The sequence below is a fragment of the Trachypithecus francoisi genome, unplaced genomic scaffold (assembly GCF_009764315.1).
Source record: "Trachypithecus francoisi isolate TF-2019V2 unplaced genomic scaffold, Tfra_2.0 Lachesis_group7, whole genome shotgun sequence".
Classification (NCBI taxonomy): Eukaryota; Metazoa; Chordata; class Mammalia; order Primates; family Cercopithecidae; genus Trachypithecus; species Trachypithecus francoisi.
Genome location: NW_022681472.1, coordinates 7,619,159 through 7,691,247, shown reverse-complemented (window position 1 = coordinate 7,691,247; position 72,089 = coordinate 7,619,159). Strand labels below are relative to the sequence as shown.

At 40.1% G+C, this 72,089-nt stretch overlaps 1 protein-coding gene across 4 annotated transcripts; it reads left to right on the top strand.

Annotated features, from left to right (window-relative positions):
• The first annotated feature begins 38,611 nt into the window (after positions 1-38,611).
• On the top strand, positions 38,612-66,854 carry ALKAL1 (ALK and LTK ligand 1). 4 transcript variants are annotated; one of them, XR_004435509.1, is made up of 6 exons: positions 38,612-39,418; positions 58,184-58,237; positions 60,728-60,808; positions 61,939-62,015; positions 62,131-62,207; positions 66,292-66,854. XR_004435509.1 is itself a non-coding variant. In XM_033203642.1 (5 exons), the coding sequence occupies exons 1-4, from the start codon at positions 39,229-39,231 to the stop codon at positions 62,193-62,195; spliced, it is 390 nt and encodes a 129-aa protein (XP_033059533.1). In that variant the 5' UTR covers positions 38,626-39,228; the 3' UTR covers positions 62,196-62,207; positions 66,292-66,816. The 4 variants fall into 4 exon arrangements, 3 of the variants coding, with proteins under 3 accessions (XP_033059536.1, XP_033059535.1, XP_033059533.1); XM_033203642.1 differs by lacking the exon at positions 61,939-62,015 and having other exon boundaries at positions 38,626-39,418; positions 66,292-66,816; XM_033203645.1 differs by lacking the exons at positions 61,939-62,015; positions 62,131-62,207 and having other exon boundaries at positions 38,615-39,418.
• Positions 66,855-72,089: the final 5,235 nt, after the last annotated feature.

Genomic DNA, 72,089 nt, shown 5'->3' with positions numbered 1-72,089 from the left:
AAGACCATTAAAAGAGGGAGGAAACTGAGTCCACTGAATCCTTTTCATAAAGCATCAGAGAAATGAGACCAACTTAGCCAAATCAGCACACCTTATAAAATTAGTCAGGGGAGACAACTAACTGCATTGCTTCTAAAAAAATAAAAAAATAAAAAAAAAATCAACTTAGCTCCTCATCTCATCAATACCCCAAAATAATATCCAAATGAACTGAAGCTACGAATTGCAGACAACATTAAAGAACAAGAATCCTAGGATTAAATACTGAAAATTAAAAACAGGTGGATATTTCCACACACAAATGAACAATTCTCTTTAGTACATATAATAATGAAAATGAAATGCCCAACATTGCACAAAGAAATATTATTTCTACAAATATGAGAAAGGCTTACTATTTTATACCATTAAAAATAAATACAAATGAACAAGAAAATCACTACAATCAATAGATAAATAGGTCAAATTATCTCAAAAGATGCCACAAAATTTTGAGTTGGAATCTGTTTTCTTTAACTTTTGAAGAGAATGTAACAAAAGAGAAAGCAGAAACCCAAAATTGTATTGCTCAATGGTCAAAATCACAGACTACTCTAAAAGTTACCTTAACAGTTTAATCCCACCTACTTCTGAGTGGCTTTTAATTTGTCTTCTGGGAAAATTTCAACCTTTTTTTTTTTTTTTTTTTTTTTTTGAGACAGGATCTGGCTTGGTTGCCCAGACTGGAGTGCAGTGGTATGATCTTGGCTCACTGCAACCTCTCCCTCCAGGATTCAAGTGATTATCATGCCTCAACCTCTCAAGTAGCTGGGATTACAGGCACCCACCACCACACCTGGCTAATTTTTGTATTTTTAGGAGAGACAAGGTTTTGTCATGTTGGCCAGGCCAGTCTCGAACTCCTGACCTCGAGTGATCCACCCGGCTCGGCCTCCCAAAGTGCTGGGATTGATGCAGGATTTCTGGCACCTTATTTCAGCTAAAATCTGAGTTCTTATCCCATGACCAGGAAGAATTAGGCACACAGATACATTGAAAGGTGAGGAGGGTAGAATTTATTAAGCAAAAGGAAATGTCTCAACAAAAAGAGGGGTCCTGCATGCAGCTTTTCCACCTTACAAATTGAATAGGCCACCACACAGAAGCTGAAGAGGCCAGGCTCCTCCCCAGCATAAGGCGTGAATTCCTGGTGGCTCCACCCCATTCTTCCAGTGCACAGGCGAGCCCTTAGTCTGAGCCACCCCACATCAATTTATTTCCCTTACTGTGCATCTGTTAAGGGGTGGAATTTTTCACCATGGGCATGTCTAGGCAAGCCCCCTGTGCACAATGACCTAGGCAGCATTTGGCTGTCTCCTGCCTCTATTATTCCCCCGTGTAAAGAAGTACGTTTAACTGCCATTAGAATAAGGATAAAGATGATAACTGATCTTAACGGCTTCCTGCAGACAGGGGGCGCTGTTTTGGGAAATGGGCAATCAGGTCTTCCTCAGAGGCGTATCTAAGGGTCCCTGGTAAAAGGGGGTCATCAATTGAGGCTCTGGTTGCATGACTGTTTGGAGTTTGATGGCCTGAAGACAAGATGAGACAAACAGGGTTATTAGAAGACATGTATTAAAATGAAACAAAACGGGTGTTAAGGACAGCTCAAAAATCCCAAGGCTGCCAGCGTGCCCAGATAACTGGTGACAATCTGCCTGCTAAGATTTGTGTGCATGGAGCTTGGCTTTGGTTAGCTCCTTTGGTCTTATTTTCCCAACAAAGAAACCTCTGGGTGATGGGTAATCTATTTACTCTCATCACCTGGCAGGATTTGCAGGATAATTGCCCAGAACTAGAATACCGATACAGATTTTTTACATTACCTATCCCTTTTTACTTCTTCTGAGCTGCAGTCAGACATTGCTGGTTGGTTCACAGGAATAAGCAGGGTTAGTCTAAAATGTAGGCAAAATAGCTTAAAAACACCTAATGTGTCTAGAATTTAATGACAATGTATAAGTTTTGAAGCATAATTTATCTCCAGTCCTCATTTTCGTTAAAAAAAAATTATGATAGGACTCAGTTGTTTCCAAAATAAACATTAGTCTTATATTTGGCCTGATTATTTGCATAAAGTGCAGCAAGAATAATTATTTTTACATAGGCTTTTAAAATTGGCTTTGATGGAACTCTGTTCCACAAGGAATCTCAGATAGCACTTTTTAAAGCCAAGCTCAGTGATGGGTTTATATCCTCAAGTACCTATAAGTTGGGTGAATTCCTCTCTTCTTGAGATCCCAAGAATACGGGGTTCCTGGGCCTGTTAGGAAGTGACATTCTTTACTCACCACAGGTTACAAACCCTGTACTAGGACTGTGTAGAGAAAGTATGATGCCAGTTTTCCCAAGGGGCTTTTATTGGCTCTGCAGGTTGAGCTTGACTCCTTAAAGATAAGTATACCCTTCTAGTCAAAGCCTTAGTAAAACAACCAGTTTCTCCAGTTGCATCCTGTGGCAAAAGAAAATGGGTTCTTATATAGTTATTTGCACTGATGCAAATAACCATATTGCCATAAGTTAACAATATTCACAACTGGTTTCCAAATTCTGGAGAAACCAGGCAGAGAGAAACAAATATACTCTGAACATTTTTTCACAGGAGTATACCTGACTCAATTATTAAGGGCCATAAATAGCTCAAAATAAGCTTCCTTGACTCTGAAAAACAAAACAAGGATCAACAATGTTTTAAACAAAAGTTTAAAAAGAATTACTTCGTTTTCTATTAGTTCAGTTCATTCCGTTAGTTCTTGTTCTCCTTGATATTCATAATAATTTCAACTCTTCATAGTTCCTGTATGTTTTTTCTTTATTCTAATGTCACAATCTCCAATGTTATCAGAAACTTGCATTTAAGAACAGCTGTCAAAGTTCTATAGCTGATTATAGACCATCTTTTGAAGAAGATCAAAACAAGACAACAATTGTCTGTGAATAACAAAATGTCCAGGGTAGTTACAGTCAAAAACACAACTGACAAAGAAATTTGGTTATCTCTGTAGTTTATAATCACTTAATATAACAACCTTAATTGTGACTGATAGCATATACTCAGACATTTGAAGCTTTAGAGATCCCATACAGTTTTGGAGCATATATTAATATTATTCACTAAAATATAACCAGAAGAAGATTAAACATCATTTTGGCAATCCCATCTACCTAAACATATGAGGTAATCCTGTTTACCTCTCTTCTGGATACTCCAGGGGCCCTCTGTAGCATCCAAAGTCTAGGTGTCAGGAAAGACAACCTTGAAGCTGAAATTTCATTTTGGAAATCCTGTTAAATATGTTTGAGGTTTAAAACACTTGACGTTATGAAGTAGAATTCCATATTACCATAAGTTATTTATTTTGCCAAAATGATGACTCAAACATTTTAAAACAAGGCAAAAACCTTTACTCGTTAAGAGGGAAGACTTAGCTTTCCAAACAGTTTATCTCCTGTTTTCTCTTTCTTTTCCTTGGCAGACTATAGGCAAGCCAAATGGAAATCTTTCATTATCTTTCATTATTTTTTACTATTACATGAAAATCTTGTATGAGGGAGAGAAAGCCAAATTTTACCCTTACATTAGTTTACTATTAATGTCAACCCAATTTTTAAAATGAAACCTTATAGACCATTGCATCCAATCTTGACCAGTTTGACCATAAGTTAAGATTCTTATGAACCTTTTAAAACTCTTTACAAATTTTGCTAAAGAGTATATTAGTGCCTTAAGAAAAAAAAAAAAAAACAAACCTTACTGTGCTTTTATTTCAATGCTCAATTTACAGAAAAGCCATAATACCATTTTGAATTTAGTATGTTCACACACATAATGTATTTTGCAAGATTAATTTTTACAAACCTTCCATAACTTGTTTAAAGTTTTAGCTTTATCTTATCTAATTCAAAACAATCCTTTAGCCCTAGCCAAAAATTTACATTTCCATGCCTTCTTACAATCTTGTACTACAAACACATTTGACTGTTCTTACACACCTTGCATGTAAATCCATTTTCAGTGGTCTGAATTACATATTATAATGGTAACTCTTAGCAATTTTTAACTTTAATGTAAAATCCTGTAAGTTGTTTTAATTATGTACTAGGCAATGATAAAGTTTGACCCCTTCCAGCATAGTTAAGGGTGTGGTTAATTCCACATGTGCCCAGGCCTAACCAATTGTGAAACAGGCAAGTTGAACCAAAAGCCAGAGAAGCAGTTTATAACCTGAAAACGTTTAGCAAACCTAATATCTGACCTGCATGATTTAGACCACTTATTTATATTTTAATGACATTTGCATTTTACCAATAATCTTCAAGACTTTTTATTTCTCAAAGATTAAAGTTGCATGAACTAAAAGGCATTACAAGTTTTATCTTTACTTCAAAATATATTTGATCCAAGTGCTTATCCTTCTTTAAGCCAATTAATTAGAGCTTTTTTTTAATAGACATCACATATATAACACATATATAACACAGACAGACAGAAGAAGGTCCAGTAGCTATAAGAGTTTTCATTTGCCAATCTCCTAATTGGATTATTGGCCTCTGGGTAGAGCCCTTTGAGAGTAAGGCAAGGAAAGCATGCAGCTTCCAGGGCCCAATAAACAGGTATGGCTGAAAGACAGAAACAGATTTTGAGAGAGATCTATCCACCTTTAATTCCTGACTTTCCATGAGAAAAACAGAGGTCTCTCCCCCAAACAGGGTCAGTGGCACCTTCTCTGTTTTTCTAAGAAGTCTCATGCTCTTAGAAGTTCTCTTAGGGCCTCATATGCATGCACCAAGAGTGGCAAGACAAAATGGAGAAAACTAATTCAGTCAACTGAGAAAAAAATCTTTTTCAGGAAAACAAGATCCATGAAGAGAAAAACATAAAGGCCTTTTAAATATACTTATAGATTGGATATCCACTTCTAATTAAGCTGAGCACTCTTTCAGAAAGTCCTTTTAAGTCTTTTATTACCTGACTTTAGCCATGCCAAAAGGCCAATATTTCTGGCTTTTGATTTTTAGCACAAGTAACCTCACAAGTGAAACCAACAAGTCTCAAGACATGCAAAGCACACCAGATTGGCCACGGCTTAAGACCAACCTAATAAATACTTTTTCATTGATCAAAAGTTTACAGAGAATATAAACACTGATCCTTCTCATTTCTTTTACTGGTTGGCACAGGGAGAAGGAAGTCAAAAGTCTGACTGGCAAAAAAACTTTTACCCTTTTGCCAGCATGTCAGACTTGTGGGTTCCCTTTCTCCAAGCTCAATTCTAAGCCAACCAGTTTAAAGTTTGGGAAATTAACTTTTCTCAGTGTGGAGGATGCATCCGAATGGAGTGTTCTGTAATATGGGGACACAATTACCCCTCTGTGAAGAGAGAACAGAGGAAGAAAAAGGAAAAAAGAAGGCATTTTGGTTTTTTTTTTTAAGGAGTCCCAGGGGTTCATGAGGCATTGAAAGGGGTACAGACTGAAAATAAATTGGCAACTCATCCAGAAAGAGGGGAGCAAGGAGTCCCAAGTTCCTTTCTCTCCCAGAAAATACCTGGGGTATGTGAGGGAGAGGTAGATAAGGAATCCCTCTTTTTTTCTTCTGTGCTTATATCCTGATAGAGTCAGGATGTAAGCTTATGTGCTTATATCCGTGAGTCACAGCGACCTTGACAGGGTGCTGCCCCATGGCTGCCAACACGACTTTCACCCATGTTAACAAGGGAGGCTAGGGAGTTGGATTATTTGCTCTTACCCACATATGCCCTGTCCCCACTGCTGTCAGTAGCCTTTGAGTTCCAAGCCTTGGAATTGAGTTTGGGATAAAAATGGGTCTCGGGGGTTGCATAGACTCCTTAACATAAGCCAAATGCTAACATGAAGCTGTGGAATTGAGTCCTCCTCCAACAAGGGAGAGAAAAAGGGTTTCCTGTGAATTGAGGTCCTGGTCTAATAAGATGCCTTCCAAAGGGAAAGAAAAAAAAAAAAAAAAAAGAGCCTCTGGCATAGAGAAGCCCCCTCTCCTTGCAGGGCTGTGTGATTAGATTGTTGCAAACGCAATCATGGTCCCAGCTATTCTAAGTAATGACAAAAACTGCAACTACTTTCGCACCAACCCACTAACTCCTGATCTGGTAGAGAAAACAACAACAACAGCTTAAGTACAGAGCTGTGTTAACTGCTGACAGGGTGGAGAAAAGAAAAAGATGCCTGGGGAAGAAACCTCTTATTCTTATGCAAATGAGTTTCTCCAACAGGGAGAGAAACTTTTAATTGCTGTTGAACCAAGCTGGACCCCTCAGCCAGGGAAGGTGAAGACTCTGTGGATGTGTGCCAGGGGACACTGGCTAGCCGGCCACACTGGGCCCAGGCCCCTGAGGCCACCTTGGGACCTGGTCAGTGGTTGTGGCTCCTTCCTGTCCTGCATGGCCATTGGACACAGCACACACATGCAGTAGCCATGGCCATGTGCCCCAGCCAGGAGGAAAGGGGGGCAGCCCTGGGAGTGGGGGACCCACAATTTGTAAAAGAAAAAATAGGTGCTATTACCATCCTGAATAAGAAGGAAAATGCTATAGAAAAGACTGAGTTGGACCAAGGCTGATATTCCTGACCCCTGAGAGTGACTGGGAGTGGGGGGCAGATTCCCCTTCCCTCAGAAAAAAATCTGAGGATGTCCACATTTTACTCACCCTTCCTCATGTCCTTGTATGGGCTGCCAAAAAGATTCAGGATTTTTTGCTCCTTAGATTAGCTAAAATCCGGGTTCTTGTCCCATGACCAGCAAAAATTAGGCACACAAATTGAAAGGTGAGGAGGGCAGAATTTATTAAGCAAAAGGAAAGTTCTCAACAAAAAGAGGGGTCCTGCACACAGCTTTTCTACCTCAAAAATGGAGCACCAGGCCACCACACACAATCTGAAGAGGCGGGGCTCCTCACCAGTATAAGGCGTGAATTCCTGGTGGCTCCAATCCATTCTTTCAGTGCACAGGTGGGTCCTTAGTCTGAGCCACTCCACATCGATTTATTTCTCTTACTTATGCATGTGTTAAGGGATGGAATTTTTCACCATGGGCATGTTTAGGCAAACCCCCTGTGCACAATGACCTGGGCGGCATTTGGCTGCTCCTGCCTCTATCAGGATTCGAGGTGTGAGCTACCATAAAATTCAACTTCTACATAGCATCTAAGGCATTATTTCAAAATGTTTAGTCTTCTTTCCATTTGTGATTTTAAAACTTTTGAACAATCTATATGTACTACAGACAGATTCTGTTACTGAACTGAACTTGGGTCCATCTGCCTGGTGTAGCAAAGCCAAACACTGACATCAGGATTGACAGCAAGAGAAAGTGAGACATTTATTAAAGTGTACCACACGAGGAGGATCAGGCAGCAAATGCTTAAGCTTCAAACTCCCAGATGGCCTACACGTAAGAGGTTTTTTTTTTCTTTTGAGACAATGCCTAGGCTGGAGTGCGGTGGTACCATTTTGGCTCACTGCAACCTCCACCTTCTGGGTTGAAGCAATTCTTGTGTCTCAGCCACCTGAGTAGCTGGGATTACAGGTATGTACCACCACGCCTGGCTAATTTTTGTATTTTTAGTAGAGATGATGTTTCTCCACGTTGGTCAGGCTGGTCTCGAACTCCTGGCCTCAAGTGATCCACCTGCCTCGGCCTCCCAAAGTGCTAGGATTACAGGCATGAGCCAGTGTGCCTGGGCACATGTAAGAGTTTTCGAAGTAGGAGGCAGATGTTACAGGCTGTCATAAATCAATACATGGAGGCTATACATTCTTTTGATGTAAAAAGGTGGAACATCTCAAGGAGAGGGCCCACACGTCATAGGTGGACTCAAATATTTCCCAATTTGCAGTTTGTTAAGGTTTGTCTAAAATCCTGGGGTCAGTAGAAAGGAATGTTGAGCTCTGGCCTGTGGCCATTACTTCCTCCAGGTCCCTCACAAGGAAATTTAGAACAAAGAACAGTGACCGGAATTCAGTCCTCAATTTCCTTGCATCTGAGGTCTACTTGCTAGCAGACAGGATTTTCCATTTGATTTATGAAAAACAACTCAGGGACATACGTTAAGATGTTATCTTTAGGCCGGGCGCGGTGGCTCAAGCCTGTAATCCCAGCACTTTGGGAGGCCGAGACGGGCGGATCACGAGGTCAGGAGATCGAGACCATCCTGGCTAACACGGTGAAACCCCATCTCTACTAAAAAATACAAAAAAAACTAGCCGGGCGAGGTGGCGGGCGTCTGTAGTCCCAGCTACTCGGGAGGCTGAGGCAGGAGAATGGCATAAACCCGGGAGGCGGAGCTTGCAGTGAGCTGAGATCTGGCCACTGCACTCCAGCCCGGGCGACAGAGCGAGACTCCGTCTCAAAAAAAAAAAAAAAAAAAAAAAGATGTTATCTTTAGTTTCCATAGGGAACCAAACATCTCATGCCTCTAACCTTCCTGGCTGTTGTTTTAAGCTACTGTTACCTTCTTGTTTATCAGGCTGCTCGTTTTCTTCTCAAGGCCAACTAGGTGCCTGGAATTTTCCTTGAAAGAAACAGGATTTTCTTTCATGTTCATGCTTAGAGGGCCTGCCAGGCCACTAAGAGGGGTCTCTGCTCTACCTCAATTTAAGCTTGCCCTTAATCACCCTTTTATTTTATTTATTTTATTTTATTTATTTTTTTGAGACAGAGTTTAGCTCTTATTGCCCAGGCTGGAGTGCAATGGTGCAATTCCAACTCACTGCAACCTCCACCTCTCCGCCTCAAGCAATTCCCTTGCCTCAGCCTCCTGAGTAGCTGAGATTACAGGTGTGCACCACCACACCCAGCTAATTTTTGTAGTTTTAGTAGAGACAGGGTTTCACCATGTTGGTCAGGCTGGTCTCAAACTCCTGACCTCAGGTAATCCACCCGCCTTGGCCTCCCAAAGTGCTGAAATTACAGGCATGAGCCACCGTGCCTAGCCAAATATTATTTTTTGGGGCCCCCTAATGTGTGCCTCTCAGCTCTGTACTTAATGGTATTTTTGAGCTACCTGAGAGACAAACACTACAGTTACATCATATGCTACTGCTGGTGGGAAATCTCAGAGCACTGAACCTTAATTTGGACAGAAAAAATATAATCAGGTATCATAGTAAATTCAATAATATTTTGGCAATCTCATCAAACGTGGACTAATCTGTGCTGTATACATTGGTAGATTATAGTTATCAAAGAATTTTTGGGAACTGCCTTTTAGCGAGCACTAAGTTCACCAAAACTTAAAGTATCCATGCCTATAGCCGTTTCTACCTGACTTAAACGGTTTATGCTCCTGTCAGCCAAACATTGAGCAGCATCTCTGGTGAGACTGTCCCTGGTTGCCTCATTTGCTCTCTATCTTTAGAAATTCCATCTTAGGGCCTCCTCTCAGGTTCAGCTTTCTCATAGATTTTACCTTCTAAACTCACTGCCACCTCCCAGAGAGTCCTGGAAAACAAAGATGGTCTATTGTCCATTACTACTGATTCCAGCTTGCAATAGGCATTGGTAGCGACCCAGAAAAGTGTCCTAGAAAGTCCAAGTTAGTCCTCAGATCAGATGTCAGTGAATCTGGTGCATGTTCCTCCTGCATTACTGAAGAGGGCTGCATGTGGAAATGCTAATGTTGAAAACACTGAAGGAATGTTTGTTTTATGTATGTCCTACATTGCATATGAACCATGATAAAATTAACATACACTTAAGACAAAAATTTTTAAGTTGCCTTAAATTAGTAAATTATTCCATTAATAAATGTGACCTTGTAAACATCTCACAGTGGGACTAAATCTAATGAAAGTTACTCACTAAACACCGTATTGTCCAACGTGACTGGATTGCCCACAGCCTGGCGAGCATAATGACTTAGAGTAGAAGGGGCTTGAGCGTTCCCTGACGACACAGAGGACTAGGCAGAATGACCACTGAGAACATGCATGTGGAATTGTGCTATTGTAGGGGAGTACAGCTTCTTAGATGATCACTGTTCATTTGAAATTCTGGCCCTTTTGTGGCTATTGCATTCTAACAGATAACTCTGCTTTTGAAAAGTAGGAATTGTTTATTATCTTAGTAGTTATGTGAAAATGCTTGCACCCAAGCCAAGGAACTAATTGCTAATTTTGCAGAGAGGCAAACATTCTTTCTGTAGACAAGGGAAGCCAAATTAATAAAAATATCTCAAGTACCATCCTAAAACAGGTCAGAAAAAAAAAAAAAAACCCCACCTGATGTGCAAAACTGGTGAAATTGGATTTGGTTTCAATGACTATGTTCAGTGAATAAATGAATGTAGAGTGAGGAAACTAACAAGTTACTACGTGAGAGTTAAGAACATGATGTCTAGAGCAGACTATCCAGTTCAAATTCTGTCTCTGCCACTTAACAGCTTTGACCAGCAGTGGCCTGCTGCATGATTCATTTCTTCATCTATACAATGAAAATGGTGATAGTGTTAGTATTAACAACTTGAAGGACAGCTGGGAGGATTAAAGTTGTTAGCATATGTAAAGTGCTTAGGATGGTGTTGGCAAAGATGGTGAGCTATTGTCATGGCATAGCCCTGCATATTTCTCTGTTATGTAAGCACAGGCCACACATTTAGTGTGTCTTTATCTTTTTTTATAGTTAGCACATTGCCTCCAAAGTCATATAACAATGTTAACAATAGAAGGGTTCCACTACAAATTATTTCAGTAAAATTACTCTGCATTTGTGTATCATGCCAGTGACAATCCTCGGAGACATTTATTAATACTTTTTTCCTGGTGAGCACTGATTATTTTAAGGGAATGATCTATTAGAAATTGTGACTCAGGGCCAGGCACTGTGGCTCATTCCTGTAATTCCAGCACTAAGGCCAAGGCAGGTGGATCACTTGAGGTCAGGAGTTCGAGACCAGCCTGGCCAATATGGAGAAACCCTGTCTCTACTAAAAATACAAAAATTAGCTGGGCATGGTGGTGGGCACCTGTGATCCCAGCTACCTGGGAGGCTGAGGCAGGAGAATCGCTGGAACCTGGGAGGTGGAGGTTGCAGTGAGCCAAGATTGTGCCACTGCACTCCAGCCTGGGTGACAGAAAGAGATTCCATCTCAAAAAAAAAAAAAAAAGGAAAGAAAGAAATTGTGACTCTAACCAGTAGAAAATAGCCTTAGATACTCTCAGTTTTGTATATCAAACTTAATATTGACAATGGTTTGTACTAAAAATAATGATCTGTACAATAAATAAATATTTATTAAATTTATACACTTTATTAAAATTATGTGATTTATGATACTAAAGATATTCTAAAACGTAAGTCATAAGTTGATGATTCTCAAGAAAATGTTCATGGACATATTCTAATTGGTTCTATTATGATTTTCCTTCATTTAGAGAAGATATTTAAAATTATTTTACCAGGAATAAAAACAGAACATCTTGTTTACAGGAATAAGTCACAATTCAAAGATATTTTCATGTAATAAGACAACATTTAGTCCTACTCAGACATTTCCATTTTCATTCTAATTTCTTATCAAAGTGCGGAAGATCAATTTACAACAAGGTCTTAGGTACACATCCCAAAGTATGTTAGCAGAAAGGTATAACAAAGGTCTTAATGCCAATTCCTGACTGTCGGAAAAAATAGTTGAGATTTTTAGCATCTGAAACAATATTCTGTGAATGAGAGACACTTCAATGAAGGAAATCTCTATAGATATCAATATCTAAGTCATCTGAACTCCTCTAATAGCACAATAAGAAAATAAATAAGGGAAAGGACATTTAGATTTTGAGTAGTACACTTAGGAAACACATGTATTATTACTGCCCATCTGCTCCTCTCAAATATGCCTGGATATGTTTCCTAGTGGCAGAAGGTGAGACTAGGCAAAATCTCACAATTGTCAGAGTATGGTCCCACTGAAAACAACAATAATTATCTTCCTAAAGTAAGTGTGGTGTTTCAATTATTGGTAATCAAGTTTATGATACTCTATTTTCTGTCTTCAATTTGACATCTAGGAATGCTGGTTATAAAAGTGACAATTGCTTTAATAATTAGGACACCAAAGAGCCTGTGAAATTAACCTTGTCTTCTGGAAATTGGCTGATATTCATATGTGAAGTACAGCAAGCCTCTTTATCTTACACCTACCTCAAATCTCTCTTTGAACTGAGGAATAGTGGATGAAAAATCTAACATGATCATGTAATTTTTTCAATTATTCAGATTTTATACATACAATAAATATTTGATGGATTCTTTTGGCAGTTGATGAGTTAAAATCTATTCTCTTTTTTTTTTTTTTTTTTTTTTTTTTTTTTTTTTTTTGAGACGGAGTCTCGCTCTGTCGCCCAGGCTGGAGTGCAGTGGCCGGATCTCAGCTCACTGCAAGCTCCGCTTCCTGGGTTTACGCCATTCTCCTGCCTCAGCCTCCCAAGTAGCTGGGACTACAGGCGCCTGCCACCTCGCCCGGCTAGTTTTTTGTATTTTTTAGTAGAGACGGGGTTTCACCGTGTTAGCCAGGATGGTCTCGATCTCCTGACCTCGTGATCCGCCCGTCTCGGCCTCCCAAAGTGCTGGGATTACAGGCTTGAGCCACCGCGCCCGGCCAAAATCTATTCTCTTAGTTAGTAGACAACTTTTAAAATGTTTTAATTTTTTTAGAGAGTGAATAGACAACTTACCAGGGAAATCAAAATTTAATAAATGATTTATTTGAGTGTCATGTGATCTTTTCAGTTGTGGTTTAGATACAAAGCATGAATTCAAACATTCACCTTAATCCCTATATTCTAAAATTCAAACCTAGTATAAATCATCAATAGAGTTGTATAAAATCTAACTGATGTCTGAATTTCTCCAGAGTTAGAAAAAGTTACTACCAACACAGGCAATTCATTTAAACTTTGCATAATCTCTGATTCTTGAAATGTTCTCCCTTTAACTCCAACTCACTAGTTTTCTTGAAGGCACACAGAAAAATTCTGATTCATAAAGAAAAACCTTCAAATATGGGCAATAACTATCCTAAGCTTCACGGTTTCACCATTAATTTGGATAAATAATTTAAGTTCTGTGAGATTTAATTCCTAAATTGAAGAAAATTGAGAAAATACATACCACGTATTCTGAAAAACCTTAAAGTACAACTCAGAAATTATATGAGTGTTTTGTAAGCAGGTAATTTAACTGATTGTTTGAGCACTCTTTATTAGATGTAAGAAAACCCTGTATAAATATGAAGTCATAGGACAGCAGGTTTCTGAATGAGCCCTATAAATTGCATCAGAAGACGATAAAACAATGATGACTTTGCACAGTTGGTGATAGGTAGAATCAAATTTGGAGGGACTTTCAGAAATTTGAAGCAAAAGAGTTTTGTCTTATTTTGCCTTGTTTGCTAATGAATTATAAAATCTTTAATCCAGAAGAGGGACTTATGGTGACACCATTATAAGTCCTCTTGATGAGTGACCCTATTAAAAAATAATTGAGACAGGATGATTAAACTTGCATCACACAGACTTCTGGGTCTGGAACAAGATGGAGTAGACACACTTCTTTTCTACCATGAAGTACAGCTAAAATCCCTGAACGTTATATATACGACAAACTTAAGAAGTCTCTGACAGATTGGGAGAAGGCAGACCCAGCTAGGAGCTCCAGGACACAGGGTGAGTTCCCTGAGTTTTCTTTTTGCCTCATATAGCTCAGACTGGATGCAGGAGAAGGTGGCAACAAAGAAATGCCAAGAGGGTACAGAAAAAACAAAACAAACAAGCAACAACAACAACAACAACAAAACTCTGCCTTTAAAGCTTGTTCTATGTAGTGAGAGAATCAGGAAAGGGGAAGCCTAGCAAGTGAGAGAATTTTAGATAACAACCACCGCACTCAAGCCAAACATGATGGAAGAAGCTGTATCCCGATTAGCAAAATTAGAATATATTTTCATTCTTGACTAAATGTCAGAAGGCAATCCTTCTCCTATGCTGAGGTGTCAGAGAAGACTGAGTGAGTATCCTGCTTTCACTCCTACTCAGGAAGAGTGAGATATATACCCACTTAAGATGCTAATAGAGGCTTAGGGGAAAATCTGGATTTCCACCCCAACTAACAGTAACAAGGTAGTGCCCACCTTACCTCACAAGTGTAGTGTTAGAGCAGGACTGCTTAAAGAGAAGATTTTTAATTTTTAATTTTTTTTAGAGACAGGGTCTCACTCTGTTGCCCAGGCTGGAGTGCAGTGGCACAATCATAGCTCCATGCAGCCTTGAACTCTTAGGATCAAGTGATCCTCCCACCTCGGCTGCTTGAGTAGCTGGGACTACAGGCATGTGTCACCATGCCTGGCTAATTTTTAAAGTTTTTGTAGAGATGGGATCTCACTATGTTATCCAGGCTGGCCTCAAACTCCTGGCCTCAAGCAATCCTCTCACCTCAGCTTCCCAAAGTGCTAAAATTACAGACGTGAGCTACAACACCTGGCACTTAAACAGAAGATTTAAAAAATACCTAGAGTATCATAGCAGAATACTCCAAATGCCTATTTGAAATTCATTCTTCATTAAAAGAACAAGAAAAATTTCAACCTTAACAGGAAAAACAACCAACAGACACCAAGATGATGCAGCTGTTGAAATTTTTGGTCAAAGATTTTAAATATTTATCATAAAATGTGACAACAAGTAATTACAATCATGTTTGAAACAAATGAGAGAATGGAAAGTCTCAGCAAGGAAATAGAAGGCATGAAGAGCTAAATAAAAATTTTACTCTTACTCTTTTTATTTGAGATGGAGTTTTGCTCTTATAGCCCAGGCTGGAGTGCAATGGCACAATCTAAGCTCACTGCAACCTCCACCTCCCAGGTTCAAGCGATTCTCCTGCCTCAGCCTCTCAAGTAGCTGGGATTACAAGAATGTGGCACTACCCCCAGCTCATTTTGTATTTTTAGTAGAGACCAGGTTTCGCCATGTTGGCCAGGCTGGTCTCGAACTCCTGACTTCAGGTGATCTGCCTGCCTTGGCCTCCCAAAGTGCTGGGATTACAGGTGTGAGCCACCGTGCCTGGTCAGAAATTTTATCTTAATATAATTATTGACATGACTAGGTCGGCCTGCCATTTCATTGTGTGTGTGTGTGTGTGTGTGTGTGTGGTGTGTGTGTGTGTGTTTTCTCCAGAGACAAGTTTCACCACGTTGCCCAGACTGGAGTACAGTGCTATTCAAATAATATCAGAAGCCATGGGAGCTAACAGGAAGTTGCACATGTTTTTCAAGTGCTAAGAGGAAATGATTGTCGATCATAATTTTATATACAGTAAAAATATTCTTTAAATATTAAGGGGAAATCAAGACAAACACAGATGATGGAAAACAATAAGAATTTGACTTCAGAAGATCTATCCTAAAAACCAGCAAAAGGAATTCATAAAACAAAAAAGGTTGTGATAAATGGAGAAATATGAGAACATCAAAAAGGAGGAAAGAACAAAAGAATTATTAAAAATATGTGTAAACACAATAGACTATTCTTCTCTTGCATTAAAAAATTGATGATTGTTAAGTAAAAATACTAATATTATCTGATGTGTTTTTCAAAGTATGTAGAGCAAATATTTAGGACAATTATAAACAGGCAAGGGTAAAGAAATTTAAGGAAGGCAAGTTTTGTACACTTCTCATCAACTGGTAAAATGTTAACACTAGCAGACTGTGGTATGTTTGTATAATATAATGCCTTTAACAACCACTTTAAAAAAGGCTAAAGAAAGAGATACCCTCAAAAGCATTATCAATAAAAACAAATGGAATTCTTCAAAAAGGTGCAAGTTACAAACAACAAGGTAAAAAAAGAAAGCATAGAAGCAAAAACAGAAAGAATAAACATAAAATTTAAAATGAAATGGTAAACTTTAAGCCTTCACATAGCAATAATTATATTACATGTAAATGGTTAAAAAAATTAAAGACAGAGATTTGCACAGTAGAAAAAAACTCCAATTCAACTATATGCTGTTTTTTTTTTAAAAAAACTTCAACTGTATATATGTATGTAGATTGAAAGTAAAAAGATAGAAAATATATATAATGCAAATATTAATCAAAAGAAAGTAGGAGTGGCTATATTAATATCAAATCAAGTTAACTTTAGAGCAGAGAAAATTACCATGGAGAAAGAGGTACATACACAATGATAAAAGGGTCAATCCACCAAGAAGACATTGCTATAGTATGTCACTAAACAATAAAATCATAAAACATATGAAGCAAATACTGATAGAATTGAAAGGAGAAATTGACGTATCCAAATTAGAATTGGAGGCTTTAACACCCATCCTTCACATCTGATAGGATAACTGAATAGAAAATCAACAATGATGTAGAAGAATTTAACAACCCCACCAATCAACAAGGTCTAATTGACATTTATAGAAAATTCAGCTTTCTGAAGACTGAAAAGTACACCATAGGAGGCAGATTGATGAGGGAAGTCAAAACTTACAGTATGACAGGAATACTGTTGAGTTTTCTGGATTTTTAAAAAAATTTTACCTGAGGGGATCTGATTCACATAACTATAGTGAGAGGAGACAACAATAACTACTCGGGGAAAACCCTCATTCTGGCTTGAAGACTAGAAAAAAAAAAAAAAAACACGCCACTGTGAGTTGAGTGGGGAGAGTGTGAAGGAAATCCTCTTCATTTATCTCTTTTCTCCTGCTGCTTCACACTGAAGGTGGCCACTATTGCATGACAATGTGCAGCAGCATGGAAGCCAATGCTCTAAATCAAACCCACTTTCCCCGCCAAAGTAATTGGGAAAAGGGACTGGAGTAGATGGGGAGAGAACCCCAGAGAGAAGAGAGATGGAGAAGGACATCCTTAATTTTGTGTGTGAACCATGTAATTTCTGAGCTCATAACCAAACAGTTCATATGCAAATCAGACCCAAAGAAGCACAGCAAAAGCTATGAGAACTAAACTATGAGATAAACACCACACATCTCCCAGACTAACACTTGAGGGGCGCATATGTAGGGCAGAAACAAACGGAAGACTCTACGTGTGTGATAAAATACCATAGAATAACACACACTCTTGTACCAATGTCAGTTTTCTGGTTTTGATGTTATATGATTCAAAGACATCGGAAACACACTGCCCACAGAAAGCAAGTCAGAACTTGCAGTCTTAATTGAGTGTATTGCCTGACTAATCAAAAAATATTTATATAAATAAATATTCTCCTGAAACTCAGTCTCACATATAATATTGAAAATGTCCACATTTTTATATAATCCAAAATTACTTGACATTCAAATAACCATGAAAATGTGACCAATTACGAAGGAAAAAGACAACAGATGTCAACCCTGAAATAAATCAGATGTTGAAATTATCAAAGATATTAATGCAGTTTTCATAACCATGTTCCATGAAATAAAGGTTACACACTTTGGAAATGAATGGAACAATAAAGGTTCTCAGCAGAAAAATAGAAGAACTGTATTTAAAATAGAAATTTTACAACTAAAATATATAATAAATCAGAACTTACCTGGATGGTTTCAATAGAAGAATAGAGATGACTAATAAAAAAATCTGTGAACTTGAAGATAGAGCCATAGAAATTATCTAGTCTGAAGAACACGAAAAAATATTTTAAAAAATGAACAGGGACTCAGGGCCTGTAGAACAACATCACAATATCAAAGGGTCTAATATTCATATTATTGATATCTCAGAAGAATAGAAAGAAGAAAATGATGCAGAAAAATATTTGAAAAATGAATGGCTGAAAACTTCCCAAATTTGGCAAAAGACAAACAGATTCAAGAATTTCGGCAAACTCCAGACAAAATAACCTCAAAGACAAGAATACACAGACACATAAACAACTAAAAACTAAAGATAAAGTCTTGTCACAGCCAGAGAACAATGAGCTGATGATATAACAATTTAGTTAACAGTGAATTTCTTATAAGAAACCATGAAGGCCAGAAGGAAGTAGTACACTTTTCAAATGCAGGAAGTAAAGTACTATCAGCTCTGAATTCTATATCCAGAGAAAATATTCTTCAAGAATAAGGCAAAATACAGGAGAAGGAAAACTTAAAAAAAATTCTTAAGAGAAAGAAAACTTAAAAAAAATTATCACCATCAGACCCACTCTAAAAAATGCTAGAGAAAATTAGTTAAGCTTAGAGAAAAATATAACAGAGAAAAACATGGAACTTCAGAACTAAAGGAAAAGCAACAGAAATGATAAATATCTGGGTAAATAAGTTAGACTACATTTTTCTTCTAAGTCCTTCAAAGATGTATGGCTGTTGAAATTTGAGAGTTATAGCAATGTCAATTCAGTGTTTCAGATAGATATAATACATACAATAACTATAACACAAAGGAAGAAGAATAAAGGGATGACTTCAATTGTGGTAAGGCTTCAATTTTGTACTTAAAATGGTAACATACTAACTATAACTACAGGTAATAGTTTTTATATAATAACTATTTATATAATAACAGTATTATAATTAGATTAGGTAATGTGTATTGTAATCCTGAAAACCTCTGAAAAAAATACTGTGAAGTCATATTAATCAAAAAGTCACCAAATTAATAATGATTTAGATAATAAGTAAAAGGGAATGCCAAAATTATTCTACTTGCTCAAAAGAAGGCAGGGAAGGGGAAAGAGAAACAAAAATCAGAAGGATTAAACAAACACAAGCAATAAAATGGCAGCACAACAGCACACACCTGTAGGTTCAGCTACTCAGGAGGCTGAGGCAGCAGGATTGCTGCTGCTCAGGAGTTCAAGGCTGCAGTGAGCTTGAACTCCACTGCACTCCAACTTGGGCAACAGACTGAGACCCTGTTTCTAAACAAACAAACAAACAAACAAAAAACGTTGTTTCCTCTCCAAGCCAGTCAAAAATATCCTCTTTCAGTATATTAAATAAAACTTAAAACATTTCTTTCTGAATTCAATCTACATGATCTTGCTTGATACTGACTAGCAAGCTTGTACAAATATGCTGGGGGCCCCATTACCCACGCGTTTCTACTAGGACCCCGGCTGATTCTCTAATCAAGTGGTTCTCAAGCAAGTGAGCATCAAGCATCCCTGTGGGGCTTGTGGAAGCACAGACTCTTGGTCCCACCCCAGGCTTCTGACTCAGCAGGTGGACAGCTCTCCTTTCTAAGGTTCCAGGGGAGCCTGGGAGAACTGCTTTGAGAACCACTGCTCTAGTCTTTATATCCTGTGGGAAAAAAGGAAACAGGTCCCTTGCCTTTTTAAAGGTGGGCAGTTGATAGATGGGCATAGAGTGGAACTGAATGAAAAATAAAAATGACCGCTCCATAAATCTGGGGAAAGGGGGACAGGCCAGAGTTGAGAACAGGACAAGTTGTTGGTGAAAGTAACTTCTAAGTAGAGCCCAGGAACGCAGCTCTCGGAGGCCGTGGGTGGCTCGCAAACACCTATTCCGTGCGATGGAAAGGGGAAGTCTACTTAGCAGTAATTTGGCTAAAGAGAAGGACATTCTTTTAATCATTATATATGTTTTTAAAGAGAACTCGCAGGTGAGAGAGGGAAGCATCTTTGCAGTTGAGACGTCCAGGATGCGGCCTGGGGACTTTGCCGTGAACCAGGCTGGGCTGAGCGCGGCAGGCCCTGGCTCCCAGACACCCAGCTTCACAGCTGAGAGGAAAAGGACCGGCTGTAAAATAGAAAATAACGAATTCCCTCATAAAACTGTCAAAAATCCCCTTTGGACAGTTGGGTTTAAGTAATCATATTAATAATGCTTGGAAGATTTACAAGGAAATTAGCAGATACATAAGGGAACTTTTTTGCCTTAAAGGGTTTGAGTTTGTTTTATATTTAAGACTGTTTAAGAGAGAAATTTAAACAAACTTTATAGTAGGCTTAACATGCTCAGCTGCACAGGAGGACTGGAGACTCTCCTTCTGACGGGTTTCTCAGGTCCACCATTGATCTCACTCAGAAAAAATTCATTAATTTAACTGGTGGCACAGAGTCCATTCATAAGAAGCAAACCATCATTTGGATGGTTTATTTAAAGCAGTAAATAATATTTCTATCTATACAGCTCAAATTATGTTTCTCAAAATTTATTATAAATGAACATTCTTTTTGTGGCTGATTAGATCCAATAAAACAAGAAACAGCACAAAAATTGATAGTCTGTTGAGGTGGGAAAAGCTGTTCCCCTCATTATTCTAATCATAATCTAATCAGGTAAACATTTTTACACTCTGAATAGAATGTAGTACTTTCTTCAGGGGACCCTAAGAATCGAAGGTTAATGCCCTTTATTTCTAAGAACAGCAATCAACTAACTTTATTTGTGGTCTGTAATAACAAAGAGTATTTTTGTGAGTTACTGTAATCGAAACAAAAAATACTTCCTTGCATTATGATCTCATTGGAAGCTCATTCATTCCTTGTGAGGTTGGCACAACAAGGTTCTGGGATTACCCCATTGTTTTGAGGAGCTAAGACTCAGAGCTCTTCAGTGGTTTCCCCACGTTCGTACAGTGGGAAGCAGAAGTAGCTTTGAAGTCCTGGCCTTTGATGACCAAAACTTCAAGTAGACTCTTTCCCAATTCTACTGTGCTTCAGGCCCTCCTTAGGAATGAAGTAAAAGTTGTACAGCATACAGAAAACTTAAACACACTAACATTTTACAACATTTTGAAACTACAATAATGTATTTTATTTGCTTTTCCATGGTGGTTTTCAAGAAACTTATACAACAATACTCAGGTCATCCAGAGCCCTCAGAGGAATAGGATTAAGCAAAACCACCCTTTTCCAGTACTGCTAACAAGTGCTATGGTCACACAACCCTGAATGAGCAGAAAGCCAGTGCATTTTCATCCTCCACAAATGTTTCTCTTCACTGGTCAGAGAAACTGATGGGTCTTGGGAAAGACTAATAGGCCTAAATAAAAGAATTGTTTGGCCGGGCGCGGTGGCTCAAGCCTGTAATCCCAGCACTTTGGGAGGCCGAGACGGGTGGATCACGAGGTCAGGAGATCGAGACCATCCTGGCGAACACTGTGAAACCCCGTCTCTACTAAAAAATACAAAAAACTAGCTAGGGCGAGGTGGCGGGCGTCTGTAGTCCCAGCTACTCGGGAGGCTGAGGCAGGAGAATGGCGTGAACCCGGGAGTCGGAGCTTGCAGTGAGCTGAGATCCGGCCACTGCACTCCAGCCCCGGCGACAGAGCAAGACTCCGTCTCAAAAAAAAAAAAAAAAAAAAAATTGTTTATATGCTTTAGAAAAGAAGAGAATTTTTTCTGAAGAAATGAAAATGCATCTTTTAATTAAAAATATGCCAAAGCGGAGGAGACTAATTTGCTCCTCCAGGGGCCTTGCAAAGAGTTTTAGTCTCCTGTCAGAGCTCTCAATCTAGAGCAGTTTTTCAAGTATGGTTCTTGACCCCCTGTGTCTTAATCATTGAGGTCCCATAGCAACAAACACAGATGATCTAGTCTCTTTCTGGCTCTACTGAGTCAGTCCCTGTATTCAGTCTGCACGTTTCTAAGTTTCCTAACTGAAATCATAGCTTGTTTTAGCCTCGAACCCCTGGGCTCAAGTGATCCTCCCTCCTCAGTCTCTGCACATCTGGGACTTCAGGAATGTGCCACCAGACCCAGCTAATTTTTAAATTTTTTTTGTAGAGATGTGGTCTCGCTGTGTTGCTCAGGCTGGTCTCAAACTCCTGGCCACAGGTGATCCTCCCACCTAGGTCTCCCAAAGCTCTGGGATTACAGGTGTGAGCCAGCACACCCGGCCCTAAGTGATTCTTATTTTTACTAAAATTTGAGAGCCCTTGATCAATACCAGAAGTTGAGTTAACTCAGTCTCTTAAAGCAGGCTTGGTGAAAATATGTTATGCTAATCAAACTCACTTGAGTGTAACACACTAAAATGTTCTAAAAAGCAATAACTGTTATTACTCACTTACCTGTCCAGGACTTAGAGCAAAGCCTAATTGATCATAGAAGCTCCCAAAATGTTGGTTGAATATTTAGTAGAGCCTAGTGTCTCAAATATAAAAAATTAATTGAATAAATATAAGTAAGAGTAGGTAAATAAACAGGGGAGAAGAAATGAAGGAATCATTAATAACAATGGAAAGTGACCATTTAGTAAACACATAGCAATTGCTGCAATCATCCATTATCAATGGTTGCTAAAATTAGTAAGTTACAATATGAGAGAAGAGGCTGGGCATGGTGGTTCAAGCCTGTAATCCTAGTCCTTTGGGAGGTAAAGGTGGGAGGATCACTTGAGCCCAGGAGTTTGAGACCAGACTGGGCAACATAGTAAGATGCGGTCTCTACAAAAAATTTAAAAGTTAGCTAGGTGTGGAAATGGTGGTGTGTCTGTAGTCCCAGGTACTTGGAAGGCTACGGTGGGAGGATCACTTGAACCTGGGAGGTTGAAGTTGCAGTGAGCTGTGATTGTGCCATTGAACTCCAGCCTGGGTGACAGGGCAAGAGACTGTCTCAAAAAAAAAAAAAAAAAAAAAAGTGTGAGAGAAGAAATAAGAAAGAGAAACAAAGCATTTGGCCAAGGAGTATCTTCCCACAGGATACTTACTAATTACAAAGGGAAAACCAGTGAATTGACTGTGGAGCCATCTGGCAAATGCCAGTTTGACCAAGTCATCAAATATGATAGCAGTAAGGAGACATAGTGACATCACCTGCCTCCTGATAAGATGCCCTGAGTGGGCACACTGTTGCTTCTGTGGTGTTCTTGCCAAAATACACGAGCAAAATTTAATCACAAAGAGACTTTGGAAAACCCAAACTGGGCGAGTGCAGTGGCTCATGCTTGCAATCCCAGCACTTTGGGAGGGGGAAGAGGGAGGATCTCTTGAGCCAAGGTGTTCAAGAACAGCCTGGGCAACTTAGCAAGACACTGTCCCCAGAAAAAATAAAAAAGATAAAAATAAGTGGGCGTAGTGGTGTATGCCTGTGGTTTCAGCTACTTGGGTAGCTGAGGTAGGAGGATTGCTTGAGTCCTGGAGTTTGAGGCTACAGTGAGCTGTGATCGCACTGCTGCACTCTAGCCTGGGCAACAGCATTAGATCCTATCTAAAAAAAAGAAAAAGAAGAAAATCCAAACTGAGAGACATTCTGCAAAATAACTAGTCAGTGTTCTTGAAAAGCGTCAAGGTCATGAAAGACAGGAGTCTGAGGAATTTCCCAAATTGGAGGAGACTACGGAGGGCCGACTCATAAAGCAGAGTGGGATTCTGGGTCATCTCCTGGACCGGGAAAGGGACATCAGCAGAGAACGTGGCTGAGTGTGCATCCAGCCTGAGGTATAGTTGATAATATTGTATTAATTTTAATTTCCTGGGTTTGATGATCGTACTATGGTTACATAAGAGGTTAGCATTTAGCGTAGCTGGGTAAGTGGTATATAGGAACTCTTTGTACTACTTTTCCAACTTTTGTGTGAGTCTAAAATGATTTCAATATAAAGCATTACAAAATTAAAAACACTTTAAAAGTGTGATTCACAGACTCTCTGCACAGAATTTTTTTTTTTCCAGGATGGTGAGTAGGGGAGGGGTTGTTCATTAAAAATGCAGTTCCCTGGTTCCCACACTCAGGTCTAAAAATCAAAATTTCTAGAGATGGGACCTGAGAAAACTGTGTTTTCACTCAATTCCTGTGTGGTTCTTAGGAACACTAAAGATTGAGAAGAGTAGGAACTCCTGTCTTTAACTCTGATAACATTTGAGAAGATCGGAAAAAGTTTATATTCTGGATTGAAAGTTAAAAGAACCAACATATAATGGATTGGTTTAGCCACATATGCTGAATTATTGTGAAGTGTGAGGTTAATGAAATTAGGTAAATTCCCAGGATGTTGATCCAGATCATTCAAACTGACCATAGACTGATAAAGAAAACTGTAATTATTCAATCATGCTGTAATTTACCTTTCACAAAGCAGTGGTGCTTCTGACACAGCTGAAACCACTTGATAACATTTCTTTCTTAGGTGGATTCTGCTCTTGTGTTAAATCATTGACTGGTAATCTGGAGAGAAATATTCCAAGAATGAAGAGTAAACTTCCTGGAAATAGTCCTTAAAAACATTTAGCTTTATTCCTCTAGTGTATACATTTTTAAAGTGAGGATTGTTTTTATTTATGTATTTTTTATTTTATTTTATTTTATTTTATTTTATTTTTACAGAGTCTAGTCTAGCTTTGTTGCCTAGGCTGGAATGCAGTGGTGCAATCTTGGCTCACTGCAACCTCCGCCTCCCAGGTTCAAGCAATTCTCCTGCTTCAGACTCCTGAGTAGCAGGGATTACAGGCGTGCGTCACCACACCTGGCTAATTTTTGTACGTTTAGTAGAGATGGTGTTTCACCATGCTGTCAAGGCTGGTCTTGAACTCCTGATCTCAGGTGACCTGCCAGCCTCGGCTTCCCAAAGTGCTGGGATTATAGGTGTGAGCCACTGCGCTTGGCCTATTAAGTGAGTTTTGTATCTAATTTGGGCTTTTGCATATTTCTCCTCACCAATGGGATGTGCCTTGCCCAATATGTTCTATCCCTGTTATTCTTCTGGGTATGTTTCTGTGACTTAAACTGTAGTTCTAAAACAAATTTTGAAAAAAATTTAGTATATTGTGAACATTAAGTTAATCATAAAATTAAATTAACCAGTAACCTCTTTCCTGAAATAGTCACAAGAGTATAGTTTATCCATTGTGAAGATAACTCTGTTTTTTATTGTTGATGCTACTCATGTAGAAAGTGATTTCTTAAATTTTTATAAGTAAAACTTACCATGTAAATTTAAAAGAATGGAAGGTGCATACCTCAACTATCATCTCATTTTTACAGAACACTGCAGCTTATTGAGAAAGAACAGACTGTAGAATGTAAGAATTAATTATAAGAAAAAAAAAAGAATGACTTAACTACATCTTTCCTTAAAATATGGCTAACTTTAAATCAAGGAAGATCTGTCTTGTGACAACAAAACTGTACATTTTCTTTTTAGTGAGTGAGAGGAAGAGTAATGGAATTTAGGAAAATTATTAACTCCAAACATCTCTTCCACCTGTGAGTTGATTAGAAGGAGGAGTCAGTATGAGCGACCCAGCTCCTTATTTTAGATATTTCTCCAAACTGAGAAATGTAGATTCACTTGCATTCCCACATGAAAAGACAGACAGAAAGTTATGGTAGGGTTGGCTTCTGAGTCACATGAGGGTGCCACAAAACCTCTGTGCTTCTCAAGTTATTTATTTGTAACATCAAGATGACTGCTGTAGCTCAATCCCGGGACTTGATTGAAGAAGATGACGATAATATAAGAAAGTAATTTCAATACGTAAAAAGTGGTACCAAACCGAGATGGTCAAATATAGCAAAATTTAGTCCCGTCATGTGACAGTTTATGTAGTTGGGAAATGGAAATAATACTTCCATTTTAAGTGTTTCTCAGTGAACAACCTTGTTGGTATTTGGGGCAGAAAACTTATTCATTGTGTGGGTCTGCCTTTTGATTTGCAGGATTTTTGAAATTTTAACTTACTTTTTTTTAGAGGCAGGGTCTTGCTATGTTGCCCAGGCTGGAGTGCAGTGGCTTCACAAGCACATTCATCACTAAAGGCTTGAACTTCTGGGCTCAAGCAACTCTCCTGCCTCAGCCTCCGGAATAGCTGGGACTACAGGCGTGCACCACCATGCCTTACTGATTTGTAGGATTTTTAATATCCCTGTTTACATCCTCTAAATGCCAGTACTAATTCCCATGCAACATATCAATTCAACTCACTCTTCCAGATTTGCAGTGGCCCTCTGAGAAGACAGTATGACCTACATTTGAGAACCACAGAAAGTATGTCAAAATGCTATGACAGACAACATTAATATATATTGTGATGATGGTATGTTCAGTAGTTTTCCAGAAAAAGTTACAAAATCAAGGATAGTGCTTTAAATTTTTACTCTTTTGTTGTATGGAAAGTAATTTTCCTATATAAATCATTAGAATTACACATGATGTGGACTTTTGTTTAAATGGACTTCCTATTTTAGAATGTTTTTTTTAGACAGGATCTCACTCTGTTGCCCAGGCTGAAGTGTAGTGGTGTGATCACGGCTCACTGCAGCCTTGACCTCCCAGGCTTAAGCACCTCAATCTTCTGAGTCCACCTCAGTCAGGACTACAGTATCTAGGACTGTAGTATCTAGGACTACAGGTGCCCACCACTATGTCCAGCTAATTTTTAGTGGTGAGGTAGCAGAAAAATAGGAACACTTTTACACTGTTCGTGAGAATTAGTTCTAATTAGTAAATTAGTTCACCACTGTGGTAGACAGGGTGGTGATTCCTCAGAGTTTTAGAACTGGAGATACCATTTGACCCAGCAATCCCATTACTGGGTATATACTCAGTATATACTTGGAATATAAATCATTCTATTATAATGATACATGTACCTGTATGTTCACTGAAGCACTACTCACAATAGCAAAGACATGGAATCCACCCAAATTCCCATCAATGATAGACTGGATAAAGAAAATATGATACATACACCATAGAATATTATGCAGTCATAAAAGGAGCAAGATCATACCCTTTGCAGGGACATGGATGAAGCTGGAAGGCATTATTCTCAGCAAACTAATGCAGGGACAGAAAACCAAACACTGCATGTTCTCATTTATAAGTGGGAGCTGAACAATGAGAACACAGGGAGGGGAATAATACACGCCAGGGCCTGTTTGGGGAGAGCAGGGTGTCAGGGGGTAGAGCATTAGGAAAAAGAGTTAATGCATGCTGGGCTTAATACCTAGATGGCTCTTTTAGTTGGCTCCCGAATTCCTTTGACAGACACCTCTCTCCCCTTCATTGCATGTATGTGTGGGTTTTTTTTTTTTTTTGCACTTCCTTTTGTCACTACAAGATACTTCAGGCTCCTCTTGAGCAGTACCTGCCCTGCCCAGTGTTAGAACTGGCCAGTTGTCCAAGGAACCCAGGACCCTTTTATTAGTAAATACTGTTAGAAACGAGGACCTGGGCTCTAGGTGTGCTCCTCATTACTGGGTGTTACTGCCTCTAGACCCTCTGCACTGACAGGGTAAGGCAGTGTGTGTGTACTAACCAGTGTGTATACATATATCCATACATATTTCTATGTGTAACAATGTGTACCCATATTAAACTAAACATGAATGTATATTGAGGTTTCTAGTTTGAATCTATTATCACATGGGTGATTCTAGCTTCTTCCCTTGTTTATCTGTAAACTCCACTCCCAAAGCGCTGGGATTACAGGCATGAGCCACCGTGCCTGGCCATTTTGTCTATTTTTAAACTGAGTTGTTTGTTTTCTGAGTTTTATGAGTTCTTTTTATATTTTGGATTCAAGTTCTTTGTCTGCTGTATTTTTTACAAATATTTTCTCCCAGTGTGTGGCTTATCTTTTCATTCTCTTAACAGTATCTTTCATAGGTAAATGTTTTAAATTTTGGTAAAGTCCAATCTACCAATTTTTTTTGTCATGAATTGTACCTTTGGTGATATATGTAAAAACTCATTACCAAATCTAAAAACTCATTACCAAATCCAAGATCATCTGTATTTTCAACTAGATTTTCTTCTAGCAGTTATAGTCTTACATTTCATTTAGGCCTATGATTCATTTTAAGTTAGTATTCATGAAAGGTGTACTGTGTCTATGGTTGTTTTTTTTTTCTTTTTTCCTATGGGTGTCCAAATTCTTCAGCATCATTTTCGGCAAAGACTACCCTGCCTCTAATAAATTATCTTTGTTTCTTTATGATGGTATTGGCAAGCATTTTGTAATCAAGATACAATGACAATCTGTTAAACTTTTTTTTTTTTTTTGAGACCAAGTCTCACTCTGTCACCAGGCTAGAGTGCAGTGGCGTGATCTTGCCTCACTGCAACCTCCACCTCCTGGGTTCCAGCGATTCTCCTGCCTCAGCCTCCTGAGTAACTGGGACTAAAGGCACGCACCACCATGCCCAGCTAATTTTTGTATTTTTAGTAGAGACGGGTTTCACCATGTTGGCCAGGATGGTCTTGATCTCTTGACCTCGTGATCCACCCGCCTCAGCCTTCCAAAGTGCTGGGATTATGGCATGAGCCACTGAGCCAGCCTAAACTTTTAAACTAATGTTTTGAGTGCATACTCTTTCTCTCATCCATGAACACACACATAACACTCCCTCTCTCTGGAAGTTCACAGTACTTAGAAATAGCGCACATGTCTCTCATCTGATCTTGAAAACAGTTCCAGTGGGATAGAAAGCCTTAAAGGAACAAAGTACTTTGGAAATAAGGAACAGAGTAATCAATTCCAACTGGGCAGGCTGTAGGGAATGAGTAGGAATATAAGGATGGATATTTATGTGATGTACGTATAGGATTTATACATATCTGAATAATAAATATTCGAAGGATATACTAGGCTCAGAGCAATGGGATATCCTTGCTAGAAAAAAAAAAAAAAAATTGAGAAGACCAGTGCAGCTGGATAATACAGTAAGAGTGAAAATTACAAAGGTTCCAAATGTCAACAGTTTAGAAAACCAGTTTGGTTGTTTGGACTTGGCACTGCACAACACAGAGAGCACCTATGAGCTTACACAGGACATTGACACGATCGGATCAGCACTTATGAATGTGATTTGGCAGAAATATCAGGGGCTACTGGAAGGGGGTCAAGACTGGAGAGCTTTGTTAAGAAGCCAAAACAATTGTTCAGGCAACAGTCACACAGGGCAGTGGCAGACAGAGCTCAGAGGAAAAGCGAGGACACTGGAAGTGTTAGAAAATATATTGCAGGAATGGAACATAAAATCAGGCATTTTTAGCAATTTACTGTTTTTCTGCTATAATAATCTGTCTACACTGCCACCTACTGGTGAATAAACTTCCCATTCTAATTGTTTCCCTGCACAGAAAGAGAAATACTTTACAGCATGTTGGCAAGAATAATGTTGATTTCTCTCACTCTCTCAAATCAGCTTGTCCCCAAAATATTTACTGAGCTCTGTTCAAATTATTGAGGGAGAATAAAAAGTGTATGCCCTGTCTTCAGGCTGGAAATGTTCAAGATATAGGTTGGGAGACAACATAAGGAAAGCAATCACTGGCTAATCTGTTTAAGTGCAATGTGGGGTCCCAGAAGGAGGAATTTGATGGGACCCTTTTTACTTGCCACTGGTTGAAGAAGTGGTGAGAGGTGGACCATCCATAAAGAACACCTACAGGAGGCAAGCTTTAGATATGGTCTAAAGGGAAGTACACAAGTCCAATATATCTCAGAGATCTTGTGACTTCAGACTCTGGTGGTGTTTCTAACAAATTGGCCTGAGAGTTCATTATCCCAAGCTTTAAGCCAGCTCTATTTTCTGAGATGTATGAGATGTTATGAAGCAGACAGAAACATCTCCCCTCTTCAAAGCAAGTACCTGTTTGCAGGCGAAGGCCTTTCTGTGGTCTGGTGACTACAGAAAAATACAGATCTCTCCAAAGAAATGAAAATGGTATTCACATCACTAGCAGAGAACTGAAAACCATGAGCAGTTATCTGAGTGGGCTCAAACCGTGTAGAGAACCAACTGGCAGCTGGTCTCTGGCTGTCCTGAAATTTCTGCCATGGTGCTGACTTTAAAGGAACCTAAAAATAAGTCTAACCTATACATGGCAGTCACTAAAAGTGGTAGATTATTATTCTTGTCTTATGGTGAGCAAACGGAGGCTTGAAGAGAGTCCAATATCCCTTAAGGCCACACAGCTATTAAGTGATGGAGCTGGGATTTGAATCCATGTAGATAGATGCAGGGCCCATTTTCCAACTTCCACATTCGACTGCTTCCTCCATTCCACTCTCACTCAACAGCAGCTGAACAATAAAGCATTACTAAATTGCTGCTACCACATACTGTGACTGATTTTTATTAATGCAAGCACAGCCTGACAGTTGTTAAAGTATTCAAAAATATTATCAATAGTTCATTTTAAGATGATCGTATATATTAAAAACATAAATATTATTTTGTGTATCTTAATCATACTTATCCAATCCCTCTTTCACCTCAATACATGAATTATTGGAAATGTGTCCCTTGACTCTCTTATTTAGTGTGTCTTAAGATTTTGTTGCTGTCATTTCAACATATGTTATCTTGTTTCCCCTTTGAGATCAGGATGGTGCCTTATAACTCAATTTTACTCTGCATAGCATTTTACATGTCAAAGTTTGTGAAATACTTTTAAATTAATCTCCAACCTTTTACTTTTAAAAAAATTATTCCCAGTCACATGGTTTATGTGCACTCAGCATAGGAAAAAATTTTAAAAGTTTGTAATGATTCAGTTACCTAAGAATATAACAGTTTTTTTTATCTTCTGAGTATCTCAGCTCAAAAATATGAACAGAATACACTATGATGTACTTGCCATAGAATTATAAATATTATCTTTTTCCTCTCGCTTTAAGTATGCCACTTAGCTGACTCTGAGTTGTAAAAGTGATGTGAAGTAGCTCAGACTAAACATGTAAGAGAGGAAATAAACAGACATTTATAAATTAAGCTTTTTATAATTCCAGGATAATCTTTAAAATTCCCCCGTGCGTTTAGAGTGGCCACTCTTCACAGTGTCATCATCTGTGCTTGTGTGTATCCAAGGCAGCTCTTCCATCAAGTCCAGACCAATGCCTCATTTGGCAGAGACTGTCAGTGTGGAATCCTCGCAGTTCCCCTAAGGACAACTGTGCAGCATAAATATACCGCATAATTCTCTTCTTGCCTGTCCTTGATTAAAAGGGAAATATGGACAAGGAGTCCTGAACAAAGAGAAAGCAATTTCCTAATTTCCTTTAACCCAAACATATTTTCTGTATTTAGATGCTTCACTGTAAAATATTTTTCCTAAGACGATAAGAAATACAGAATAATTACTATTCAGCATATCAAACAAAAAGCTTTATGTTTTTTAGAAATTGCAGGTTGTCATAAAACCAGTTTGTTATAGGAAATAAATTAGTTTATAAATATGCCTATTATATATTCATTTACATTGCAAATGACCCTATTCATTTTTCCCCTTTGTTTTCTTCTGTTAGTTTTACTATGTCATTGTATAAGTTACATATATATTGTATAAGTCACACACATAATGAAATCTCTGAAGAACTAGTAGTAGCTCTAAAAGGGAAAATTAAAAACATATTTGAAAAAATAATTTTAAGAAAGGGCTTAGTAAAGTTGTAGATAAGCTGGAAACTACTGCATGAATTCAGAACCCTTAATACGTAGATTTTTGCTACCCCTGCCATGTGCTCTCATGCAGAACAAACTCAGCCCCATCTCCAGTAAAATCTCCTCCAGAGTGGCCAGATAAATGTCTCTCCCTTATGAAAAGCAGTAAGGGAAATCAAGGTGTGCCTGGACACCTTTGTTGCCCTCACAGATGCTGTGGAGTGCCAGAAAGAAAGGAGACAGGCCACAGAGCTCCTGTTGACCAGATAGTGTTATTTGAGCATCAAAAGAAGGATAAATGATATTGTGATTATTATTACAGATTCTTAATTTTACTCAAAAGTGAAAAATTATGTGGTACAATAGAGGAGGCGCTTATGTGATTTAAAAATCATATTTAGAGAAAACGTCATATATTGCTCCATTCACACTATGCATGTATTAGATGAAGTTTCGGTCAAATCAGGTAGCAAAAGATTAAGTAACAGTCTTACAAATGGGGTGTGTTTGTGTGTGTGTGTGCATGCGTGGCATGCAATTCCATGAATATAGGCAGAAAAAACTGAAGGAAATTATTTTAAAAGGTGTGTCAGAGGTTATAGTAAAAAGAAAAAAAGGTCAGAGTAAAATGTAACACACCAAGTTCTAGAGAGACATGGGTAAGAAATATTTTATTGCTGTAAAAAGGGGCCGGATTCCATAAACTCTGCAGTATGGTTTAATTATCTTGGGAGTTCCAGGTTTTTATGTTACTGTCCTGACCTGTTACTCTAATTCATAATCAAATCAAGCTCCTTATTTTCTATCAGATAACCTCGAATCAATAACCTAACCTAATCTAAAACAGGACTTCTAACCTGAAGCACGACTTCTATTTGTTTTGATCAGAAAAATAGCCTTGTATCCAAGAACGTACAAAACACGCATACAGATAGAGATGATGATTTTTAAAAATTAAGTTTTGTAATGGTTAATACTGAGTGTCAACTTGATTGGATTGAAGGATACAATGTATTGATCCTGGGTGTGTTTGTGAGGGTGTTGCCAAAAGAGATTAACATTTGAGTCAGTGGGCTGGGGAAGGCAGACTCACCCCTAATCTAGTGGGCACCATCTAATCAGTTGCCAGTGAATATAAAGCAGACAGAAAAATGTAAAGAGGCGAGACTGGCCTAGCCTTCCAGCCTGCATCTTTCTCCTGTGCCGAGACCAGCTCGGTTGGGGAGACCCTAACCCTGCAGCGCTACAGGAATTAAAGACACACACACAGAAATATAGAGGTGTGAAGTGGGAAATCATGGGTCTCACAGCCTTCAGAACTGAGAGCCCAGAACAGAGATTTACCCACGTATTTATTAATAGCAAACCAGTCATTAGCATTGTTTCTATAGCTATTTGGTTAACTAAAAGTATCCCTTATGGGAAACCAAGGAATGGGCCAAAATAAAGGAATAGATTGGGCTAGTTAACTGCAGCAGGAGCATGTTCACAGATTGTTCATGCTATTGTTTGTGGCTTAAGAATGCCTTTAAGCGGTTTTCCGCCCAGGTGTTCCTTGCCCTTATTCTGGTAAACCCACAACCTTCCAGCGTGTGCCTTGGGCCATTATGAGCATGTTACAGTGCTGCAGAGATTTTGTTTATGGCCAGTTTTGGGGCCAGTTTATGGTCAGATTTTGGGGGGCTTGCTCCCAACACTCCTGTACTGGATGCTTCCTGCCCTCAAACTTTGGACTGCAGAGTTTTTCAGTTTTGATACTTGAACTGGCTCTCCTTTCTCCTCAAGCTTACAGACAGCCTGTTGTGGGATCTTGTGGTTGTGTAAGTTAATACTTAATAAACTAATATATCTATATATCTGTATCTGTCTGTCTATCTATCTGTCTATCTATCTATCTATCTATCTATCTCTCCTATTAGTTCTGGCCCTCTAGAGAACTCTGACTAATACAGATTTTGGTACTGGGGGTGGTTCTAGAGGAACATAATATTAAAGATGGAGTTCTTTCATTGGTTTTGGGGTTTTTGGAGTTGGCTGCTTAATATTATTAGACCCCAAAATACTAAGGACTCTACTTCTAATAGTGTGGAGAACACTGATAGTCCTTAGCATGAACTGTTTAGAGAATTATGCAAAATAAATGCATTTAACATTCCTGATTCACTGCTCATGAGAGGCAAGGAGTTTAGTGACTCTATACATAATACCTTTGACTATATGTGAAGACCCGATGAACATAATGAAGCTGGTTGCTTGTTCCTAAGTTCAGTGGACAAAGTGATGAAAGAAAATGAGGAACTCAGGGATTCCGTCTCCTGACTTCAGAAGCAGATACTGAGCCTGAAATCTGCTAAGATTGCCTTAAGTGAGAGCCTTATCTCCTGTAGAGAAAGCACTGAAATTGTGGAAAGACAGACACAAGTTTGTATCATGTGAGTGGCTGACCTGCAACGAAAGGTATATGCACAGCCTCACCAGGTGTCTACTGTTAAAGTGAGGGCATTGATGGCAAAAGAATAGGACCCTGCAACTTGGAATGGGACGTGTGGGAGGACCCTGATCCAGAGTTTGTAAACTCTGATGAACCTTTTTTGCCAGAAAGAACAGCTTCTCCATCCCCAGTAGTGGCAAAATCCCCTCCCTGACCCATGCTGCCATTAGCCTTTCCACCTTTGTTTGAGGAGATAAACCCTGCACTGCCCGAGGCAACAGTGATGGCCTCCACTGAAGCAGTTGCCAGGCAAAATAATGTTGATTCTTCTTAGGAGCCACCCTCACCACCCCTGTTTGTTTCCTGACCTGTAACTAGACTAAAGTCCTTGCGGGCCCCTAGAGGTGAGGTTGAGAGTGTGACCTATGAGGAGGTGCGCTACATTCGAGAAGAACTGTTTAAGTTCCCTAATGTATATAAACAGAAATCTGGAGAACAGGCATGGAAATGGACATTAAGGGTATGGGATAATGGTGGAAGGAACATAGAGTTGGATCAGGCTTAATTTATTGATTTGGACCCACTAAGTAGGGACTCTACTTTTAATGTTGCAGCTTGGGGAGTTAAAAAAAGGTTCTAATAGCTTATTTGCTCAGTTAGCTGAAATATGGATTAAAAGATAGCTCACTGAGAGCAAGCTGGAAATGCCTGACCTCCCTTGGTTTAATGTAGAGGAGGGAATCCAAAGGCTTAGGGAGATTGGGATGGTGAAGTGGCTTAGTCACTTTACACCTACTCATTCCAGCTGGGAGGGTCCAGAAGATATAGCCTTTACCAATGCATTGTGATATAGATTTGTGAGGGCAGCACTTGCATCTTTGAAGAGCCCTGTAATTGCTCTTTTCTGTATGTCAGATCTAATGGTGGGAACCATAGTCATTCAACTACAAAATTTAAATACAGTGGGCATAATTGCATCCCAAGGAGGCAGGGGCCAAGTGGCAGCACTCAACCATCAAATGCAAGGTGGGCATAGCTAACATAATGGACAGCAGAGGCAAAGCAGCAATCAGAACAGTCTGACTTGTGTGGAGCTCTGCCATTGGCTAATTAATCACAGTGTTCCTAGAAGTGAAATTGATGGGAAGCCTACTGCATTCCTTCTTGATTTATATAAGGAGAAAAATTCTAGTTCGAATGGACAAAAGACTAATTTGAATTACAAAAACAGAGAATCATGGCCCCTCAATCAATTTCCAGACTTGAGCTAGTTTATAAACCCAGAACCCCTTGAGGCTGGGTCCCCTTGAGGAAGGACCCTACTACATCACTGACAATTTATGCAGTGAATCTTTTCCCCATCCTTCCCCAAGGAGACCTCCAGCCTTTCACCAGGATAACTGTACACTGGGAAAGGGAAATGATCATACATTTTGGGGACTACTGGACCCTGGCTCTGAGCTGATATTGATTCCAGGGGACCCAAAATGTCATTATGGTTCTCCAGTTAAGTAGGGGCTTACGGAGGTCAGGTAATTAAAGGAGCTCTAGCTCAGGTCTGACTTACACTAGGTTCCAGTGGGTCCCCAGACTCATCCTGTGGTCATTTCCCCAGTGCCAGAATGCAAAATTGGCATAGACATACTTAGCAGCTGGCAGAACCCCCATATTGGCTCCCTGACTGATAGGCTGAGGGCTTTCATGGTGGGAAAGGCCAAATGGAAACCATTAGAGCTGCTTCTACCTAGAAAAATAGTAAATCAAAAACAATATTGCATACCTGGAGGAACTGAGGAGATTAGTACCACCATCAAGGACTTGAAAGATGCAGGGGAGGTGATTCAGATTCCCTCAACATTCCCATTAAACTCTCCTGTTTGGCCTGTGCAGAAGACAGATGGATCTTGGAGAATGACAGTGGATTATCATAAGCTTAACCAAGTTGTGACTCCAATTGCAGCTGCAGTACCAGATGTAGTTTCATTGCTTGAGCAAATTACCACATCTCCTGGTATCCAGTATGCAGACATTGGCTTGGCAAATGCCATTTTCTCCATTCCTGTCCATAAGGCCCACCAGAAGCAATTTTCCTTCATCTGGCAAGGCCAGCAAAATACCTTTACTGTCCTACCTCAGGGATATATCGACTCTCTGGGTTTGTGTCATAATCTTATTCTTGTGATGGTTAATACTGAGTGTCAACTTGATTGGATTGAAGTATACAAAATATTGATCCTGGGTGTGTCTGTGAGGGTGTCGCCAAAAGAGATTAACATTTGAGTCAGTGGGCTGGGGAAGGCAGACCTACCCTTAATCTAGTGGGAACCATCTAATCAGCTGTCAGCGAATATAAAGCAGGCAGAAAAATGTGAAGAGGTGAGACTGGCCTAGCCTCCCAGCCTACATCTTTCTCCCATACTGGATGCTTCCTGCCCTCGGACATCGGATTCCAAAGTTCTTCAGTTCTGAGACTTGGACTGGGTCTCCTTGTTGCTCAAACTTGCAGACAGCCTGTTGTGGGATCTTGTGATTGTGTAAGTTAATACTTAATAAACTCCTATATATATGTGTGTAGGAGTTTATTAAGTATTTATATATATTATATATATATATATATCTCCTGTTAGTTCTGTCTAGAGAACCTCAAGTTTATATCACCAATATTACCAATATTTTGGGGAAGATATAGCAATGGATTTTTTCAATACTTGTGACTTTTCTGTTTTTAAAAATGTTTAAGAAAATCAACTTTATTAAATATGTGATTGTATTTTGAAATGTTTAATAGGGTTTGTTGGTGTTAAATAAGGAAACTTCACTTGTTTAATTTATTAGCTAAGTTGTAAAGAAAATAAGTGCCTTGAGTTTGAAGGCTTAAAATAGCTTGTAACACTTACAGTTTAAAAAACTTTGGATTACTTTAAACGTTAGTTAGTAAGTACCCGTTTTTACACAGATAACCCCTCCTTAAACACTAAATAATAAATTAGCAAGTGTTACTGAGGGCATGTCGACATGAACACTTCAAGTTGCCTCTAAACAAATTAGCAAGAGACAAGGCAGGCAGCATTTAGTTGGGGCAGTTAGAAAAGTAGTCAAAGATATGCAATGAACAAAGAAGAAAAGCAAAGAGTGACTTAGCTATAGGCAACCAGTTTATTTACAATAAAAGCATTGTGTTGGCAAACTAGATCCCTGAAGCTAGATGCTCCACCAAGATGAGGATTTCGTGTATTTTACCCACTGTGGTGGCTCCGCTGTGTTTTCACTGCCTGCTCCACAGTGTGCATTCACATCATTTTTGTTGAATGAATAAAGGTGGGTTTCAAAGGACCACTTGCTTCAGAACTACCCAGAGTCCCTTAAAATGCAGATTTATGGGATTCTTCTGGGGGACTGCATCCTGAACCTGCATTTTTTTTACAGCCTCTCTTTCACATGATATACAGTCTGAGAACCACTGAAGTTCAACCTCTTAACTTTGCTAGAGAGAAGACTAAATGGTTTGCTCAGGGTCCTATGGCTAATGACAGCTGAAAGTAGACCCCTAACTGTCAGTCTCGAAAACTTCATTGCTTTGTTTATTTCCTCTAGCTTTCAACGTATAGGAAGAGGGAAATAATTCAGCTTTCAGGTTTTGCTGTCATTTGCTCCTGATAGATGGTTGATTTAAAAATCCATTTGTCATAGTTTCAGTATCACTTCTCCAGCATTATTTCATACTGCATTTCCCCATCGTTTTTGGACTAGTCCCTATTTTTTTATTTTCCAATACAGTTATTTTTGAACTGCCTGTCAATGTCTGTGAACTTCTAATGTTTTCTTATTTCACTTGAGTAGAACTGTGAGAACTCTTAACCTGTTTTTCTAGGAAGACTCTTCCGGGTCTCCGGTGGTGGAAGCCATTCTGTTACACCGCTGTATTTGCTTAGGAAATACCATATTCCTATGCAAGCTTGACAGTGAAACGAGTGGAAGAAGCAGTCTTCACCTGTGTAACAACTTCCTCAAAAGAGCTTCATCCAAAGGCACGATTTCACAGGGCTCCTGCAAAGCTTGCTTTGTTTCCCCAATTTCTTGGGCATGTCGGACATGCCAAACCTAGATGAACGATTTGAAGGAATTGAGGTCATTTTTTAGGATCTTGACCAACAAGATTTCTTTTTGTAGAGTAATGTAACATTGGGCAATCCCTAAGGAGTAATGGAGCCTCAGTTTCCTTAGTTATTCCTGCCCTCTTCCTTTCACCTGTTTGCACTTTGCATATTAGGAGATAATTAGTAGTCAATTGATTAGAGAGCAATTTCAACATTTTTCAATATACTTAATATAAAGCAATAAAGCAGGCGGCTGAAATAACAACAGCAGTTTACAGAGCGCGGTTTGGTCAGAGATGCTCACTTTATTTTAATCAGAACGACTGGCCTTAATTTCATTTTTTAACTTGTTAACACTAAAACTCTTTAGAAGAGTTCCCTAATTTAAAGAAAAATCCAGCCAGCTGCTTTCTTGGGCGCACTGGTCAACCCTGGCGATTTCACCTGCGGAAGCACTGAAACCTGCCACTCCCCGCAGGGAGGCCAGGGAAGCTGGGCGTGTGTCCCCAGTGCCCAGCCCCAGACCTCCTCCGCCCTCTTCTCCCCCACGCGGAAGAGAACGCGGTGCTGCGCCCAGGAGGGCAGGTCGGGCCTCCAGAGCTGGGGCAGGGGCGGCTGGCGTGACGGAGTGGCCATGGTTCCTGAGCTAGCAGGGGCTCGGCAGGTGAGCGCACCCTGCAACTTTGCGCCCAAGGCAGGGCGATCTCCGCTCATCCAGGCCGCACCCCGGCGCTGCTTTTTTCCGTCCCGACCTAGGCACCGCGGGTTCTACTGACCCCGCCAACTAGGGGAATCCGTGACGGACCCCGAGGCTTGAGGGGTGGGGGCGGCGGGAGACGGAGCCCAGGGAGAACCGCCGGGGCGACGCGGCGGGTACCCTACTGGGTCCTCCCAGGGACAGCGACCAGTGATCGAGCCTAGGGTCCGGGTCCAAGGCAGGCGTTGCGTAGGGAGCCCTGAGACCCCCTGAGTCCGAGGTTGGTGTCCGCCTGGGCAGGCTGCGCGGACTTCCGAGGGTCCTGCGCGCTGGGACACGCCCTCATCCTGGGGGACGACCCGGTGGCCCCAGGCACCGCCTCCCGTTCCCGCCCCGCGCCCAGCAGCGCTTAGGCTTCGGCACACTGGGGGCAGAGTTTCAGTGCAGTTCCAGCCGACCCCTGGGACGCAGACAAGAGCAGGCACGCGGTGAGGACTGCGGCCGGCCGCGTAGCCGCGCTCTGGTCCAGCTGGCCATCTCTTGGGCTGCGCACCCTCCGGAACTGCGTCAGGATCCTCCACCAGCCTCCCACTCTCATCTGCCGGCTTGCGAACATGTGGCCCCTCAAGCCCGGCGCCCCGCTGTCCGCACTCCTCCTGCTGGCGCTGGCTTTGTCCCCTCCTGGAGCCCACGGGAGGCCGCGGGGGCGCAGGGGAGCGTACCTCACGGGTGAGGAGCCCAAGCCATTACTTTTCCTCCCCGCGGCCGGGGCTGGCCGGACTCCCAGCGGCTCCCGGAGCGCAGGTACGATGTCCCCGTCCCGCCCCATCCTTTGCCCTGCGCCTGGGGCTCCGTGGATTCCCCCTAGGGCGAGGCACTCGCTTTGGGAAGCTTGAGATTAGTACAGCAGAGAACAGAGCATCTCTGCAGATCCCCAGCTCTCAGAAAGAGGTCGTAAGCGTATTAGATTTACCACGGTTGAGAGTTAAGTAAAGAAATCCGGTTGGCAATGGGACCAGCCTTCTATGTCCCCTCCCAGGTGTGGGAGGCCTTTTTGGAAATAAACTGGTAAAGCAGCCCAAAGATACGAGTTTCAGTCCCACCGGCCTAGGGGTGGTGGACAGGTTAGGTCCTTGTCAGCGCCTCATTTCTGGGTCTTCCGGGGTTTTGAGAATTAACTAAGATTGCTGTCCGTAGACACCTGACGGGTGTCAGGAATGCCCAGTTCCCTTCCCCTTCACGCTGGCCGCAGCGAGTGGCTGAGGATGCGCCAATTTCAGCAGGCGGCAGCTTCTGTTACTGGAACCTTTCCTAGATCATTTTAGAAGGGCCCAAGACGCAGACGGCTGCTCCCAAATCAACTTTGGACAAGTCAGGTTCCTGCTACTTTGATGCCCAAGGGGAGTGGAAGGAATGAGGGAGGAAAAAGTCAAGCTCTAGAGGGTCATGAGACACCCACAGGCAGAGAAGAGGTCGTGTGAATGCAGGGAAAACGGAAAAGACCCTGGAAAAGGAGGTCCGAGGGGGCGGCCTGGCATTTGAGGCAGCGCTGAAGGGAGGAGGGCAGGACACGCAGGGAAGGAAGATGAGGACAGAAGCGAGAAGCTCCTCACCCGTTTCTGTTCACACTCAGCAACAGTAAAGCAAGGTGAAGCTGCCGGCGAGGCTGGGACAGAAGGGCCCCTCTGCAGGGACATTTGGTGGCCTCCAAATGAAGAGGAGAGGGCCTAGGGTGGCCTGGGGATGGCCCGCAGCTAGTGGCTGGCCGTGGGAGCACAGCTCCTGATCGCTTCTCCTCAGGCTTCATGGCTAAGAAAGCAAACAATGGCTTCTTAGTATCATTTTTTCCACAGTAGTTGTGATATAAATATATACTTATTCACTCCACAAACTTTCTTCGAGTTCCTGTCTGTCACCATGCAGAGGGCGGAGGCCACCCAGAGGAGCAGACAGCAATGTCTGCGCTCTCCTGCACACTTGGGTGTGGAGGGTGGGGCTGGTGCACACCTGCACTGAGTGAGCAGGGTGTCCTGCCCCGGGGAGGGGATGGAGAAGATGGGAAGCTGAGGTGGGCTGCCCAGCTGGTGTGTGGACAACCCGGGCAGAGCCTCTCAGTCCAGCCGGCCACTGGGGAGCCCCCAGGAGGGGGAGGGCACAGGGTCAGTGTCCGCAGCACGGCCATGCAGCAATGGTGCACACGGATCATGCACTTTAACTTAAAATTATTGGTAGCCTGAAATATTTATCTCAGAGAATAAAATGTGACCTTGGAATGTGAAAAGTCTGGAAGAAAGGCTCTCAAAGTACAGAAACATCGAGGGCACACATTCATTCAGACCTGTTTCATTCAACAGATCTTTTCTCTTTGATTCAGACAGTGAAGACTTACTGAAGTGAGTTACGAGGGATAAAACAATATTTTATTTATTTCGCTCTTGTCACCCAGGCTGGAGTGCAGTGGCGTGATCTTGGCTCACTGCAACCTCTGCCTCCCAGGTTCAAGCCATTCTCCTGCCTCAGCCTCCCAAGTATTACAGGTGGACCACCACACCCGGCTAATTTTTATTTTTATTTTTTTGTAGTTTTAGTAGAGAAGGGATTTCACGATGTTGCGCTAGGCTGGTCTCGAACTCCTGACCTCAGGTGATCTGCCCGCCTCAGCCTCCCAAAGTGCTGGAATTACAGGCTTGAGCCACTGTGCCTGGCCAAAAATATTTTATTAAAAGTTAAAAGTGGCAACCATCTGAAGTTTTAAACAACAATATAGTCAGACAGAAAGTGCCCTGTGGGCACCCTCAAAGACATTGCTTTCTGTGACTGTAGTTGTCTAATTTTTTGATTGCTATACTACATTCACAAGGGGAGAAAAGGGTGGCTCATAACATCCGTATCTGAGTCCGGGAATGGAGTACTTGCACGTGGATCAGGGACAAACAAGGACATGAGATTATAGAGGACAAGGGCCTATCTGGATGTTCTCAAGGGGTGCACTCAGCAGGTGGCAGGGGTTATCGTTCATTCAGGAGGAAAATGTCTCGCAGGTCCAGGAGATCAAGGACTCTCATCCCTGTCAGATGTGCCTGGAATGACGGCTCCATATTTCTGTAGTGGCGTAATAAGCACCATCGCCCAGATCTAATGTACCTGTTCTAGGTTCAGAAATCTTTGCTGCCCCTGCAGTTGCGCTGTCTGCCTTTTTCTGTAGGCCTGGCAACTTCCCTAAGTGCAGATGTGAGCTGGAGGTGGGGGGATCATTTCCAGGGAGGGGGAGTAGTAACTAGGAAACCTGGCAGGAGGGGCCAGACAGCATGCCATGAGGATTGCAGAGAGTGGGGGACTGGAGGAGATGTGTTAGGTTCCCAGGAACACTCCTGATTCACCATCCTTGGTCCTCCTTCCTTCTTACAGCCCACTTGTTCATGCATGTATCCGTCCTGTCATTTAGCCATTTAACACACAGCTGAGGTCGCTGCGATGCGCAACATTGTTGACAATTGTGCTTGAGGAGCACAGTTCAGTTCGTAATTCCTGCCTCCGATGTCTCTCGAATCTGGGTCTTCCTTCTTAGTGTCCTTCCCACCACTCTAGTTCAGACCCTCTTGAGAGCTTTATGGTGACCTTCTAGATCATCTCCAACTCTATTAGTGCCCCTGACAGTTTGTCCTATTGAGATAAGAATTCCCAGTAACCTTCACTCCTGCTGTCTCATTCCTGTTCCCTCCTCCCTTTGTCTTTGGTCACTGCGCCACCAGCAGAATGGCACAAACAAGGGACCATACCTCAAACTCTGCCAAAGGAAAGAAACATCAGAGCACTCACCCACTGAAAGAAAAACAGAGTCAGAAGGCTGAGAACAGGGCTGTGGTGGGAGTAGAGAGGAGGTTCAGAGTTTTTGACAGAAACGAAATTGGCTTGAGGTGTGAGAGGTAGCAGTGTAAGGGGACTGTTAGCAAGTATTGATGTATATGACGTTTCCTTTGCTACCTCTGCCTTTTCAAGGTATTTCATGTTTACCTTATTTCTACAGGCTTTCTGGGGTCAGATTTGTGTTGTTGTGGTTGCTGTTGCTGTGTTAATATAAAACCTCGCTGACGTGGAGCTTAAGGAGAGCATGTGAAGGAGTTCTGATGAGGTTATGCTGAACAATGGCAAATGAACGTGCTTAATAAGTAGCATGGGGCTGGTCTCTTCCCGGTCATAAATCTGCTGTGGCTTCTCTTGATTTTCCAAGAAGGTCCTAGCTTCCTTTGAAAGAAAGGCAGATATATACTATATATATGTAGTAGAGACAGGGTTTTGCCATGTTGGCCAGGCTTCTCTTGAACTCCTGACCTCAAGTGATCCACCTGCCTCGGCCTCCCAAAGTGCTGGGATTACAGGCCCCATTATGAACATTTTATACTTCTTCTTCTTCTTCTTCTTCTTTTTTTTTTTTTTTGAGACAGTCTCACTCTGGTTGCCCAGGCTGGAGTGAAATGGTTCGATCTCAGCTCACTACAGCCTCGACTTCCCACCTTAGCCTCACAAGTAGCTGGGACTACAGGCACATGCCACCACACCCAGTAATTTTTTGTGTGTTTTTAGTAGAGATGGGTTTTGCTACATTGCCCAGGCTGGTCTCAAACTCCCAACCTCAAGTGATCTGCAGTCCTTGGCCTTCCAGAGTGCTAGAATTACAGGCGTGAGCTATACTTCTGTTAATATTTTACAATCTGAATATATGAGTCTTCAACTTTACTTAACTTCTACAGAATCCATAATTACTATTCATCTTATGTATGTGTCTACTCACGCTTGGTAGGCTCTGTTTTCTCTGTAAACATAAGGCAAGTTATATAAGCCAACTGTTAAAAAAAAGTCTTATCTTTATTACGCAGTGGTTACATGTGAGAAAACAGGAAAACAAAAACACCAAAAAATTGAAATCCCAAAAGGTGATTATTTCTGGCTGATAGTTTTGTAAAAGGTTTATCGACAGTATCAGATTGGCTGTTGGTCATTTCCATGAGACAGAAAACACTGGTTCCAGGCTTGCTGTGGAATTGGGAAGGAGTGGATCTCTGAGTTCCAGGTGCCTTGTCTGCACCACAGGGAAGACCCCATCATGAGTCTTCTCGTGAAGATGTAACAACAGGGGAGATATGTGGAGCACCTGACCAGGCTCCTGGCCTAGGAGCTGCAAGCAGGCGGCTTCTTACTCTCTCCAAGCACCACCTAGGCATCAGCCATGGTGAACCTGAAAAGACGGATATCATCATGACTGCCTCAGAGCTTGGTTGTGTTTGCTTATAGGAGATTTTCTGTCGCCAGCAGATATGCCTGATGCTAAGATAGAAAAAACAACAAGTTACACGTTGGGTTTGGAATACTATCTGTTTGTGTAACTTTTTCTTATAACTATCTTTTGTGATTTCTAACAGATTTGAAAACAAAGTCTCCAATAGATTTAAAAACAAAGTAGGGCAGGGGTCATACTCTGAACTTTAAGTCAAAAGAATAAAAATTAATTACTACATTAAAGAATTACTCATTACTACTGTATTAATTGATGAACTGTTAAAATAGCCACACCTTAAAGAATTCTTTATAGATACAGCAAAAATAAAAGATACTTCACAAGAAAGAAAGGAAATGTAACACATAGGTTAGGTTATGTGGACAATGAGCAATAAACTTGCTTATCTCATTTTTTGATGAATTAAATTTTGGTTCAGTTGTATTATGTATCATTCGTGTTGAGAGCTTTATCCATCCAGTCTTCTAAACCCACATATATTCCATTCTTAGGAAAAATATTTCTTATGAGTGCTTATTCTATTTTACTATCTAATCCAATATTTTACATTACTTTGGTAAAATCTTTAACATATGGTAATCAGGTAGTAATTACACATTTCAAAAACATTCACAATAAGGTATTTTGAAATACACTGCAAAACTCTTGCTGCATAAAGAATTTCATTGCCTCATCTAGGAAACAACACGCTGTCTTTAGAAAAAGTTAGTTTAAAATTGTTATGGAAGATTAGAAGGAGAGATAAAAGCTTTCTTGTAGCCAATTTTTGCATCATTTCCAGCGTATATAAAGTATATATGACTAGATCACCATTCCATGCAGGATCTACCACCAAGCTTGTGTTAAAATATACCTGGGAATTGTTTTAATCAGAGATAGTGAGACACAGATGCCTAGAAATGACTATCATGAAGGAAGAAGTTTGTCTTCATGTGTCCCTAAAGACAGGAGCACAGCGAACCACACAAGGCCACAGGGGAAGCACCAGGGCGGGTCATGAGGAAGGAGGAACGGGGAAAAAGTGGGCAAGAGGTTGTACGGTGATTTCCCCAGGAAAACCAAGGCATGGCAGGGTAAGCGGGCTTAGGATTGGCTGGTTTGAATGATTTCAGTGGGGTCTGGCACTAAGGGCTGCCGCTAGTCGTCGGGTACCTGGCCCTGGAGTGATTAGGGTGGAGGAATGTTGGCCCAGAGTTAGAGAGCCCAGTAGAAGAAGTGGTGAAGGTGTGGGTTTTGCATTGGCTGCTTTGTAAATGAAAGGTGAGCTTGCACTGTTTCTTTACCTTGTCCTTTAAATTTATATATGAATTATCTGCTGACTATCTCAGCTACAGAATCTCGATCTTGACCCTTTCCTACCTAAACTTGTGTCCTGTCTCTGTGAGTTTACTCTCTCTAGGAACAGCTACCCTGGGAGGGCATTCTCTCCAGGGTCAGCAAGGCCCCAAGATGTCAAAGCACTGGAAATACAGAAAATAAAAATTCATGGTTAATACAGCTCACAGGGCAAAATCCGATATCCTCTGCCAGCTTCATCTGTGTTCCAACTCTCCATCGCCTCTTCCTGCCCATGATCCTACCTGGACTCCAGTTGACTCCAGTGGGCATTTGTCGGCCTTTATCTTACTTGGTCTGCTGGATGCTTTGCTGCAGTTGACCGGTCTCTTCCTCTTTAAATGATTCCTGATTCCACAGTTATTCTGGCTTTGTTCTCTTCTTCTCTGACCATTCCTTCTTTCTCTCTCCAAGCATTTCTTCCTCAGCCTTTAAGTGTTTGTGTACCCCAAGGTTCCATGCTTATCAATGGATTTTTCACAAAATCCATGGAAGATTCCAAAAGGTATCTTCTTGCTTTTTCTTTACCTTGTCCTTTAAATGCGTGTATTCATTATCTGCTGAATATCTCAGCTACAGAATCTCAAACTTGACCCTTTTCTACCTAAACCTGTGTTCTGCCTTCAAACTTGCTCTCTGTCCTTTATTTCTGGTCAAAGTAAAGGCAAGTTTTTTATTGTTAGAGATTGTGTTTCTAGGGTGGTTAATTTATTGCTGGATTAACAGCCCTCTGGAGTTTCCCAGTCGCTTAGTTTGTTGATAAGTCTTCTCACTGCCTAATCCAAGAACATTATTAGGGCTAGATCCTGTGATTTCTGCAAGTACTAATCTACTGTCATTTGGTTGTCTTTCCTAATAACTGATTACACATAAAAATCTTATCACTTTGTGAAATGTGGTACATCTATTTGTTTTTGAAATGTTTTAGCATTTTTTTTTTTTTTTTTTGTGACAGAGCTTCACTCTTGTTGCCCAGGCTGGAGTGCAATGGTGCGATCTCGGCTCACCACAACCTCCACCTCCCGGGTTCAAGTGATTCCCCTGCCTCAGCGTCCCAAGTAGCTGGGATTACAGGCATGTGCCACCATGCCCAGCTAATTTTTGTATTTTTAGTGGAGACGGTGTTTTTCCATGTTGGTCAGGCTAGTTTTGAACTCCTGACCTCAGGTGATCTGCCCACCTCGGCCTCCCAAAGTGCTAGGATTATAGGCATGAGCCACCGCACCTGGCCCTGTTTTAGCATTTTTATAAGAATCTCGTTTATCTTTTTAAGTGTCTATGGAAATGATCATTTTAAATCTGGAAGAGGGATTAAGTAGATTAAACTAGAAACTGAATACATCATTTTCATGAGATCAGTCTTCAGATGAAATTGCTAAAATTTAAATTAAACATGAATTGTTCTGTGGTTTACAACAAGAAAATAGTCTCCTTTATAACATGATTTTGTATTTTTTCAAGTTTTCTGGGCTCATTTAATATTCTGTCCTTTTGTGAATATGCAATCTAATGGTAGAATTTTATCATAATATTGCATAATATAAGAGGACTTCAAAGGGACTTTAGAGATTATTTAGTTTGTCTACCTGAATTTATAAAAAAAAAACCCAAGGCGTGTTTGGAGGTCTGGCTGGACACAGAACTTTACTTTTGCTGAGAAAGCAAAGCGTGACAGTCCAGTCCTAAGAAAGGACATAGGACACGGTTGAGTATAGAGTCTGATTTGATATGACTATGTGTTTGAAGTCAGATCATTTAAAATAAATTTTAGGCAGTTCTTATAATCAGTGAAATGTTACAGATGCTGCATCATCTTTTTTTTTTTTTTTTTTTTTAGAGATGGAGTGTCACTCTGTGGGCAGTGGCACGATCAGAGCTCACTGCAGCTTCTAACTCCTGGGCTCAAGGGATCTTTCTGCCTCAGCCTCCCAAGTAGCTTGGACCACAGCCATGCACCACCATGCTCAGCTAATTTTAAAAGTTTTTGTAGAGATAGAGTCTCACTATGTTGTACAGGCTGGTCTCGAACTTCTGGCTTCAAGTGATTTTTCCACCTTGGCTTCCCAAAGTGTTGGGATGACATTGCACCCAGCTCCCAAAACATATCCTATTAAGCACCGTAGTCCAATTTTAGAAATAATTTAAACACCAGATGTATAAAAAGGTGCTCACTTACACCATATGCATTTTTCCTTGCTCTGCCAGCTTTGAGGGACTAGAAGCAAGCACACTCTAGTCACCAGGAGTGCACCAAATGCCCTGGTCTTGGTTTCTGATGCCATTCTCCAGTAAAAGAACCAGGGTTCATTGGGGAAATTCCTAAAACCAAGACTAGGATGGAAAATAATAAGAAATGAGCCTAGAGTATCTGGTAATGCCAGAAAGTTTTTAAAAGTGATAAAAAATACAAAGCAATAAAAATAACAACAGAAACTTACCAATGACAGAGTCAAAGGAACACAGGAGCCAACTAAAACATTTCGTAATGGCCAGAGCCAGAACCATCTGAGATACAAAATAAAGAAAGTAGTATTAGATTATAACACAAACTATAAATTATTCATCAGTCATTGCTTATGTAAATAAATGACTGAGTAAATAAATAACTGGAGGAGAAGAGACAAACTTCTCATGCAGAAGAATTCTAAATAATGCATGTAGATACTATGTTCTCAAAGAAGGGACCCATAACTCCCCTGTCCTCAAGTGTGGGCTGAGCATAGTGACCTTCTGAGAAGTACAGTGTGGGGCAGGGGAGGGGAGCGGGGAAGGAATAGCTTTGCAGTAAGAATCCTGACACACAAGGACTCAGCCAGCAGGTCAAGGTCAACATCAGCAAAAGTAAATTATGCTAAAAGTGGGCACTCTTCACAGGATGTGATGAAAATGGCATTTTCCCTTGGTGGTCTTCCTCCCTAAAACCCATAATCTCAGTTTAATTACAAGGAAAACATCAGGCAAATCTCAAATGAGGGACATTCTATAACATACCTGACCAAGACTCCTCCAAATGCTCAAAGTTATCAAAACAGGGAAATTTTGAGAGACTGTCACAGCCAAGAGGCGCTTAAGGAGACATAATGACTAAGTGTAATGTGGAATCCTGGGACAAAAAAAGGACATCAAGGAAAAGTGAAGGAAATCTGAAAGGAGTGTGGACTTTAGTGAGTAAGAATGTATCAGTATTGGCTCACTAATTGCAAGAAATGTGCCATACTAATATAATGTTAATTAGGGCAGGGCATATGGGAATGCTTTGTATTACGTCATTTTTCTGTGCATCTAAAATTGCTCAATAATAAAAGACTTATTTTAAAAATTTTATCTCACTCTTGAAGGTGGTTGACATCTTCCAAAACATTGGGTTTTAGTTTTAGGATGTAAATACTGCCTTTTAAAGCTATCTGTCACAGAAAGAATAATTATTAATAAATAATAATTTATTTTTTTCAAAAGCTACTTAGAAAATAAGAAAAAAAATCTAAATAACACTACTACAAAAACTTTAAGTAATATAAATAACCTGGAGTGAGTAATGTTTTAAAAATATTTCTGGTGGGGCCAAGTGGCTCACACCTGAAATCTCAACTCGTTGGGAGGCTGAGGCAGGAGGATCTCTTGAGGCCAGGAGTTCAGGACCAGCTTGGGCAACAAAGTAAGACCCCTTCTCTACAAAAAGTTAAAAAAAAAAAGAATTAACCAGGCATGGTGGCATGCCTGTAGTCCCAGCTACTTGGGAGGCTGAGGCAGGAGGATTGCTTAAGCCCAGCAGTTTGAAGCTGCAGTGAGCTATGATTGTACCACTGCACTCCAGCTGTGGTGACAGGGCAAGACTCTGTCTCTAAAAAAATAAAAATAAAAATACATATTTTCTATTTTCAGAAGTTTTTCAGTCAGGATATTCTTTGTAGGTGGGTCTTTACAACTCGCATTGGCTAAATGGACTAGCTGATTTCTTTCACAGGAGGTTGTAATAAAACCTCACATTACAGAATATATTTATTTATGTAAAAGTTATTCCCCATTGAAATTTTGTAAATAAGTCATGTTTTTTGATGTCTTGGTTAAATCATTTTAAAAAAATTTTGAGCAAATTATTGTGAAAATAGTTCACTTTTATAATGAAAATAATTAATTTCAATTTATTTGTTTAGTGAATTCAGATTTCATACATTAGGAGTCTAATTGTGTTCCCGTTCCCCAAAATACATTGCGGATCTAGTTCCCCAGTGCCTCAGAGTATGGACTTATTGGGAAATAGGGTCATTGCAGATGTAATTAGTTATGATGAGGTCATACTGGAGTAGAATCGGCCCCTTTTCAGTATAACTGATGTCTTAGTAAGATGGTGGCCATGGGAAGACAGAGAGACACAGGAGAACTCCATGTGACAATGAAGGCAGAGATTGGAGTGGAGCATCGACAAGCCAAAGAATGCCAAGAATCGCCAGCAGCCCCCAGAGCTGGAACAGGCAAGGAAGGATCCTTCCCTCCAAACTTCAGAGAAAGCATGGCCCTGCCCACATCTTGATTTCAGACTTCTTGCCTCCAGAACTGTGAGATAGTAAGTCTCTGTTGATATAAGCCGTCCCATTTGTAGAATTTTGTTATGGTGGCCCTAGGAAACAAATACACAGTATATGGTCTTTTCTGAAGGCAGAATCCATCTGTACTTATTCCATATGTAAAGTTTGAGAAAGTGCTTGCAACTACTCAACTCTGTCTCTGCAGCTCAAAAGCGCCACACAAAATTACACCAATGGGAGTCTATCCAACATACTGTGTTCTAGTAAAATAAAAGTCTGACTCTGTAAATCTGGGCTTGGTTTGCATTTCTAACAAGCTCCCAGAAGATGCTGACACTGCTAGTCTGTAGAACATAGCAAAAACTTAGAAGATAATAAGCAACCAATTTGAGTTTACTTTTATATCCTCTGCGTAATTTGCAGCCTAAGTGGCATGTAGGTCTCATTAAACCACCTGGCTAATGTGTGTGTCAAAAAGAGAGTTACACACATACATCCCTCTATTTAAGTATCTTAAACTGTAATAGAAGAAGCATGATATAAAAACATGTATTTACAAATATTTATACATTTACAAGTACATACTGGTACAGATGTTATGTAACTACATAAGGAAAGAAGAAGGCACACATTTTATGGCAGTTTATTTTTAAATGCTTTTAATTTAGTATTTTTATGTATTTATTTATTTTTGAGATGGAGTCTCACTCTGTCACCCAGGCTGGAGTGCAGTGGTGCGACCTGGGCTCACTGCAACCTCCGCCTCCCTGGTTCAAGCGATTATCCTGCCTCGGCCTCTCAAGTAGCTGGGATTGCATATGCCACCATGCTCGACTAATTTTTGTACTTTTAATAGAGAAGGGATTTCGCCATGTTGGCCAGGCTGGTCTTAAACTCCTGACCTCAAGTGATCCACCTGCTTCAGCCTCCCAAAGTGCTGAGATTACAGACGTGAGCCATCGTGCCTGGCCAATTTAGTATTTAAAAAAAAATATTTCTTGAACATATTTAAAAGTCAGCTTTAATATATTTAAAAGGTTATACTAGAGTCGGCCCTTTTTCAGTACAACTGGTATTGTTAATAAGATGACAGCCATGGGAAGATACAGAGACACAGGAGAACTTCATGTGACGATGAAGGCAGAGGTTGAAGTAGCTTTTTCTACTATTGTATATTTAACATAGTATAGCTTTTTCTGCTATATATTTTAAAAATTTGAATTTATCATATTGAAATTAAATTTGAATTTTTCTCCAAAAGCAGTTCTCATCTATAATTCTCTCAGTACTGCTGTAATAAAGGTAATCGTTCTTATTTTTGAAATGGGAATGAGTTATACAGTGATTAGATTGATTAGTAATGAGATTGGTAGTGTCTTGTCTTTAAAATAAATAACTAAAAGAACTGTACAGCAAACATTTTGATTTAAGTACCTAATGTAATGCTAGATTGAAACGTAAAGTAATGTTCCATAGTACCTCACAAAGGACTAAGGATCAATTAACAAGGCTTGTCAACAGTAAGTCATAGCAGAACAAATTATCTTTATGGAAGACAGTCAAATTATATGCAGGTAGAAGCAAACAATAAACATCTTCAATTATTTTGTTTTCTGGTTGTACTGCTTTTTTTTTATTATTTCACATGATCATGGCTCATTTTTAAACAAGAATATAAGAATAAGAGATAAGTATGCCAACATATATATGTACATATGTATGCAAATCTATTTCTTTAAAAGATTTTGTAAACTTACAATTGAGGAGCGCAGCAGATGGCAACTGTTTTAGTAATAAAAACTAGAAACTTTTACAAATTGGATGAATGAGATAGTCATTTATTCAAATTTTTCCAAGATAATGATCATGCATTACCTAGAGACCTGTTTGATTTTAACCCTCCCAAATAATGTAATCTTTCATATAATCGTAGTTATATACCACAAAAATGAAGCATACATTTTATTTTGTTTTTTAATTGACAAATAATGGGTACATAGTGATGTTTCAATATATATAATGCACAGTGATCTGATCAGGGTCATTAGCATATCCATCTCAAACAATTGTCATTTCTTTGTGTTGGGAGCGTTCAATATCCTCCTTCTAGCTACTTGAAATTATATGGTGTATTATGGTTTACTGTAGTCATCCTACAGTGCTGTAGAACACTAGCACTCCTTCCTCCCATCTAGTTGTCATTTGAAGCTTACATTTGATTTTCTTTTTTCTTTTTTTTTTTCCTTTTGAGACGGAGTCTTACTCTTGTCGCCCAGGCTGGAGTGCGCAATCTCCGCTCACTGCGACCTCTGCCTCCCAGGTTCAAGCGATTCCCCGCCTCAGCCTCCTGAGTAGCTGGGATTACAGGGGTGTGCCACTGTGCCTGGCTAATTTTTTTGTATTTTTAGTGGAGATGGGGTTTCACCGTGTTGACCAGGCTGGTCTCGAGCTCCTGCCCTCAGGCAATCTGTCCACCTCGGCTTCCCAAAGTGCCGAGATTACAGGCATAAGCCACCACATCCAGCCTGAAGTTACATTTCAGACTTGTGCTGTCCAACACCATATCCACGAGCTATGAGGCTACTGAGCACTTGTCATGTGGCTGGTCCAAACTGAGATGTGCTGAATGTGCAAAATACACCCTGGATTTTGAAAACTTAGTGCAAAAAAAGTAAAATATCTCATTAGTAATTAATATCGTTGATAACAAGTTGAAATGGTAACACTTTGGCTATACTCGGTTAAAATAAATTATTTTTTTTTAAATTTTAATTCTAATTTTAACTTTAGAAATGAGGTCTCACTATGCTGCCTGGGCTGGTCTCAAACTCCTGGGCCCAAGCAACCCTCCAGCTTCATCCTCCCAAAGTCCTGGGATGACAGGTGTGAGCTGCTGTGACTGGCCAAATGATTAAATTAATTGACACATTTCTTTTTACTTTTTAAATGTGGCTATTAAACATTTAGAATTACATGTGTGGCTCCCATTTATCTCATCATAGATGCTACTCTCTTAGAACATTTTCCATCAGAGAGAAATCAACTAGTTTCGTTGTTTAGGGGGAGTTTTCTTTTTATTTAGTTTTTAAAATTAATTAATTAATTTATTTATTTATTTTGAGATGGAGTCTTGCTCTGTCACCCAGGCTGGAGTGCAATGGTGTGATCTTGGCTCACTGCAACCTCCACCTCCCAGGTTCAAGTGATTCTCCTGCTTCAGCCTTCTGAGTAGCTGGGATTACTGGCACATGCTATCATGCCTGGCTAATTTTTTTGTATTTTTAATGGAGATGGGGTTTCACTGTGTTGGTCAGGCTGGTCTCGAACTCCTGACCTCAGGTGATCCACCTGCCTCAACCTCCCAAAGTGCTGGAATTATGGGCGTGAACCACTATGCTCGGCCTAGGGTAATTTTCTTATATTCAGTTGTTTATTTAATATTTTGTGGATCAAAACTATTGGGTGCATCTAGTCACTAAATGCAAATTCATTCTCAATTAGTTTTTATTGAAGAATTAATACAGATTTATATTCAAAAAAGTTTAAAGTAATAAAAAGGGTGTGCATGGAAAAGCATCTCTTCTCTCCACTCCTAGAATTCTGTTCCCTGGCACCTCCCACCATTTTAGTTTGTTTTTATACAAATAGGAGTGTGTTGCAGAGCAGGGATTGGCAAACTTTCTTTAGAAAGGGCCACACAGTCAATATTTTGGGCTTTGTGAGTGTTAGATAATTGGTGCTGCAAAGAAAAGCATGGAGACAAAAGATCTCTCAGCAAGGCAATCTTTACTATCTACAGAAAGGGTGCCCCTCACAGATGGAACAATGGTGAGAGCACACCTGAACAAAGGAAAAGCAGACATATTTATCCCTTACGCATTGGGGTCGTCCTTACTGCTGTGTCCTGCATCCATTGGCTGGAGCTGGACCTCACAGTCTTAAACTGATACCCGATGTGCTAATAACCTAAAACTTCCCTAAATAGGTAAGTTCAAGGGAGAACAAAGAAGAAAAGGAAGTTGCTTACAAAAGGTTTAAGGAAGCAATAACATTTCCAAATAAGGAAGGGGCATAAGCTATGAGCTAAGACTTGCCTGGGCCTGTCCAGACATGCAAGCCAAAGCAACTAACTGGGCTAAAGTATAAGAACTAGTAGGTGATAAGAGGCTTTGGAGTAAGGAGCTGTTATTCCTAGTGTCTATTATTTTCTTTTTAAACCAAGAGGAGCTTTGAAGAGAAACTTTTCTGCTCTGTACAGTGAGCCATACTATCTCTGCAACAACTACTCAGTTCTGCCCTTGTAGCGAAAAAGCAGCCACTGGTGACCCCTAAACAAATGGATGTGGGCATGTTGCAGCAGAGTTTTATTCACAAACACAGGTGCAGGCTGGATCTGCCTCAGGAGCTGTTGTTTGCTAGCCCCTGCATAGGCCAGTGCTAGTCAATACAGTTATAGTCACGTGCCACAAAAGGACGTTTCTGTCATCTACAGACTGCATATACCATAGTGGTCCTTAGATTATAATACTGTATTTTTACTGTTCCTTTTCTATGTGTAGATACGTTTAGATTCACAGATACTCACTATGGTGTTACAGCTGCCTGCAGCATTCAGCACAACAGGTTTTGTAGCCTAGGAGCAGTAGCCTGAGTGTGCAGGAGGCTCTCCCACCAAGATTTATGTAAGTGCACTCTATGATGCTCCCACAATGAAGGAATCACCTAATGATGAATTTCTCCAAACATATTCCCATCATTAAACAGCACATGACTGTAAACCTTTGAACTTGTCTCTCTGCATCTATTCTTTGCCCTCTGTACTGTAAGCCAAAAAGTATCTGAGACAGGTCTCAATCAATTTAGGAAGTTTATTTTGTCAAGGTTAAGGATGCACCCATGACACACCTCAGGAGGTCCTGCTGACATGTGCTCAAGGTGACTGGGGTACAGCTTGCTTTTATACATTTTAGGGAGACATGAGACATCAGTCAGTATGTATAAGATGTACATTGGTTGGGTTCAGTAAGGCAAGACAAGTTTAAGGGGGATGGGGAGGTGAAACGGGTTTGAGGGGAAAGGGGTATGTGCAGGGAGGGAGGTGGGTGGGGGGGTTCCAGGTCAGAAGTAGATAAGGGACAAAAGTTTGCATTCTTTTGAGTCCTTGATCAGCCTTCCACTGAGTACACAATTTAGTGTGGCTCGGTGAATCTGCAGTTTTACATAAACAATAGGGCAGAGGAAGCAATCATATGCATTTGTCTCAGGTGAGCCTCAGAGGGATGACTTCGAGTTCTCTCTCTCCTCCATCCACAAAGAATTTTCTTGTGGACAAATCATGAGGGAGGTATGTAGCTTTTTATCTTTGTAACTATCTTATTTAGGAATTAATGGAAGGCAGGTTTGTCTGACGTAGTTCCCAGCTTGACTTTTCCCTTGGCTTAGTGATTTTGGGGGCCTGAGATTTATTTTCCTTTCACAATACTTAGGCATAATTGTTTTTTATTATTAAAAATAGTTGATGCTGGGCTCAGTGGCTCATGTCTCTAAATTCCAACACTTTGGGAGGCTGAGGTGGGAGGACTGCTTGAGCCCAGGCATTGGAGGCTGCAGTGAATCATGATTGCACCATTGCACTCCAGCCTGGGCAACTGAGCAAGACTCTGTCTCAAAAAAAACAAACTTTGCTTATTAAAAAATATTTAAATGGTGTATATAATTTTATTTATTTTTATTGTATGTCTTTAGAGTGCACAGCATAATGTATTGATATATGTATACAGAGTGCAGTGGTTACTGTGGTCAAGCAAATCATATCCATCATCTCACAGTTACCCTTTTTTTTGATGGTGAGAACTCCTGAACTCCGCTCTCTCAGCCATTGTTCCACATACAACACATCATTACTCCCTGCAGTCCTCTTCTAGATTTGCTCATCCTACCAATCTGCAGCTGTGTATCCTTTGACCAATTCTCCCCATTCCCTCCCTCCCTCAATGATCTTTTGAAAACGTAGCTTAACCTTGCCTTTCCTTTGCCTAAAGCCCTTTCAGAATTAAGCACAAAGTTTGTGTACAGCTTGACTCTAAAGCCCACCTATGCCTGCAGCCTTGTCTCACCCACCTCTTCTTCAGCAGCTCTGGACATTTCCCCCAATACTTGGACAGGCTGCAGTCCTCCCCATTCCCATCTCTTCTTACCTTCTTATCTCTGACTTGTTACTTCAGGTATGGACTTAAACACCACTTTTCTGTTTCAGTTAAATCAATCTGTTATACATTCTTGTATTCCTATATGATGTTTGTGCTTTGAAGTTAAAATTCAAGTGTATTGAAATTGTGGTTTTCTTGGTGGGCTGTACTGAGTGCAAGGAGGCACTGATGTTTCCATTTGAGCAGTAGCAACCCTCTCGGCTTCCTATTCCTTGAACATGTGCCAGGTGCCTCTGCCAGCAAAGCCGGGTTGTACAGGGGGACAAGACCGCATCCCTTTCCTCATGAAGCCATAATTGCGGGGAAGACAGACACACACGGTGCCCTGTCATGCTAACCAGAATGTGACATCTGCTTTGATAGAAGTTATAAAATGTGTTATGGGGTGGAGATGAGGAGGGTAATTTACTTAAAATATGCAATTTTCTACACACCTGAGTGTCGTCCTTGTCACAGGGTCTAGAGATTAAAGTTATACTCTAAAATGCTTTCAGAAATAGAATTATTTGTGAAGTCTTTGAGCACGCCTTAGCCACAGGAGGTGCTTCTGCTGTACTCAGCTCTCATTCATTTTTCAGAATGCACCACTGTAACTACCTGGGCCAAATATTGACACCACAGAAGCCAATTTGCTGTTTTTGGTTTCTGAGAAGTACAGGGGAAAAGACCTATGTTCGAGCTGGAGCATTATCGAAGAGAAGAGGAAAGGTTTATATGATGAAGTACTTTCGTTTTACTGCTGCTTTGTTTTCCTGGATTAGTTTTAATTGTTTGTAAAGTGCAGGTGTTCATTGTCAAATGGGAGGGGAGCTCCGATCTCTCTGCATTCCCGCTGCACCCACACAATCACGCCCTGAACCAGGCCCAGAACTCGCAGAAGGCTGCCCCGAACTGGGGAGCTCCCTGTACAGGAAAGGGTTCCGATGTCCCTCAGGAGCTCATGGCATGTAAGGAACAGTTAGAATTCCTGCGTCTGCATTTTCCAAGCCTCAGTCACCACTGCCTTGTCCTGGCGCAGTCACACTCATCACCGTGGTGGCTCAGACTCTCCTAGAGGGGGATGACAAACGTTCACTTCCCTATTGTATTCTTACACTGTTGTAAGTTTAAATGTATAACTACCAACAAACCTTGAGGCTCCACTATTTTACTAAAGTTTAAGTTTTCTTTTCCTTTGAAAGAGTTGCACGTGCTCCCAATTGTTTGTATAAATTGCATTTTCTGAATGGTGTAGTTTTAGTGAGTACAAGGTAAAGCCTGAGATACAATTTTATTTTTAAATTTTATTATATAGTAAGCGCAAAGCCTTCCAAGTGGGAGAGATCATGACCTATAGTACATTTCAGTTTGTTTGTTCTGGCTACTGGGGAGAAGGACGATTATGGGGAGGAGAAGAGGGGTTAGGAGGCCACTGCCAAGGCATGGTCACAAAAGGACGATGACTTGGGCCAGACTCACGTTGAGGGAAGGAGAAAGAAGTGAGTGGGTCTGGAATAATTTGTTGGAGGTGGAATACATAAAACTAACTCATGGGTTGGATGTAGTGGTGAGGGAAAAAGGAAGTCAAGCATAACTTCTTGAGCTGGGGCCTGATCAAGAGTGATGCCACTTCAGTCAGTCTTTAGTGGACTGAGGAACATGGGGAGAAACAGGTCTGGGCAGAGGAAAAGGAGACCTTCCATTGCAACTGTGAACTTTTGAGAGGGCTGTAAGGTACCCTTCATGCCATAGAGCAAGCGGTGAGGTAGGTGTACTGGAGTTTTGGAGCCCAGGAAATGGTCAGGGCTGGAGATATCAGTTTGGGCTCAGCTAAATAAACTGTCACAAATTCATGTGTTTAGTGCCTTATTAAGTATTTAGCATATTAAGGATTTTTTTTTTTTTTTTTGAGACAGAGTCTCGCTCTGTTGCCCAGGCTGGAGTGCAGTGGTGCGATCTCCACTCACTGCAAGCTCCGCCGCCTCCTGGGTTCGCGCTATTCTCCTGCCTCAGCCTCCCGAGTAGCTGGGACTACAGGCGCCCGCCACCTCGCCCGGCTAGTTTTTTGTGTATTTTAGTAGAGACGGGGTTTCACCGTGTTAGCCAGGATGGTCTCGATCTCCTGACCTCGTGATCCGCCCGTCTCGGCCTCCCAAAGTATTAAGGATATTTTTAAATGGGAGAAATGCATTCAAGAAATTCTGAAGGTTTTTTTTCTTTTCAGAAATATTCCCAAGAGATTCTAACTTAAAAGACAAATTCATAAAGCATTTCACAGGTAAGTACAAAATTTATCAGTGATTCCATTAACTAAATGAAAAGAATGTGTACAGGTTACTATGTCAGGCACTAGGGATATGAAAATATGTCTGTAAGGGACTCATGGTCCAGTTGGAGAGATGGACGGATGCTACTAACTTGTGTTAACTGTAATGTAAACCAGCCCTTAATAAGTAATAGAAGTATGAACAACTTTTTAAGGATACACAGGAAGTGAATAATGTGGCCAAGAACTACCAAGAAAGGCTTGTAGTAGACACAGTATTTAAGGTGGGCTTTAAGGGATGAATAAGGCTTTCCCGTGGTGAGAGAGACCTTCTGTTCAGAAGTAGTGCATTGAGTAAGCCATGAAGGCACAGGGTGTGGTTTAGGCAAGGACAGGTATGCATGGACTGTGGGTGGGCTTAGGTATGTGGGATGAATGTGGCCCTGGTCAAATATATGGCTGGAAAGGTAGCTTGGAGTCACATTGTGGATAATCTTAAATGGCATGCTGGGGAATTCAGACTATGTTCCCCAGTCTGGTGGTGGGTAGGGAGAGAGGGGGCAATAGAAATTTTTTGAACAGGGAGGGACAGACTTTCATATACTACATCTTTTAAAAATATATTTGTTTATTAATTATTGTTATTATTTTCTGAGACAGAGTTTCACTCTTGTTGCCCAGGCTGGTGTGCAGTGGCCTGATCTCGGCTCACTGCAATCTCCACCTCCCCGGTTCAAGCAATTCTCCTGCCTCAGCCTCCCAAATAGCTGGGATTACAGGCATGCACCACCATGCCTGACTACTTTTTTGTATTTTTAGTAGAGATGGGGTTTCACCATGTTGGTCAGGCTGGTCTCAAACTCCCGGCCTAAGCAATCCGCCCGCTCTGGCCTCCAAGTGTGAGCCACCGCGCCAGGCCAAAAATATTTTATTTTTGAGACAGGGTCTGGTTCCATCACTCAGGTTGGAGTTCAGTGGTGAGATCATGGCTCACTGCAGCCTTGAACAAATAGGCTCAAGGGATCCTCCCACCTCAGCCTCCGAAGTAGCTGGGACTACTGTGCCATCACACCCAGCTAATTTTTTATTTTCTTTGGAGATAGGGTCTCACTATGTTGCCCAGGTTGGTCTTGAACTCCTGGCTCAAGTGATCCTCCTGCCTTGGCCTCCCAAAGCATTGGGATTATAGTTGTGAGCCACTGCACCATGCCCACCTGCCACATCATGAGCACAGATAAATACTGTCCCATGACACTGTTTCGTTCTTCATATCAACTTTGTGAATCATTTGCACATCGTCCTATGCCCCAATTTCTAGCAAATCACTGAATTATTGTGAACAGTACACCCCCATATTTACTATTGGCATTACCTCTCTGTTCCCAGTCATCCCAGCTACTTTTTTTTTTCTTTTACGCCTCAGGCCTGTGGTGTGGAAAAGATGTGGTTTGCCCACTTAGTCAAGTCCAAGGGCCCTACCTGTTTATTAATGGAAAGGATGGTCCTGAGGATCAATTGGAGATGCACCTGCAGGGCACAGGGATGTGTGGGAATGTTGAGCCTTTTGAGGCAGCTGTTTGCGACGTGACTGTGGACCCCACGAGAAGCAGACACCAGAGGGACGGAGGGATGAACATTTTGTTGTTGTTGTTCTGTGTGTATGTTTTTTTCAAGAGATAGGGTCTCACTCTGTTGCTCAGGCTGGAGTGCAGTGGTGCAGTCATAGCTCACTGTAGCCTCCAACTCCTGGGCTCAAAGATCCTCCTGACTCAGCCTCTAGAGTAACTGAACTGGGACTACAGGTGTGTGCTGCCATGCCTGGCTAATTTTTTACTTTTATTTTTGGCAGAGACAGGGTCTCGCTATGGTGCTTAGGCTGTTCTTGAACTCCTGAGCTCAAGTGATCCTCCTGCCTTGGCCTCCCAAAGTGCTGGGATTACAGACGTGAGCCACTACTCCCCATCCGGGATGAGAGTCTTGATGGGCACTACCTTGGATTTAAAGGGAGAGACAAAGGACTTCTCAAGGCCCTGCCCATTCCATTTTACAATTATCCTAGACACTAATAAGACACAAATTACTATAATTAGAAAATGGAATAAATGTCTTGGCATGTAAACATTAATTGCTTTAGATAAAAACAGAAAGTAGAAACCAAAGATAGTTATTTTTTGTATTTCTCATCCACTCAATTTGCTCTCTACAGCCTTTATATTTTCTGTCCAGAACTTTTTCCTTTTAATTTTTCTACATAGTTCTACTACATGTGAAGATTCCATTATGTGAGATGTTGAGAATGTGGAATGAATTTAGATTATTTTTCATAGACCACAACTCTACCTCCCACAGAGTCTGGGTGGGGGAAGAGCTCTCAGGCACGTTCTTTTAAGGGCATGGAAGTATGTAAGGTGCTGTTGTATTATATCCACCCATAAAGTGCTAGGAAATTTGTTTGGAAAACATGCCTATGTTTATAATAAGCATTCTTTTCCTGTGCTCTAGGGCCAGTCACATTTTCACCAGAATGCAGCAAACATTTCCACCGACTCTATTACAATACCAGGGAGTGCTCAACACCAGCTTGTAAGTAACTTGGGTGGGTTTTTTTAAAAAAAATTATCCAACAATAAATGTATGTAATTTTAAACTTCAAATGTCTGTGGATGGGAAGAAGTAGACTAACCATTGACATTCTATTTATAACACTGACAGTACCTAAGGTTTGTGTGTACTGTTGCTGTAAGGAATGAAACCACATTCTAATTGGGAATCTATTCAAATATGATAATAGCCAGATTTCCTTAAAGACCAAAGTGTTTGTTAGGATTTAAACATTTTATCATGATTCAAATTCTTTGGCATAAATACGGTGCTGTCTCAAATAAATAAAAAAAAAAATGAGATGACTGTGAACTCTAAGTAAAAATTTTTTCCTAAGTTATTTTAAAGTAAATATTTTTTTATATCACATCATTTATATAATGATGCTGGATTTTTCTGAGTAATGATAGCATGTAAAGGTTGCTATAATGAATTCTTTTGGATACTTAAGTTACTGAAGTTAATAATAATTCTAAACATAGTATTTAAGCGCTATCATTTAAAGTGCCAAAATTATGACTATGTGTGGTAACTCCGTTCGCTGTTTCTAAATTCCTTTCTAATCCTCAACTTTCCTTTTAAAGAACATGAATTCTAAGCATTTTGTTTCTTTTTAACTAGGTTGCTCATCTTGAGGAGTATTGACTTTTACTCAGCATGTTAAGTTGTATTTGTTATAATGTTTTTCAAAAACAACTTGTGTTTAGGCGGGGTGAGATGGCTCACGACTGTGATCCCAACACTTTGGGAGGTCAAGGCAGGCAGATCGCTTAAGCTCAGGTGTTGGAGACCAGCCTTGGCAACATGGTGAAACCCTGTCTCTACCAAAAATACAAAAATTAGCCAGTCTTACCATCTGGCTTCAAAATAAATAAAAATAAATAAATAAATAAATAAATAAATAAATAAATAAGTAAAAATTCCAAAATAAAATAAAATAAAATAAAACAACTTGTGCTAAATGACTAGAGAAAGTCAATCACATTGGATTACAGGCAGAATGACTAATGGTAGCCAAGCATGGTGGAGAAAGCACATGCTTTGGCATAAAGCTTTTGACTAGTTATGGGGTGATTAATTAATATTCTGATGCTCTTGTCTCACCTCTAAAGTGAATATAGGAATAGCACCTTCCTGATTGTGTTATTAAAAGAATTGATGAGGAAATTCATTTTCACCACTTGACATAGTAGGTATTTATTAAATTGTAGTTATTGTTATATGAATTAGTGACAATAATAACAGAATTTCCCCAACATTTCTAGTAACTCTATACATAATTTACCTTTAAATGCTTTTCCTAGATTACAAAAGATGTGCTAGATTGTTAACAAGATTAGCAGTGAGTCCACTGTGCTCCCAGACCTAGCAAACCTACCCTGTGAGTATATATTCATTTTTCTTATCCTGTTTAATAGTCTAACTTTATTTTTTAACATTTTTTCCTTTTCTTTTTAGTTGACACATAATGATTGTATATATTTATGGGGTACAGTGTGACATTTTGATACTTGATCAAAATGTGATACTAATTTAAAATTTAATTTAAATATATAATTTAAATAATATAACAGCACTTTACATACTTCCATGCCCTTAAAAGAATGTGCCTGAGAGCTCTTCCCCCACCCAGGCTCTGTGGGAGGTACAGTCGTGGTCTATGAAAAATAATCTAAATTAAATTTTAAATTTTAATCTAAAATTTAATACTAATAAATGTTTGATATGCCTCAAACATTTATTATTTTTTATACTGTGAGCATTCAAAACCTTCTTTTGCAGCTTTAAAAATATATACAATAATTAATGGTTAACCAGATCCACCCTACAGTGCTGCAGAGCCCCAGAACCCTCACGTCTAGCTGTAGTTTGTGTTCACTAACCAACCGCTCCCCAGCTGTGCCTGCCACTCCTCTTTAGCCTTTTTTTCTCTTTTTTTTTTTTCTGAGACAGAGTCTCACTCTGTCACCAGGCTAGAGTGCAGTAGTGCAATCTCTGCAATTTCCGCCTCCCAGCTCCAAGCAATTCTCCTGCCTCAGCCTCCCAAGTAGCTGGGACTACAGGCACGTGCCACCATGCCTGGCTACTTTTTGTATTTTTAGTGGAGACGGGGTTTTATCATGTTGGCCAAGCTGGTCTCAAACTCCTTACCTCAAGTGATCCGCCCGCCTCAACTTCTCAAACTGCTGGGATTACAAGCATGAGCCACCATTTCTGGCCCTCTTTAGCTCCTAATACCCAACATTCTACTCTCTACTTCTATGAGCTTAATTTTTTTTAGCTCCCTTATATGAGTGAGAATATTTATCTTTCTGTGCCTGACTTACTTCACTTACCATAATGTCCTCCAGCTTCATCCATGCCGCCTTGAATGGTAGCATTTCATTCTTTTTATAGCTGTATAGTATTCCTTTGTGTATATACACAACATTTTCTTTATCCATTCATCCATTGATGGCCATTTAGATTGATTGCCTGACTTGGCTATTGTGACTAGTACTGCAGTTAATATAGGGGTGCAGGAATCCCTTTGATATACTGATTTCTTTCCTTTGGATAAATACCCAGTAGTGGGATTTTTGGGGTTATATGGTAGTTCCATTTCTAGTTTTGTTTTTGAGAAACTTCCACACCGTTGTTCATAATGGCTGTACTAATTTACATTCTCACCAACAGTGTATAAAGGTTCCTTTTTCTCTGCTCCTCACTAGCATTTGTTTTTGTCTTTTTGTCAATAGCCATTCTAACTAGCATGAGATAATATCTCATCATGGTTATGATTTGCATTTCCCTGATGATTAGTGATATTTAGCTTTTTTTCATATATTTGTTAGACTTTTGTGTGTCTTCTTTTGAGAAATGTCTATTCAGATACTTTGCCCTCTTTTAAATCAGATTATCTGGTTTTTGCTGTTTAATTGTTTATGTATTCTGGATATTAGTCCCTTGTCAGCTGGATAGTTTGCAAATCTTTTCTCCCATTCTATATGTCGTCTCTTCACTCTGTTAATAGCCTAATCTTCTTAAGAAAATGTTTGAATAATGTCAGAAGCCAGGAAGTCTATTTTAGCAATACCTGTGAACTTAATCTATGGATTTTTCACTAAGTGTTAAAACTTGGTCCAAATGAAAAGACCTTTTTAATGATTTAATTTAAAATATCCTCAGCAGTGATTGAATTAAAATAGTTTTCTGACAACCTTACCAGCCCTGAGAGATTTCCAAAAATCTTTCAGCATTTAGTGTTATTTCATGACTGTGCAGAAACATTATGCAGATAGACATTAGATGAACAAAAGTACTTATACAGTTCTATTTTTTAACTGTCCAAAATATATAATAAAAATGAAGCCAGGTCTTAAAACTTTGGTACAGTTTTGGTACTCTAAGTAGGAAACAGAGAGAAGATATTGTAATAATAAGAGAAAAAGCAAAGAATAAAAAAGATAGTGAACATGTAATTATTTCTTGCTCTAGCCTATTACTTTACAAGAGTGAAATGGTAAACCAGAATTTTCATTCTGGCGAATTTATCCTAGGAGCCCTTGGGCAATAAAGTATTTGTACGATCCTAAATAAATTGAATGTAAATTGTAACATTTATTTTAAAAAGTAGAATCTATACAAAATACTGAAAGATACTTATTTCTTTGCAAATATTTCTCTAATCAGTAGTTCTTTCGCAGTGTAGTACCAAGTCAACTTTTTTTGGGTCAGCATTTCAGTACCATGGACAAGTCCTTTTAAGGCAACTGGTTCCTCAGTTGTGAAGGTGGGAGTGAAAGTCATAAGATGATGGCTGGGCACCGTCGCTCACACCTGTAATCCCAGCACTTTGGGACGCTGACGCGGGTGGATCACTTGAAGTCAGGAGTTCGAGACCAGCTTGGCCAACATTGTGAAACCCTGTCTCTACTAAAAATACAAAAATTAGCCCTGTGGTGGTGCGTGCCTGTAGTCCCAGCTGCTCGGGAGGCTGAGGCAGGAGAATTGCTTGAACCCAGGAGGTGGAGACTGCAGTGAGCTGAGATCATGGCATTGCACTCCAGGCTTGGCGACAGAGCAAGACTCCGTCAAAGAAAAAAAAAAGTCATAGAGGACTTGTAGTCTAAAATTAATCATGAATATCTTGAACTGGCCAGTGTAACTCAGTATCAGTATCATAAATAACTGCATGGGGATTTACTTAAACTATCTCACAGTTCTGTTGTGACAATTACTGAGACAATCCTGGCCTATTATTGTTGCTATACTTAGTCTTACTTTAAAATTGATTATTACACATTAATGATAATAATTAGAACTGTTAGTTCTGCATACCTACAGTTGCTAAATTGAATTTTTTTTTTTTTTTAGATTAAGAAAATCAACTAGATTATTGTAGTGGCAGGATACTTAATTCAATACTCTCAACCTACCTGTTTCAAAGCTTTTTTCTTTCTTTCTTTTCTTACCTGTTTCAAAGCTTTTTTCTTTCTTTCTTTTCTTTCCTTTTTTTTTTTTTTTTTTTTTTTTTTTGTGAGACAAGGTCTTACTCTGTTGCCCAGACTGGAGTGCAGCGGCTTGATCATAGTTCGGTGTAGCCTCAACCTCTCAGGCTCCAGTGATCCTCCCACCTTAGCCTCTCAAGTAGCTGGGACTACAGGCTCATGCTACCATGCTCATCTAATTTTTTTTTTTTTTTTTTTTTGGTGGCAACAGAGTTCCACTATGTTGCCTAGGCTGGTCTCGAGCTCTTGGGTTCAAGTGATCCTCCCATCTTGGCTGCCCAAATTGTTGGAATTACAGACATGAGCCACCGTGCCTGGTTTCAACTCTTTTGAACAACACAAAATATGAATCAAGATAATTCACTTGGTTATTGAAATGACCTAAACCAAGTTATATTTATCTCTTTCTTTGTTTTTAATATATTCCATGTAAATGAGTAAATTTACCTAAAGTCCCCAAACAATACAATACTGGAAAAGTTTTCCCAAACAAGTGCTGTATTATAATTTAAGATAATGTACACAAATTTACATTCTCCTGGGCTAGATCATAGAAGATAGAGCTGATAAACATGACTTTTAAAAATTATAGATTTTAGAGACTTAGTGATTTTTCTCTATGAGTTATCTGTTTCAAATTATTTATTTAATAAGGTTTGCAATCAATATTACAGATTAATAAATGTTAGGGATATTTAATGAGTTGTTCACAAGGTGTCAAGTTCTTTTCTGTTTTGATATGTCTAGATATCATAAATCTTTAAGGGAAAAGTCAATATCTAAAGTCTCTAAAAGTACTGATCAACCTTCCTGCCCCTCTGCACACACATTAGTCTGCATTCTCAGGATTAGACTGTAAATTAGGAGTCCACAGATTCTTTAAGCAAAATAAAATAAACTATTGAAACTGTACATATTTATAAGTATTCTAAAAACCAGGTCATAAATGATGTGGTTCTTCTTTTCCCCCCACAGGCATTTCCTAAGAATGTACATCTAATTTGAAGAAAAAGTGCTTCAAATCATGCAAAATGTAAAAAAAAGATGAAATTTATAATTTTATGGATATGAAGATGAGTAAAATAAGAGACTTCCCAGAAATAACTGGTAGCTGTGTCCTGTCACAGAATGGAGTCTTTCTTGCTTTATCTTTTTATGTATACAGTAATTTATAATTTTGTAAAACAGAGTTTGAATCACATATTGAAAATTAGATATTAAAAATTGTGTGATTGTATTTTATTTTTACTAGATATATTATTTTCTTTATACAGTTTAACATTCCAATTAAACATATAATTGTGTAAATTATATCTGAGAGTACCAGTGAGAAATAATGATTTTTTTGTATATGACTGTTAGTAATATATTTGTCAAATCATCATGTACCAAGTTAAATTTTATAATTCTTATTTAATATTTAAATACATTTATTTAGAACTTGTCTTCACTTGCATTAATTTGAAACGTGAATTTTATTAAAGCTGAAATATGAAAAAATGTGTTGTTTCCTTTGAATTAAAGATGTTTGTAATAGAGGTTATGCTTTTGAAGTGTGATTACCATATATGTATATGTGTATAAATATGTATTGTTTGAATTGATAATTAGAATCCTGAGACAATTTCTGCCTTTTAAAGTTAGAACATCTGGTATTGCTCTCTTAAATACAAAGAAGTCCAGTTGTTCTTGGACTGGCAAGCTGTATATCAAGGAGTGAGAGTAATGTATGGGTGGCCTGGATGCTCTGTTTAGAATGTAGCAGAATACTCTGATGCAACCAAGAAGTTCTATTTAAAAACAACAATGAAAAAAAAATCGTGAACCTACAACAAAACAATGGAGAACCTCCATCCCTTTAATGAGTAGACAAATCATGAGTTGCTTCACAATACCTCAACAGTGCAGTCACTGACTTTGTATCACTTGCCAACTGCTTGTGTTGGTGTCATGAAGACATATGTATCTCTGTGTTTCATGGAAGCCATCATTTCAATTATGCAGTTCCTTTTGTCTCTTGCATAACTTCCAGACACTGTATCATGTCTTATTTGTGTATGTATACATACATTGTCCTTTGTTCCTCAGAAAACCAAGCTAAAAAAATGCCCCTTGGCTTCAGGAATATTATGAAGCTCCATTCTCAGTTTTTGGTTTTACTTATTTTGGTCTATGAGCAAAGATTTATAAATAATTATATTTAAAAATCTGAGGTGGGGGAGAAAATTCTGCAGTAATGCTATATAATAATGAAAAAAGACTACTTTTTAGTTAATTTTACTTATAATAATTATAATACTATATCTGGGAAAATGAAGTAGTTTTTGATTATAAGTATCTAGGGAGCTGAGGACTGTTTTTATAAAATGAAGAAGCTGTTGAATGATGATATAAAAGAACTTACTGGTGAGACATATTTGGCTGAAATACAGAAAATAGCCTAAAGGGGCTTCGTGATTAGTGTGGTTTTAATAAGATAAATGATTTCAGATGCAATTCTATGAAATTAGATTTTAAACATTCTCATAGATGAGTAGTATACCTCAGGAATGTGTTCCATGCTATATATTTCTCAAAAACACACAAAAATATATTAAATATTACTCCAGTTAAAATCATGTTTATTTTACTACATGATCCTCATTTTCTCATTGTATTAATGAGAAAATTTTCTCACATGGACCAATGAGTGATTGAAACGTGAGTAAGGTAAAATATTCATGGTTACTTGGTAAAGTAATAGCCACACATCAAAGAAATGATTTCATTGTCTAAGCAGCAAACCAGGAGGTTAACAATGTTTTCAGAATGTTTAGAGCTACATCAACTAAGTGGGCTGTTCTCAACTAGGGACTTAAGAGATTTAGGCAAACCACCCTGTTAAGCTTGGAGCTGTCTGTATAATTACCTAACTTTCTACTTCGTGTAGATCTTTTGGTTTGAAAGGCAAAATGTAGTTAGTAAAGCTACTCCTTGAGACACTCTAGAAGAGAGCAAGTGGGCTTTAACCTTGGGGTGGGGCAGAGGACGTGTATATGTCCTATCATTTTCCACATGGTAAAAAATGGTTGACTGGAAAATCTAACCCTATCTAAACCAGCCTTTCCCCACATTTTCTGGCTTAATTTGCTTCAAATCATTATCAGTCTACGCAATCACACTTGATGGTTTCTTATCTACCTCGTCACAATAAATGACGATAAATTCTCTCTACAAGAGAAGAGACTGTCTTCTGAAGTATTTCTAGAGCCTACAACAATGCCTGGTACATAGTAGGTACTTTGTGTAGTGAAGGAATAAACAATCATCTCATACTCCAATGAATGAGATTAACGAACACACTGTAACTGGTAATAAAAAACAGACAATGACTTATGAAAACACTGTTGAGCAGTTGTCTAGTGACTCATCAAAACTTTTATGTTTTCTATGAAAATGTTGTGTTTACCCACTTCATTTCTACTCCTGTAACTGCTTCAATTTATCTAACTCATGGATTCAAAGAACTTTACACTAGCATTGAAACTCAATGCCTGTGGGCCAGGTGATTAACACAAGTAATTTGATTGTACCACAGAGACCGGATGCAGTCTGGGGTAGGGCAGGTTTGTAGCCCCACTGCATCTCACTGGCCATGCTGCTAAGTGAGAATGCAAGCTTCCTTTTGATTTTTCTAGGAAGACTGCAATCTGGATTTTTATGTGAAACATCTCAGTTTCTAAATGTTGGCATTTACTAGAAAAATTCCAATGTATATGCCAGCCAAAAGAAAAAAAATTTGGAGCCCTATTTGAGCCTATTTGGCTCAGAAGCTGCTATTATTTGACATCTGATGGACATTTTTAACTTGGGAGTTTTTCAGTTTGACTTCCTTTCATCCTCTTTGAAGAACTGGGATCCCTCTTCTGTCTAGTCTCTATGGAGATTTAGTGGTGAGTTTTATATTTGTGCTGTGGCTTTGGCCTGGCAGCTCCCTAACACCTTGCTCCTGGGGAACTTTCTCCCGAGCTCCTGCTGTGTAGCCCCCAGCAAGGTAAACCACATCTCCTTGTGTTTCACAGAACCCTGAGCTACCTCTTGATCCTTGACAAAGGTGAATCTTTGCCTCTTCAGTGTGTGCCAATCGTAGGTGGGGAGGCTGATGAAGGGGAAGAAGTGTAGAAAGGGAGTGTGGGAGACAGAGAGAGGGGAGAGAGAGAGACAGAGAAGAGATGGTTTGAGATAAATATACTGCTCTATTTACCTATCTCCATCAAGTCAGATGTATTAGTGTTCTCTTAGAGGGACAGAACTAATAGGATGTGTGTGTGTATATATATATATGAATTGTATATATGTATACACATATATGTATGTGTGTGTATATATATATATATGAGTTTATTAAGTATTAACTTACATGATCACAAGGTCTCACAATAAGCTGTCTGTGAACTGAAGAACAAGGAAAGCCAGTCCAAGTCCCAGAACTGAAAAACTTGGAGTCTGATGTTAGAAGGCAGGAAGGATCCAGCATGGGAGAAAGATGTAGGCTGACAGGCTAGGCCCATCTCTCTCTTTTTCACATTTTTCTGTCTGCTTTATATTTGCTGGCAGCTGATTAGATGGTGCCCACCAGATTAAAGGTGGTCTGCCTTCCCTAGCCCACTGACTCAAATGTTAATCTCTTTTGGCAACACCCACACAGACACACCCAGGACGAATACTTTGTATTCCTCAATCCAATCAAGTTGACACTCAGTATTAATCATCACAAATCCACTTCTTGTCAACTCAAACCCATACCTATCTCCTGAGATCATACATAATCTTCAAATTAAGAAAATAATGAGGTCATAATTATGCCTAACATAACACAACTATCCTTCATACAATGGGAAACTCACCAATCCCCAACTCAAATACTATTACATAAAGTTAACAACACTTAAATGCTGATATGAAGTCAGTAAATCTTGTGTCACATGATAAAGGAAAAGGAAATAAAATGAAGATATTTTCTTAGTACAAGTATATACATGCACAAATATGTTTTTAACAAAAGAAGGAGGAAATATTCATGACAGTTATAGTCCTCATTTCTGGAGCTGGTCACGTGGTTGTAGCTGCTATTGATGACTATCTTCTTTTACTACTGATTCTGTATTCCCTTTGCCTTTAGCAAGCACCTCAGCAGGTTGTGGTTTTTTTTTTTCCTGGTGGAGTGACCCAAACCTTCATTCCTGAAGTGTCTGGACCATTTGTACTCCTGCCTGGGCTGAGCTGTTGCAGTTTCCCATTGACCTTAATCACAGGGCATCGTAATACTGAGAGATGCTCTGGTGAATCTCCTGTATTCTATGCATACTCTTCCTTACTTCCATTACGGAGTAGTAGACACATTTCATCTTGATGGTCCGGGTCAATCACCTCATCCAACACTGTAACTCCCTTCTTAGCCTGTTGACTTAAAGGTAGGAGGACCCAAAGTGTGCAGGTGGCAATCTTAACTTCCAGTTTAATGGAATAGTTGTTGTGTCTCCTGGTGGCAGCATTCCTCCCTCTGGAATTAAGACCTCTAGGCCAGCAGAACATAATGTTGTGGGAACAGGAAGCAAATTTTTGCTAGTGAATCGCTAGGGGTGATGGTGAGTGGCACCACTTCCACTTTCACCCCTTGATTCCTGGACCTGTGAATCTTGGCTATGGGAGAAACAGTACCATATATTGGACATTGATTTAGAGCATACACAGCTTTCTGGAGAACTATGCCCCATCCCTGCAAAGTATTGTTGCTTAGTTGGCATTGCAATTGTGACTTCAAAAGGCCATTCCACCGTTCTATCAATCCAGCTGCATTAGGATAATTGGGAACATGGTAAGACCAGTGAATTCCATGAGCATGAGCCCACTGCCACACTTCTTTAGCAGTAAAGTGAGTGCCTTGGTCAGAAGCAATGCTGTGTGGAATGCCATGATGGTGGATAAGGCATGCTGTGAGTCCATGGATGGTAGTCTTGGCAGAAGCATTGTTTGCAGGATAGGCAAACCCATATCTAGAATAAGTGTCTATTATAGTGAGGACAAACCTCTGCCCTTTCCATGATGGAAGAGGTCCAGTATAATCAACCTGTCACTAGGTAGCTGGCTAATCACCCCAAGAAATTGTGCCATATCAAGGGCTCAGTGTTAGTCTCTGCTGCTGGCAAATTGGGCAGTCAGCAGTGTTGGTCTCTGCTGCTGGCAAATTGGGCAGTCAGTAGTGGCTGTAGTCAGGTCAGCCTTAGTGAGTGGAAGTCCATGCTGCTGAGCCCATGTGTAACCTCCATCTCTGCCACCATGGCCACTTTGTTCATGGGCCCATTGGACGATGACAGGGGTGGCTAGGGAAAGAGGCTGAGTGGTGTCCACAGAACGGGTCATCCTATCCACTTGATTATTAAACTCCTCCTCCACTAAGGTCACCTGTTGGTGAGCACTCACACGGGATACAAATATCTTTACAGTTTTGACCATTTAGAGAGGTTCATCCACACACCTCTTCCCTAAATTTGTTTGTCACCAATTTTCCAATCGTGCTTCTTCCAAGTCCCTGACCATCCAGCCAAACCATTGACTACAGCACATGAATCACTATATAATCGCACATCTGGTTATTTCTTCCATGTAAAGTGCACAATCAGGTGCACTGCTGGAAGTTCTGCCCACTGGGAAGAATTGCCTTCACCACTGTCCTTCAGGGATGTCCTAGAAAGGGGCTGTAGTGCTGCAGCTGTCTACTTTTGAGTGGTACC

What these genes read in the sequence shown, in the direction of transcription:
- ALKAL1 (XM_033203642.1), top strand. Translation starts at nt 39,229, where the DNA reads ATGTGGCCCCTCAAGCCCGGCGCCCCGCTGTCCGCACTCCTCCTGCTG. An exon ending in CAGCGGCTCCCGGAGCGCAG is followed by an intron (nt 39,419 to 58,183) that starts GTACGATGTCCC and finishes TTTTCTTTTCAG; the next exon opens with AAATATTCCCAAGAGATTCT. An exon ending in GGAGTGCTCAACACCAGCTT is followed by an intron (nt 60,809 to 62,130) that starts GTAAGTAACTTG and finishes TGCTTTTCCTAG; the next exon opens with ATTACAAAAGATGTGCTAGA.